This window comes from Ranitomeya variabilis, chromosome 1 (assembly GCF_051348905.1).
Source record: "Ranitomeya variabilis isolate aRanVar5 chromosome 1, aRanVar5.hap1, whole genome shotgun sequence".
In the NCBI taxonomy this organism is placed as follows: Eukaryota; Metazoa; Chordata; class Amphibia; order Anura; family Dendrobatidae; genus Ranitomeya; species Ranitomeya variabilis.
This window is the reverse complement of record NC_135232.1, coordinates 567,620,444-567,692,532: the sequence shown is the minus strand read 5'-3', so window position 1 is coordinate 567,692,532 and position 72,089 is coordinate 567,620,444. Positions and strand designations below refer to the sequence as shown.

Genomic DNA, 72,089 nt, shown 5'->3' with positions numbered 1-72,089 from the left:
GCCAGAGGCTTCTGAATCCACCTGAGAAAGACGTCGTGCGCACAAACCATGGGATACACACCTACAGTAATGCTGGTGTGAGGAGCACAGCTGCCAGAGGCTTCTGAATCCGCCTGAGAAAGACGTCATACGCACAAACCATGGGGTACACACCTACAGTAATGCTGGTGTGAGGAGCATGGCTGCCAGAGGCTTCTGAATCCGCCTGAGAAAGACGTCGTGCGCACAAACCATGGGGTACACACCTACAAGAATGCTGGTGTGAGGAGCACGGCTGCCAGAGGCTTCTGAATCCGCCTGAGAAAGACGTCATGTGCACAAACCATGGGGTACACATCAACAATAATGCTGGTGTGAGAAGCATGGCTGCCAGAGGCTTCTGAATCCGCCTGAGAAAGACGTCGTGCGCACAAACCATGGGGTACACATTTATAATAATGCTGGTGTGAGGAGCATGGCTGCCAGAGGCTTCTGAATCCACCTGAGAAAGACGTCGTGCGCACAAACCATGGGGTACACACCTACAGTAATGCTGGTGTGAGGAGCACAGCTGCCAGAGGCTTCTGAATCCGCCTGAGAAAGACGTCATACGCACAAACCATGGGGTACACACCTACAGTAATGCTGGTGTGAGGAGCATGGCTGCCAGAGGCTTCTGAATCCGCCTGAGAAAGACGTCGTGCGCACAAACCATGGGGTACACACCTACAAGAATGCTGGTGTGAGGAGCACGGCTGCCAGAGGCTTCTGAATCCGCCTGAGAAAGACGTGCGCACAAACCATGGGGTACACACCTACAATAGTGCTGGTGTGAGGAGCACAGCTGCCAGAGGCTTTTGAATCCGCCTGAGAAAGACGTTGTGCGCACAAAACATGGGGTACACACCTACAGTAATGCTGGTGTGAGGAGCACAGCTGCCAGAGGCTTCTGCATCCGCCTGAGAAAGACGTCATACGCACAAACCATGGGGTACACACCTATAGTAATGCTGGTGTGAGGAGCATGGCTGCCAGAGGCTTCTGAATCCGCCTGAGAAAGACGTCGTGCTCACAAACCATAGGGTACACACCTACAAGCATGCTGGTGTGAGGAGCACGGCTGCCAGAGGCTTCTGAATACGCCTGAGAAAGACGTTGTGCGCACAAACCATGGGGTACACACCTACAATAGTGCTGGTGTGAGGAGCACGGCTGCCAGAGACTTCTGAATCCGCCTAAGAAAGACGTTGTGCGCACAAACCATGGGGTACACACCTATAGTAATGCTGGTGTGAGGAGCATGGCTGCAAGAGGCTTCTGAATCCGCCTGAGAAAGACGTCGTGCGCACAAACCATGGGGTACACACCTACAAGAATGCTGGTGTGAGGAGCACGGCTGCCAGAGGCTTCTGAATCCGCCTGAGAAAGACGTTGTGCGCACAAACCATGGGGTACACACCTACAATAGTGCTGGTGTGAGGAGCACGGCTGCCAGAGGCTTCTCAATCCGCCCGAGAAAGACGTTGTGCGCACAAACCATGGGGTACACACCTATAGTAATGCTGGTGTGAGGAGCATGGCTGCCAGAGGCTTCTGAATCCGCCTGAGAAAGATGTCGTGCGCACAAACCATGGGGTACACACCTACAAGAATGCTGGTGTGAGGAGCACGGCTGCCAGAGGCTTCTGAATCCGCCTGAGAAAGACGTTGTGCGCACAAACCATGGGGTACACACCTACAATAGTGCTGGTGTGAGGAGCACGGCTGCCAGAGGCTTCTGAATCCGCCTGAGAAAGACGTTGTGCGCACAAACCATGGGGTACACATCTATAGTAATGCTGGTGTGAGGAGCATGGCTGCCAGAGGCTTCTGAATCCGCCTGAGAAAGACGTCGTGCGCACAAACCATGGGGTACACACCTACAAGAATGCTGGTGTGAGGAGCACAGCTGCCAGAGGCTTATGAATCCGCCTGAGAAAGACGTCATACGCACAAACCATGGGGTACACACCTATAATAGTGCTGGTGTGAGGAGCACGGCTGCCAGAGGCTTCTGAATCCGCCTGAGAAAGACGTTGTGCACACAAACCATGGGGTACACATCTATAGTAATGCTGGTGTGAGGAGCATGGCTGCCAGAGGCTTCTGAATCCGCCTGAGAAAGACGTTGTGCGCACAAACCATGGGGTACACACCTATAGTAATGCTGGTGTGAGGAGCATGGCTGCCAGAGGCTTCTGAATCCGCCTGAGAAAGACGTCGTGCGCACAAACCATGGGGTACACACCTACAGGAATGCTGGTGTGAGGAGCACGGCTGCCAGAGGCTTCTGAATCCGCCTGAGAAAGACGTTGTGCGCACAAACCATGGGGTACACACCTATAGTAATGCTGGTGTGAGGAGCATGGCTGCCAGTGGCTTCTGAATCCGCCTGAGAAAGACGTTGTGCGCACAAACCATGGGGTACACACCTACAATAGTGCTGGTGTGAGGAGCACGGCTGTCAGAGGCTTCTGAATCTGCCTGAGAAAGACGTTGTGCGCACAAACCATGGGGTACACACCTATAGTAATGCTGGTGTGAGGAGCATGGCTGCCAGAGGCTTCTGAATCCGCCTGAGAAAGACGTTGTGCGCACAAACCATGGGGTACACACCTACAATAGTGCTGGTGTGAGGAGCACGGCTGCCAGAGGCTTCTCAATCCGCCTGAGAAAGACGTTGTGCGCACAAACCATAGGGTACACACCTATAGTAATGCTGGTGTGAGGAGCATGGCTGCCAGAGGCTTCTGAATCCGCCTGAGAAAGACGTCGTGCGCACAAACCATGGGGTACACACCTACAAGAATGCTGGTGTGAGGAGCACGGCTGTCAGAGGTTTCTGAATCTGCCTGAGAAAGACGTTGTGCGCACAAACCATGGGGTACTCATCTACAATAATGCTGGTGTGAGGAGCACGGCTGCCAGAGGCTTCTGAATCCGCCTGAGAAAGACGTCATGTGCACAAACCATGGGGTACACATCAACAATAATGCTGGTGTGAGGAGCATGGCTGCCAGAGGCTTCTGAATCCGCCTGAGAAAGACGTCGTGCGCACAAACCATGGGGTACACATCTACAATAATACTGGTGTGAGGAGCACGGCTGCCAGAGGCTTCTGAATCCACCTGAGAAAGACGTCGTGCGCACAAACCATGGGGTACACACTTACAGTAACGCTGGTGTGAGGAGCACGGCTGCCAGAGGCTTCTGAATCCGCCTGAGAAAGACGTCGTGCGCACAAACCATGGGGTACACACCTACAGTAATGCTGGTGTGAGGAGCACAGCTGCCAGAGGCTTCTGAATCCACCTGAGAAAGACGTCATACGCACAAACCATGGGGTACACACCTACAGTAATGCTGGTGTGAGGAGCATGGCTGCCAGAGGCTTCTGAATCCGCCTGAGAAAGACATCGTGCGCACAAACCATGGGGTACACACCTACAATAATGCTGGTGTGAGGAGCACGGCTGCCAGAGGCTTCTGAATCCGCCTGAGAAAGACGTCATGTGCACAAATCATGGGGTACACATCAACAATAATGCTGGTGTGAGGAGCATGGCTGCCAGAGGCTTCTGAATCCGCCTGAGAAAGACGTCGTGCGCACAAACCATGGGGTACACATCTATAAAAATGCTGGTGTGAGGAGCATGGCTGCCAGAGGCTTCTGAATCCACCTGAGAAAGACGTTGTGCGCACAAACCATGGGGTACACACCTATAGTAATGCTGGTGTGAGGAGCACGGCTGCCAGAGGCTTCTGAATCCGCCTGAGAAAGACGTCGTGCGCACAAACCATGGGGTACACACCTACAGTAATGCTGGTGTGAGGAGCACAGCTGCCAGAGGCTTCTGAATCCGCCTGAGAAAGACGTCATACGCACAAACCATGGGGTACACACCTATAGTAATGCTGGTGTGAGGAGCATGGCTGCCAGAGGCTTCTGAATCCGCCTGAGAAAGACGTCGTGCGCACAAACCATGGGGTACACACCTACAAGAATGCTGGTGTGAGGAGCACGGCTGCCAGAGGCTTCTGAATCCGCCTGAGAAAGATGTTGTGCGCACAAACCATGGGGTACACACCTACAATAGTGCTGGTGTGAGGAGCACGGCTGCCAGAGACTTCTGAATCCGCCTGAGAAAGACGTTGTGCGCACAAACCATGGGGTACACACCTATAGTAATGCTGGTGTGAGGAGCATGGCTGCCAGAGGCTTTTGAATCCGCCTGAGAAAGACGTCATGCGCACAAACCATGGGGTACACACCTACAAGAATGCTGGTGTGAGGAGCACGGCTGCCAGAGGCTTCTGAATCTGCCTGAGAAAGACGTTGTGCGCACAAACCATGGGGTACACACCTACAATAGTGCTGGTGTGAGGAGCACGGCTGCTAGAGGCTTCTCAATCCGCCTGAGAAAGACGTTGTGCGCACAAACCATGGGGTACACACATATAGTAATGCTGGTGTGAGGAGCATGGCTGCCAGAGGCTTCTGAATCCGCCTGAGAAAGACGTCGTGCGCACAAACCATGGGGTACACACCTACAAGAATGCTGGTGTGAGGAGCACGGCTGCCAGAGGCTTCTGAATCCGCCTGAGAAAGACGTTGTGCGCACAAACCATGGGGTACACACCTACAAGAATGCTGGTGTGAGGAGCACGGCTGCCAGAGGCTTCTCAATCCGCCTTAGAAAGACGTTGTGCGCACAAACCATGGGGTACACACCTATAGTAATGCTGGTGTGAGGAGCATGGCTGCCAGAGGCTTCTGAATCCGCCTGAGAAAGACGTCGTGCGCACAAACCATGGGGTACACACCTACAAGAATGCTGGTGTGAGGAGCACGGCTGCCAGAGGCTTCTGAATCCGCCTGAGAAAGACGTTGTGCGCACAAACCATGGGGTACACACCTACAATAGTGCTGGTGTGAGGAGCACGGCTGCCAGAGGCTTCTGAATCCGCCTGAGAAAGACGTTGTGCGCACAAACCATGGGGTACACACCTATAGTAATGCTGGTGTGAGGAGCATGGCTGCCAGAGGCTTCTGAATCCGCCTGAGAAAGACGTCGTGCGCACAAACCATGGGGTACACACCTACAAGAATGCTGGTGTGAGGAGCACGGCTGCCAGAGGCTTCTGAATCCGCCTGAGAAAGACGTCATACGCACAAACCATGGGGTACACACCTACAATAGTGCTGGTGTGAGGAGCACGGCTGCCAGAGGCTACTGAATCCGCCTGAGAAAGACGTTGTGCGCACAAACCATGGGGTACACACCTATAGTAATGCTGGTGTGAGGAGCATGGCTGCCAGAGGCTTCTGAATCCGCCTGAGAAAGACGTCGTGCGCACAAACCATGGGGTACACACCTACAAGAATGCTGGTGTGAGGAGCACGGCTGCCAGAGGCTTCTGAATCCGCCTGAGAAAGACGTTGTGCGCACAAACCATGGGGTACACACCTACAATAGTGCTGGTGTGAGGAGCACGGCTGCCAGAGGCTTCTGAATCCGCCTGAGAAAGACGTTGTGCGCACAAACCATGGGGTACACACCTATAGTAATGCTGGTGTGAGGAGCATGGCTGCCAGAGGCTTCTGAATCCGCCTGAGAAAGACGTCGTGCGCACAATCCATGGGGTACACACCTACAAGAATGCTGGTGTGAGGAGCACGGCTGCCAGAGGCTTCTGAATCCGCCTGAGAAAGACGTCATACGCACAAACCATGGGGTACACACCTACAATAGTGCTGGTGTGAGGAGCACGGCTGCCAGAGGCTTCTGAAACCGCCTGAGAAAGACGTTGTGCGCACAAACCATGGGGTACACACCTATAGTAATGCTGGTGTGAGGAGCATGGCTGCCAGAGGCTTCTGAATCTGCCTGAGAAAGACGTTGTGCGCAGAAACCATGGGGTACACACCTACAAGAATGCTGGTGTGAGGAGCACGGCTGCCAGAGGCTTCTGAATCCGCCTGAGAAAGACGTTGTGCGCACAAACCATGGGGTACACACCTATAGTAATGCTGGTGTGAGGAGCATGGCTGCCAGAGGCTTCTGAATCCGCCTGAGAAAGACGTTGTGCGCACAAACCATGGGGTACACACCTACAATAGTGCTGGTGTGAGGAGCACGGCTGCCAGAGGCTTCTCAATTCGCCTGAGAAAGACGTTGTGCGCACAAACCATGGGGTACACACCTATAGTAATGCTGGTGTGAGGAGCATGGCTGCCAGAGGCTTCTTAATCCGCCTGAGAAAGACGTCGTGCGCACAAACCATGGGGTACACAACAACAAGAATGCTGGTGTGAGGAGCACGGCTGCCAGAGGCTTCTGAATCCGCCTGAGAAAGACGTTGTGCGCACAAACCATGGGGTACACACCTACAATAGTGCTGGTGTGAGGAGCACGGCTGCCAGAGGCTTCTGAATCCGCCTGAGAAAGACGTTGTGCGCACAAACCATGGGGTACACACCTATAGTAATGCTGGTGTGAGGAGCATGGCTGCCAGAGGCTTCTGAATCCGCCTGAGAAAGACGTCGTGCGCACAAACCATGGGGTACACACCTACAAGAATGCTGGTGTGAGGAGCACGGCTGCCAGAGGCTTCTGAATCCGCCTGAGAAAGACGTTGTGCGCACAAACCATGGAGTACACACCTATAGTAATGCTGGTGTGAGGAGCATGGCTGCCAGAGGCTTCTGAATCCACCTGAGAAAGACGTCGTGCGCACAAACCATGGGGTACACACCTACAAGAATGCTGGTGTGAGGAGCACGGCTGCCAGAGGCGTCTGAATCCGCCTGAGAAAGACGTCGTGCGCACAAACCATGGGGTACACACCTACGAGAATGCTGGTGTGAGGAGCACGGCTGCCAGAGGCTTCTGAATCCGCCTGAGAAAGACGTTGTGCGCACAAACCATGGGGTACACACCTACAATAATGATGGTGTGAGGAGCACGGCTGCCAGAGGCTTCTGAAACCGCCTTAGAAAGACGTCGTGCGCATAAACCATGGGGTACACACCTACAAGAATGCTGGTGTGAGGAGCACGGCTGCCAGAGGCTTCTGAATCCGCCTGAGAAAGACATCATACGCACAAACCATGGGGTACACACCTACAAGAATGCTGGTGTGAGGAGCACGGCTGCCAGAGGCTTCTGAATCCGCCTGAGAAAGACGTCATGTGCACAAACCATGGGGTACACATCAACAATAATGCTGGTGTGAGGAGCATGGCTGCCAGAGGCTTCTGAATCCGCCTGAGAAAGACGTCGTGCGCACAAACCATGGGGTACACATCTATAATAATGCTGGTGTGAGGAGCATGGCTGCCAGAGGCTTCTGAATCCACCTGAGAAAGACGTCGTGCGCACAAACCATGGGGTACACACCTACAGTAATGCTGGTGTGAGGAGCACGGCTGCCAGAGGCTTCTGAATCCGCCTGTGAAAGACGTCGTGCGCACAAACCATGGGGTACACACCTACAGTAATGCTGGTGTGAGGAGCACAGCTGCCAGAGGCTTCTGAATCCGCCTGAGAAAGACGTCATACGCACAAACCATGGGGTACACACCTACAGTAATGCTGGTGTGAGGAGCATGGCTGCCAGAGGCTTCTGAATCCGCCTGAGAAAGACGTCGTGCGCACAAACCATGGGGTACACACCTACAAGAATGCTGGTGTGAGGAGCACGGCTGCCAGAGGCTTCTGAATCCGCCTGAGAAAGACGTGCGCACAAACCATGGGGTACACACCTACAATAGTGCTGGTGTGAGGAGCACAGCTGCCAGAGGCTTCTGAATCCGCCTGAGAAAGACGTTGTGCGCACAAGACATGGGGTACACACCTACAGTAATGCTGGTGTGAGGAGCACAGCTGCCAGAGGCTTCTGCATCCGCCTGAGAAAGACGTCATACGCACAAACCATGGGGTACACACCTATAGTAATGCTGGTGTGAGGAGCATGGCTGCCAGAGGCTTCTGAATCCGCCTGAGAAAGAAGTCGTGCGCACAAACCATAGGGTACACACCTACAAGCATGCTGGTGTGAGGAGCACGGCTGCCAGAGGCTTCTGAATACGCCTGAGAAAGACGTTGTGCGCACAAACCATGGGGTACACACCTACAATAGTGCTGGTGTGAGGAGCACGGCTGCCAGAGACTTCTGAATCCGCCTAAGAAAGACGTTGTGCGCACAAACCATGGGGTACACACCTATAGTAATGCTGGTGTGAGGAGCATGGCTGCCAGAGGCTTCTGAATCCGCCTGAGAAAGACGTCGTGCGCACAAACCATGGGGTACACTCCTACAAGAATGCTGGTGTGAGGAGCACGGCTGCCAGAGGCTTCTGAATCCGCCTGAGAAAGACGTTGTGCGCACAAACCATGGGGTACACACCTACAATAGTGCTGGTGTGAGGAGCACGGCTGCCAGAGGCTTCTCAATCCGCCTGAGAAAGACGTTGTGCGCACAAACCATGGGGTACACACCTATAGTAATGCTGGTGTGAGGAGCATGGCTGCCAGAGGCTTCTGAATCCGCCTGAGAAAGATGTCGTGCGCACAAACCATGGGGTACACACCTACAAGAATGCTGGTGTGAGGAGCACGGCTGCCAGAGGCTTCTGAATCCGCCTGAGAAAGACGTTGTGCGCACAAACCATGGGGTACACACCTACAATAGTGCTGGTGTGAGGAGCACGGCTGCCAGAGGCTTCTGAATCCGCCTGAGAAAGACGTTGTGCGCACAAACCATGGGGTACACACCTATAGTAATGCTGGTGTGAGGAGCATGGCTGCCAGAGGCTTCTGAATCCGCCTGAGAAAGACGTCGTGCGCACAAACCATGGGGTACACACCTACAAGAATGCTGGTGTGAGGAGCACGGCTGCCAGAGGCTTCTGAATCCGCCTGAGAAAGACGTCATACGCACAAACCATGGGGTACACACCTATAATAGTGCTGGTGTGAGGAGCACGGCTGCCAGAGGCTTCTGAATCCGCCTGAGAAAGACGTTGTGCGCACAAACCATGGGGTACACACCTATAGTAATGCTGGTGTGAGGAGCATGGCTGCCAGAGGCTTCTGAATCCGCCTGAGAAAGACGTCGTGCGCACAAACCATGGGGTACACACCTACAAGAATGCTGGTGTGAGGAGCACGGCTGCCAGAGGCTTCTGAATCCGCCTGAGAAAGACGTTGCGCGCACAATCCATGGGGTACACACCTATAGTAATGCTGGTGTGAGGAGCATGGCTGCCAGAGGCTTCTGAATCCGCCTGAGAAAGACGTTGTGCGCACAAACCATGGGGTACACACCTACAGTAATGCTGGTGTGAGGAGCATGGCTGCCAGAGGCTTCTGAATCCGCCTGAGAAAGACATCGTGCGCACAAACCATGGGGTACACACCTACAATAATGCTGGTGTGAGGAGCACGGCTGCCAGAGGCTTCTGAATCCGCCTGAGAAAGACGTCATGTGCACAAATCATGGGGTACACATCAACAATAATGCTGGTGTGAGGAGCATGGCTGCCAGAGGCTTCTGAATCCGCCTGAGAAAGACGTCGTGCGCACAAACCATGGGGTACACATCTATAAAAATGCTGGTGTGAGGAGCATGGCTGCCAGAGGCTTCTGAATCCACCTGAGAAAGACGTTGTGCGCACAAACCATGGGGTACACACCTATAGTAATGCTGGTGTGAGGAGCACGGCTGCCAGAGGCTTCTGAATCCGCCTGAGAAAGACGTCGTGCGCACAAACCATGGGGTACACACCTACAGTAATGCTGGTGTGAGGAGCACAGCTGCCAGAGGCTTCTGAATCCGCCTGAGAAAGACGTCATACGCACAAACCATGGGGTACACACCTATAGTAATGCTGGTGTGAGGAGCATGGCTGCCAGAGGCTTCTGAATCCGCCTGAGAAAGACGTCGTGCGCACAAACCATGGGGTACACACCTACAAGAATGCTGGTGTGAGGAGCACGGCTGCCAGAGGCTTCTGAATCCGCCTGAGAAAGATGTTGTGCGCACAAACCATGGGGTACACACCTACAATAGTGCTGGTGTGAGGAGCACGGCTGCCAGAGACTTCTGAATCCGCCTGAGAAAGACGTTGTGCGCACAAACCATGGGGTACACACCTATAGTAATGCTGGTGTGAGGAGCATGGCTGCCAGAGGCTTTTGAATCCGCCTGAGAAAGACGTCATGCGCACAAACCATGGGGTACACACCTACAAGAATGCTGGTGTGAGGAGCACGGCTGCCAGAGGCTTCTGAATCTGCCTGAGAAAGACGTTGTGCGCACAAACCATGGGGTACACACCTACAATAGTGCTGGTGTGAGGAGCACGGCTGCTAGAGGCTTCTCAATCCGCCTGAGAAAGACGTTGTGCGCACAAACCATGGGGTACACACATATAGTAATGCTGGTGTGAGGAGCATGGCTGCCAGAGGCTTCTGAATCCGCCTGAGAAAGACGTCGTGCGCACAAACCATGGGGTACACACCTACAAGAATGCTGGTGTGAGGAGCACGGCTGCCAGAGGCTTCTGAATCCGCCTGAGAAAGACGTTGTGCGCACAAACCATGGGGTACACACCTACAAGAATGCTGGTGTGAGGAGCACGGCTGCCAGAGGCTTCTCAATCCGCCTTAGAAAGACGTTGTGCGCACAAACCATGGGGTACACACCTATAGTAATGCTGGTGTGAGGAGCATGGCTGCCAGAGGCTTCTGAATCCGCCTGAGAAAGACGTCGTGCGCACAAACCATGGGGTACACACCTACAAGAATGCTGGTGTGAGGAGCACGGCTGCCAGAGGCTTCTGAATCCGCCTGAGAAAGACGTTGTGCGCACAAACCATGGGGTACACACCTACAATAGTGCTGGTGTGAGGAGCACGGCTGCCAGAGGCTTCTGAATCCGCCTGAGAAAGACGTTGTGCGCACAAACCATGGGGTACACACCTATAGTAATGCTGGTGTGAGGAGCATGGCTGCCAGAGGCTTCTGAATCCGCCTGAGAAAGACGTCGTGCGCACAAACCATGGGGTACACACCTACAAGAATGCTGGTGTGAGGAGCACGGCTGCCAGAGGCTTCTGAATCCGCCTGAGAAAGACGTCATACGCACAAACCATGGGGTACACACCTACAATAGTGCTGGTGTGAGGAGCACGGCTGCCAGAGGCTACTGAATCCGCCTGAGAAAGACGTTGTGCGCACAAACCATGGGGTACACACCTATAGTAATGCTGGTGTGAGGAGCATGGCTGCCAGAGGCTTCTGAATCCGCCTGAGAAAGACGTCGTGCGCACAAACCATGGGGTACACACCTACAAGAATGCTGGTGTGAGGAGCACGGCTGCCAGAGGCTTCTGAATCCGCCTGAGAAAGACGTTGTGCGCACAAACCATGGGGTACACACCTACAATAGTGCTGGTGTGAGGAGCACGGCTGCCAGAGGCTTCTGAATCCGCCTGAGAAAGACGTTGTGCGCACAAACCATGGGGTACACACCTATAGTAATGCTGGTGTGAGGAGCATGGCTGCCAGAGGCTTCTGAATCCGCCTGAGAAAGACGTCGTGCGCACAATCCATGGGGTACACACCTACAAGAATGCTGGTGTGAGGAGCACGGCTGCCAGAGGCTTCTGAATCCGCCTGAGAAAGACGTCATACGCACAAACCATGGGGTACACACCTACAATAGTGCTGGTGTGAGGAGCACGGCTGCCAGAGGCTTCTGAAACCGCCTGAGAAAGACGTTGTGCGCACAAACCATGGGGTACACACCTATAGTAATGCTGGTGTGAGGAGCATGGCTGCCAGAGGCTTCTGAATCTGCCTGAGAAAGACGTTGTGCGCAGAAACCATGGGGTACACACCTACAAGAATGCTGGTGTGAGGAGCACGGCTGCCAGAGGCTTCTGAATCCGCCTGAGAAAGACGTTGTGCGCACAAACCATGGGGTACACACCTATAGTAATGCTGGTGTGAGGAGCATGGCTGCCAGAGGCTTCTGAATCCGCCTGAGAAAGACGTTGTGCGCACAAACCATGGGGTACACACCTACAATAGTGCTGGTGTGAGGAGCACGGCTGCCAGAGGCTTCTCAATTCGCCTGAGAAAGACGTTGTGCGCACAAACCATGGGGTACACACCTATAGTAATGCTGGTGTGAGGAGCATGGCTGCCAGAGGCTTCTTAATCCGCCTGAGAAAGACGTCGTGCGCACAAACCATGGGGTACACAACAACAAGAATGCTGGTGTGAGGAGCACGGCTGCCAGAGGCTTCTGAATCCGCCTGAGAAAGACGTTGTGCGCACAAACCATGGGGTACACACCTACAATAGTGCTGGTGTGAGGAGCACGGCTGCCAGAGGCTTCTGAATCCGCCTGAGAAAGACGTTGTGCGCACAAACCATGGGGTACACACCTATAGTAATGCTGGTGTGAGGAGCATGGCTGCCAGAGGCTTCTGAATCCGCCTGAGAAAGACGTCGTGCGCACAAACCATGGGGTACACACCTACAAGAATGCTGGTGTGAGGAGCACGGCTGCCAGAGGCTTCTGAATCCGCCTGAGAAAGACGTTGTGCGCACAAACCATGGAGTACACACCTATAGTAATGCTGGTGTGAGGAGCATGGCTGCCAGAGGCTTCTGAATCCACCTGAGAAAGACGTCGTGCGCACAAACCATGGGGTACACACCTACAAGAATGCTGGTGTGAGGAGCACGGCTGCCAGAGGCGTCTGAATCCGCCTGAGAAAGACGTCGTGCGCACAAACCATGGGGTACACACCTACGAGAATGCTGGTGTGAGGAGCACGGCTGCCAGAGGCTTCTGAATCCGCCTGAGAAAGACGTTGTGCGCACAAACCATGGGGTACACACCTACAATAATGATGGTGTGAGGAGCACGGCTGCCAGAGGCTTCTGAAACCGCCTTAGAAAGACGTCGTGCGCATAAACCATGGGGTACACACCTACAAGAATGCTGGTGTGAGGAGCACGGCTGCCAGAGGCTTCTGAATCCGCCTGAGAAAGACATCATACGCACAAACCATGGGGTACACACCTACAAGAATGCTGGTGTGAGGAGCACGGCTGCCAGAGGCTTCTGAATCCGCCTGAGAAAGACGTCATGTGCACAAACCATGGGGTACACATCAACAATAATGCTGGTGTGAGGAGCATGGCTGCCAGAGGCTTCTGAATCCGCCTGAGAAAGACGTCGTGCGCACAAACCATGGGGTACACATCTATAATAATGCTGGTGTGAGGAGCATGGCTGCCAGAGGCTTCTGAATCCACCTGAGAAAGACGTCGTGCGCACAAACCATGGGGTACACACCTACAGTAATGCTGGTGTGAGGAGCACGGCTGCCAGAGGCTTCTGAATCCGCCTGTGAAAGACGTCGTGCGCACAAACCATGGGGTACACACCTACAGTAATGCTGGTGTGAGGAGCACAGCTGCCAGAGGCTTCTGAATCCGCCTGAGAAAGACGTCATACGCACAAACCATGGGGTACACACCTACAGTAATGCTGGTGTGAGGAGCATGGCTGCCAGAGGCTTCTGAATCCGCCTGAGAAAGACGTCGTGCGCACAAACCATGGGGTACACACCTACAAGAATGCTGGTGTGAGGAGCACGGCTGCCAGAGGCTTCTGAATCCGCCTGAGAAAGACGTGCGCACAAACCATGGGGTACACACCTACAATAGTGCTGGTGTGAGGAGCACAGCTGCCAGAGGCTTCTGAATCCGCCTGAGAAAGACGTTGTGCGCACAAGACATGGGGTACACACCTACAGTAATGCTGGTGTGAGGAGCACAGCTGCCAGAGGCTTCTGCATCCGCCTGAGAAAGACGTCATACGCACAAACCATGGGGTACACACCTATAGTAATGCTGGTGTGAGGAGCATGGCTGCCAGAGGCTTCTGAATCCGCCTGAGAAAGAAGTCGTGCGCACAAACCATAGGGTACACACCTACAAGCATGCTGGTGTGAGGAGCACGGCTGCCAGAGGCTTCTGAATACGCCTGAGAAAGACGTTGTGCGCACAAACCATGGGGTACACACCTACAATAGTGCTGGTGTGAGGAGCACGGCTGCCAGAGACTTCTGAATCCGCCTAAGAAAGACGTTGTGCGCACAAACCATGGGGTACACACCTATAGTAATGCTGGTGTGAGGAGCATGGCTGCCAGAGGCTTCTGAATCCGCCTGAGAAAGACGTCGTGCGCACAAACCATGGGGTACACTCCTACAAGAATGCTGGTGTGAGGAGCACGGCTGCCAGAGGCTTCTGAATCCGCCTGAGAAAGACGTTGTGCGCACAAACCATGGGGTACACACCTACAATAGTGCTGGTGTGAGGAGCACGGCTGCCAGAGGCTTCTCAATCCGCCTGAGAAAGACGTTGTGCGCACAAACCATGGGGTACACACCTATAGTAATGCTGGTGTGAGGAGCATGGCTGCCAGAGGCTTCTGAATCCGCCTGAGAAAGATGTCGTGCGCACAAACCATGGGGTACACACCTACAAGAATGCTGGTGTGAGGAGCACGGCTGCCAGAGGCTTCTGAATCCGCCTGAGAAAGACGTTGTGCGCACAAACCATGGGGTACACACCTACAATAGTGCTGGTGTGAGGAGCACGGCTGCCAGAGGCTTCTGAATCCGCCTGAGAAAGACGTTGTGCGCACAAACCATGGGGTACACACCTATAGTAATGCTGGTGTGAGGAGCATGGCTGCCAGAGGCTTCTGAATCCGCCTGAGAAAGACGTCGTGCGCACAAACCATGGGGTACACACCTACAAGAATGCTGGTGTGAGGAGCACGGCTGCCAGAGGCTTCTGAATCCGCCTGAGAAAGACGTCATACGCACAAACCATGGGGTACACACCTATAATAGTGCTGGTGTGAGGAGCACGGCTGCCAGAGGCTTCTGAATCCGCCTGAGAAAGACGTTGTGCGCACAAACCATGGGGTACACACCTATAGTAATGCTGGTGTGAGGAGCATGGCTGCCAGAGGCTTCTGAATCCGCCTGAGAAAGACGTCGTGCGCACAAACCATGGGGTACACACCTACAAGAATGCTGGTGTGAGGAGCACGGCTGCCAGAGGCTTCTGAATCCGCCTGAGAAAGACGTTGCGCGCACAATCCATGGGGTACACACCTATAGTAATGCTGGTGTGAGGAGCATGGCTGCCAGAGGCTTCTGAATCCGCCTGAGAAAGACGTTGTGCGCACAAACCATGGGGTACACACCTACAATAGTGCTGGTGTGAGGAGCACGGCTGCCAGAGGCTTCTCAATCCGCCTGAGAAAGACGTTGTGCGCACAAACCATAGGGTACACACCTATAGTAATGCTGGTGTGAGGAGCATGGCTGCCAGAGGCTTCTGAATCCGCCTGAGAAAGATGTCGTGCGCACAAACCATGGGGTACACACCTACAAGAATGCTGGTGTGAGGAGCACGGCTGCCAGTGGCTTCTGAATCTGCCTGAGAAAGACGTTGTGCGCACAAACCATGGGGTACACATCTACAATAATACTGGTGTGAGGAGCACGGCTGCCAGAGGCTTCTGAATCCGCCTGAGAAAGACGTCATGTGCACAAACCATGGGGTACACATCAACAATAATGCTGGTGTGAGGAGCATGGCTGCCAGAGGCTTCTGAATCCGCCTGAGAAAGACGTCGTGCGCACAAACCATGGGGTACACATCTACAATAATACTGTTGTGAGGAGCACGGCTGCCAGAGGCTTCTGAATCCACCTGAGAAAGACGTCGTGCGCACAAACCATGGGGTACACACCTACAGTAACGCTGGTGTGAGGAACACGGCTGCCAGAGGCTTCTGAATCCGCCTGAGAAAGACGTCGTGCGCACAAACCATGGGGTACACACCTACAGTAATGCTGGTGTGAGGAGCACAGCTGCCAGAGGCTTCTGAATCCACCTGAGAAAGACATCGTGCGCACAAACCATGGGGTACACACCTACAAGAATGCTGGTGTGAGGAGCACGGCTGCCAGAGGCTTCTGAATCCGTCTGAGAAAGACGTCATGTGCACAAATCATGGGGTACACATCAACAATAATGCTGGTGTGAGGAGCATGGCTGCCAGAGGCTTCTGAATCCGCCTGAGAAAGACGTCGTGCGCACAAACCATGGGGTACACATCTATAATAATGCTGGTGTGAGGAGCATGGCTGCCAGAGGCTTCTGAATCCACCTGAGAAAGACGTTGTGCGCACAAACCATGGGGTACACACCTACAGTAATGCTGGTGTGAGGAGCACGGCTGCCAGAGGCTTCTGAATCCGCCTGAGAAAGATGTCGTGTGCACAAACCATGGGGTACACACCTACAGTAATGCTGGTGTGAGGAGCATGGCTGCCAGAGGCTTCTGAATCCACCTGAGAAAGACGTCGTGCGCACAAACCATGGGGTACACACCTACAAGAATGCTGGTGTGAGGAGCACGGCTGCCAGAGGCTTCTGAATCCGCCTGAGAAAGACGTGCGCACAAACCATGGGGTACACACCTACAATAGTGCTGGTGTGAGGAGCACGGCTGCCAGAGGCTTCTGAATCCGCCTGAGAAAGACGTTGTGCGCACAAACCATGGGGTACACACCTACAGTAATGCTGGTGTGAGGAGCACAGCTGCCAGAGGCTTCTGAATCCGCCTGAGAAAGACGTCATACGCACAAACCATGGGGTACACACCTATAGTAATGCTGGTGTGAGGAGCATGGCTGCCAGAGGCTTCTGAATCCGCCTGAGAAAGACGTCGTGCGCACAAACCATGGGGTACACACCTACAATAGTGCTGGTGTGAGGAGCACGGCTGCCAGAGACTTCTGAATCCGCCTGAGAAAGACGTTGTGCGCACAAACCATGGGGTACACACCTATAGTAATGCTGGTGTGAGGAGCATGGCTGCCAGAGGCTTCTGAATCCGCCTGAGAAAGACGTCATGCGCACAAACCATGGGGTACACACCTACAAGAATGCTGGTGTGAGGAGCACGGCTGCCAGAGGCTTCTGAATCTGCCTGAGAAAGACGTTGTGCGCACAAACCATGGGGTACACACCTACAATAGTGCTGGTGTGAGGAGCACGGCTGCTAGAGGCTTCTCAATCCGCCTGAGAAAGACGTTGTGCGCACAAACCATGGGGTACACACCTATAGTAATGCTGGTGTGAGGAGCATGGCTGCCAGAGGCTTCTGAATCCGCCTGAGAAAGACGTCGTGCGCACAAACCATGGGGTACACACCTACAAGAATGCTGGTGTGAGGAGCACGGCTGCCAGAGGCTTCTGAATCCGCCTGAGAAAGACGTTGTGCGCACAAACCATGGGGTACACACCTACAAGAATGCTGGTGTGAGGAGCACGGCTGCCAGAGGCTTCTCAATCCGACTTAGAAAGACGTTGTGCGCACAAACCATGGGGTACACACCTATAGTAATGCTGGTGTGAGGAGCATGGCTGCCAGAGGCTTCTGAATCCGCCTGAGAAAGACGTCGTGCGCACAAACCATGGGGTACACACCTACAAGAATGCTGGTGTGAGGAGCACGGCTGCCAGAGGCTTCTGAATCCGCCTGAGAAAGACGTTGTGCGCACAAACCATGGGGTACACACCTACAATAGTGCTGGTGTGAGGAGCACGGCTGCCAGAGGCTTCTGAATCCGCCTGAGAAAGACGTTGTGCGCACAAACCATGGGGTACACACCTATAGTAATGCTGGTGTGAGGAGCATGGCTGCCAGAGGCTTCTGAATCCGCTTGAGAAAGACGTCGTGCGCACAAACCATGGGGTACACACCTACAAGAATGCTGGTGTGAGGAGCACGGCTGCCAGAGGCTTCTGAATCCGCCTGAGAAAGACGTCATACGCACAAACCATGGGGTACACACCTACAATAGTGCTGGTGTGAGGAGCACGGCTGCCAGAGGCTTCTGAATCCACCTGAGAAAGACGTTGTGCGCACAAACCATGGGGTACACACCTACAAGAATGCTGGTGTGAGGAGCACGGCTGCCAGAGGCTTCTGAATCCGCCTGAGAAAGACGTCATACGCACAAACCATGGGGTACACACCTACAATAGTGCTGGTGTGAGGAGCATGGCTGCCAGAGGCTTCTGAATCTGCCTGAGAAAGACGTCGTGCGCACAAACCATGGGGTACACACCTACAAGAATGCTGGTGTGAGGAGCACGGCTGCCAGAGGCTTCTGAATCCGCCTGAGAAAGACGTTGTGCGCACAAACCATGGGGTACACACATATAGTAATGCTGGTGTGAGGAGCATGGCTGCCAGAGGCTTCTGAATCCGCCTGAGAAAGACGTTGTGCGCACAAACCATGGGGTACACACCTACAGTAGTGCTGGTGTGAGGAGCACGGCTGCCAGAGGCTTCTCAATTCGCCTGAGAAAGTCGTTGTGCGCACAAACCATGGGGTACACACCTATAGTAATGCTGGTGTGAGGAGCATGGCTGCCAGAGGCTTCTTAGTCCGCCTGAGAAAGACGTCGTGCGCACAAACCATGGGGTACACAACAACAAGAATGCTGGTGTGAGGAGCACGGCTGCCAGAGGCTTCTGAATCCGCCTGAGAAAGACGTTGTGCGCACAAACCATGGGGTACTCAACAACAAGAATGCTGGTGTGAGGAGCACGGCTGCCAGAGGCTTCTCAATCCGCCTGAGAAAGTCGTTGTGCGCACAAACCATGGGGTACACACCTATAGTAATGCTGGTGTGAGGAGCATGGCTGCCAGAGGCTTCTTAGTCCGCCTGAGAAAGACGTCGTGCGCACAAACCATGGGGTACACAACAACAAGAATGCTGGTGTGAGGAGCACGGCTGCCAGAGGCTTCTCAATCCGCCTGAGAAAGACGTTGTGCGCACAAACCATGGGGTACACACCTATAGTAATGCTGGTGTGAGGAGCATGGCTGCCAGAGGCTTCTGAATCCGCCTGAGAAAGACGTCGTGCGCACAAACCATGGGGTACACACCTACAAGAATGCTGGTGTGAGGAGCACGGCTGCCAGAGGCTTCTGAATCCGCCTGAGAAAGACGTTGTGCGCACAAACCATGGGGTACACACCTATAGTAATGCTGGTGTGAGGAGCATGGCTGCCAGAGGCTTCTGAATCCGCCTGAGAAAGACGTCGTGCGCACAAACCATGGGGTACACACCTACAAGAATGCTGGCGTGAGGAGCACGGCTGCCAGAGGCTTCTGAATCCGCCTGAGAAAGACGTCGTGCGCACAAACCATGGGGTACACACCTATGAGAATGCTGGTGTGAGGAGCACGGCTGCCAGAGGCTTCTGAATCCGCCTGAGAAATATGTTGTGCGCACAAACCATGGGGTACACACCTACAATAATGCTGGTGTGAGGAGCACGGCTGCCAGAGGCTTCTGAAACCGCCTGAGAAAGACGTCGTGCGCATAAACCATGGGGTACACACCTACAAGAATGCTGGTGTGAGGAGCACGGCTGCCAGAGGCTTCTGAATCCGCCTGAGAAAGACATCATACGCACAAACCATGGGGTACACACCTACAAGAATGCTGGTGTGAGGAGCACGGCTGGCAGAGGCTTCTGAATCCGCCTGAGAAAGACGTTGTGCGCACAAACCATGGGGTACACACCTATAGTAATGCTGGTGTGAGGAGCACGTCTGCCAGAGGCTTCTGAATTCGCCTGAGAAAGACGTTGTGCGCACAAACCATGGGGTACACACCTACAAGAATGCTGGTGTAAGGAGCATGGCTGCCAGAGGCTTCTGAATCCGCCTGAGAAAGACGTCGTGCGCACAAACCATGGGGTACACAACAACAAGAATGCTGGTGTGAGGAGCACGGCTGCCAGAGGCTTCTGAATCCGCCTGAGAAAGACGTTGTGCGCACAAACTATGGGGTACACACCTACAATAGTGCTGGTGTGAGGAGCACGGCTGCCAGAGGCTTCTCAATCTGCCTGAGAAAGACGTTGTGTGTTGTGATTTTGCTTTTTGCTCCCTCTAGTGGTCATTAGTGATTTGACTCTGGAGCTTCTGTTTTTTCCTATATCCTCACCTGGGCCGTTAGTTCAGGGGCGTTGCTATATAAGCTCCCTGGACCTTCAGTTCAATGCCTGGCATCGTTGAAATCAGAGCTAATCTGTTGTGCTCTTGTCCTATGATCCGGGTTCCTGTATTTCAAGCTAAGTCTGCTTCCTTGCTTTTGTTTTGTTTGGTATTTTTGTCCAGCTTGTTCCAATCTGTATCCTGACCTTTGCTGGAAGCTCTAGGGGGCTGGTGTTCTCCCCCCGGACCGTTAGACGGTTCGGGGGTTCTTGAATCTCCAGCGTGGATTTTTATAGGGTTTTTGTTGACCAGATAAGTTATCTTGCTATATTCTGCTATTAGTAAGCTGGCCTCTCTTTGCTGAACCTGGTTCATTTCTGAGTTTGTCATTTCCTCTTACCTCACCGTTATTATTTGTGGGGGGCTTGTATCTTGCTTTGGGGTCCCTTTCTCTGGAGGCAAGAGAGGTCTTTGTTTTCTTCTCCTAGGGGTAGTTAGATTCTCCGGCTGGCGCGAGTCATCTAGCGATCACCGTAGGCATGATCCCCGGCTACTTCTAGTGTTGGCGTTAGGAGTAGCTATTTGGTCAACCCAGTTACCACAGCCCTATGAGCTGGATTTTTGAATCTCGCAGACTTACACGTTCCTCTGAGACCCTGTCCACTGGGGTCATAACAGTTGTGCGCACAAACCATGGGGTACACACCTATAGTAATGCTGGTGTGAGGAGCATGGCTGCCAGAGGCTTCTGAATCCGCCTGAGAAAGACGTCGTGCGCACAAACCATGGGGTACACACCTACAAGAATGCTGGTGTGAGGAGCACGGCTGCCAGAGGCTTCTGAATCCGCCTGAGAAAGACGTCATACGCACAAACCATGGGGTACACACCTACAATAGTGCTGGTGTGAGGAGCACGGCTGCCAGAGGCTTCTGAATCCGCCTGAGAAAGAAGTTTTGCGCACAAACCATGGGGTACACACCTACGAGAATGCTGGTGTGAGGAGCACGGCTGCCAGAGGCTTCTGAATCCGCCTGAGAAAGACGTCGTGCGCACAAACCATGGGGTACACACCTACAAGAATGCTGGTGTGAGGAGCACGGCTGCCAGAGGCTTCTGAATCTGCCTGAGAAAGACATCATACGCACAAACCATGGGGTACACACCTACAAGAATGCTGGTGTGAGGAGCATGGCTGCCAGAGGCTTCTGAATCCGCCTGAGAAAGACGTTGTGCGCACAAACCATGGGGTACACACCTATAGTAATGCTGGTGTGAGGAGCACGGCTGGCAGAGGCTTCTGAATCCGCCTGAGAAAGACGTTGTGCGCACAAACCATGGGGTACACACCTATAGTAATGCTGGTGTGAGGAGCACGGCTGGCAGAGGCTTCTGAATCCGCCTGAGAAAGACGTTGTGTGCACAAACCATGGGGTACACACCTACAAGAATGCTGGTGTGAGGAGCACGGCTGCCAGAGGCTTCTGAATCCGCCTGAGAAAGACGTTGTGTGCACAAACCATGGGGTACACACCTATAATAATGCTGGTGTGAGGAGCATGGCTGCCAGAGGCTTCTGAATCTGCCTGAGAAAGACGTCGTGCGCACAAACCATGGGGTACACATCTACAAGAATGCTGGTGTGAGGAGCACGGCTGCCAGAGGCTTCGGAGGAAAGTCTGGAGCAAAGACTGACAGGAATCTCCAGGTGGTTATGAGCTTTTTCGGAGGATATACCTGTAGTTTCCGCTCAGTTTCTGCTGCAGAAACCCCTAATAAATCCGGTGTGTGCACAAAGTCCACAGTAGATTTCCCATAGAAATTAACTGGAAGGGTTTTCCAAGAATTTTTGAACAATTTGAAGTTTTGTCTATTGGGGGGGAAAACAAAATTGCAAAAATGATGAATGGCCACCGTGGGAAAGGGTTAATAGGGGAAATTGCAGGGTTTTTTAAAATTATTTTTCATATTATTAGAGGCAATGTTTTTCTTCTGGTGGATAACTTTTATGTCTTGTGCAATATTACTGTACCTGTCTTTATATGTATACCCCTGATCACATGTAAAGCGCCATGGAATAAATGGCGCTAGAATAGTAAATAATAATAATAATAATGTAGTGTTATAGCTCTTGTCTTTGTGCTGACTCTTCACACCATGGCTGAACAGACTCACTAGTTTCACCAGACAAACTATCACTGCATTACTGCCCCATAACTGCAGCCAGCCACTATAAAATGAACAAAAAACTAATAAAGTTTTGCGGGAAAAATAGCGGAGAAAAAAACAGATACTAATTATTCCGAGGATTTGGGGAATTGTAGTTTTTATGTCATTTACTTCACACAGCGAAGAAAGCAGAAAAACTTCAATTCCCATGATCCAACGAGAGGTGAAGCGCGTCAGCCAATCAGATTATAGAAATGGAAAAAGAGCCTTTGTCCGGCGAACTATAGACTCCACGCATGCGCAGAGTGAACCGTAGCAGGTAAGCTGCAGCGCTGGAGCCGGGAGATGTCAGTGTGTGTGCAGGATGGGGTTGTGTTAGGTGGTTGCCTGCAGAGAGCTGCGTGATCCGGTGTCCGTGTGCTGGAGTGCATTGGGTGGTATGATGGTGTGGTACTACAAGTCCCACACTGCGGGGTCTGCTTTGTGCATAGCTCTAGTGTAGAGTTGCTCTTAGTCCCTGATCACATTAGTTGTTTGCACTTTGCATCATCATCACAAAAAATTGCGCTAACCTATGTCAATGTATCCGACGTGTTTTGGATTTTAACCCCTTTGGATCTGGCTGTTTTTGTCCGTCCCCCTGAAAAACGTAGCAAAAGTGATTCTGTTTTCCCTTCGGAAAGGTGCACTGGCACGGACCAGCATCGTCTTCCTCCTCAGACCCTACGTGGTGCCGGGGCCCGTCAGCTTCTTGGGATTTTTGCTTTCTTGATCCCCCTCAAAAAATGTAAATGAATCTGAAACGATGAACTGTGTAAGACTTTGTGCACACTGAATCTTTTTGCTGAGTTTTTCCAGCGAAAAGCCAACAAATTCTCCAGGAAAAAACAAAACTCCTAAAAACTTGGGAGTTTTTGCTCAGTTTTCTGTTCCAAAAACTAAAAAAAAACCTGTCTGGGAAACTCTTCAAATACATTTCTATTGCAGTTGGTCAAAACAACCCCTGGGGAATAGGAACGTTTCACCATAATTATATTGTCAAGGGACCATAGTTACAAGTCGCTGACAATGGCAACACAAAGGAAATGGTCACACTAAATTCCAAAAATGTTTCTGATGCATTGGACACAATAAACTGTATACTGAGTGAACAGCCCCCAAATGCTTCACCGAAACACCTCGGTGCATGGGAAACATTTCTTATTCATTTCTGTTACTGTTTTTCAAAATTTCCTCAAGAGAATAAAAACTCCTTAAAAAACCAGGTCTGTGGAGTCAGTAAGCCAAATCTCCAACTTCTCAATTTCCCCCACTCCAGCATCGGTCACTACTGAGCATGTACATAAAGTGCAGCACAGATTTATCTCATCTACTACTCCACAACCCTGCCTCACTACTGAGCATGTACATAAAGTGCAGCACAGATTCATCTCATCTCCGTCTCCACAGCAGCGGTCACTACTGAGCATGTACATAAATTGCAGCACAGATTCATCTCATCTATGACTCCAAAGCATCGGTCACTACTGAGCATGTACATAAAGTGCAGCACAGATTCATCTCATCTACTACTCCACAACCCTGCCTCACTACTGAGCATGTACATAAAGTGCAGCACAGATTCATCTCATTTCCGTCTCCACAACCCTGCCTCACTACTGAGCATGTACATAAAGTGCAGCACAGATTCATCTCATCTACTACTCCACAACCCTGCCCCACTACTGAGCATGTACATAAAGTGCAGCACAGATTCATCTCATCTACTACTCCACAACCCTGCCTCACTACTGAGCATGTACATAAAGTGCAGCACAGATTCATCTCATCTACTACTCCACAACCCTGCCTCACTACTGAGCATGTACATAAAGTGCAGCACAGATTCATCTCATCTACTACTCTACAACCCTGCCTCACTACTAAGCATGTACATAAAGTGCAGCACAGATTCATCTCATCTACTACTCCACAACCCTGCCCCACTACTGAGCATGTACATAAAGTACAGCACAGATTCATCTCATCTACTACTCCACAACCCTGCCTCACTACTGAGCATGTACATAAAGTGCAGCACAGATTCATCTCATCTACTACTCCACAACCCTGCCTCACTACTGAGCATGTACATAAAGTGCAGCACAGATTCATCTCATCTACTACTCTACAACCCTGCCTCACTACTGAGCATGTACATAAAGTGCAGCACAGATTCATCTCATCTACTACTCCACAACCCTGCCTCACTACTGAGCATGTACATAAAGTGCAGCACAGATTCATCTCATCTACTACTCCACAACCCTGCCCCACTACTGAGCATGTACATAAAGTGCAGCACAGATTCATCTCATCTACTACTCCACAACCCTGCTGCACTACTGAGCATGTACATAAAATGCAGCACAGATTCATCTCATCTACTACTCCACAACCCTGCCCCACTACTGAGCATGTACATAAAGTGCAGCACAGATTCATCTCATCTCCGTCTCCACAGCAGCGGTCACTACTGAGCATGTACATAAAGTGCAGCACAGATTCATCTCACCTACGACCCCACAGCCCTGCCTCTCTACTGAGCATGTACATAAAGTGCAGCACATATTCATCTCATCTACGACTCCACAGCACTGGTCACTACTGAGCATGTGCATAAAGTGCAGCACAGATTCATTTCATCTACGACTCCACATAACTCGTCACTACTGAGCATGTACATAAAGTGCAGCACAGATCCATCTCATCTCCATCTCTACAGCAATGGTCACTACTGTGCATGTACATAAATAGCAGTACAGATTAATCTCATCTCCGTCTCTACAGCAATGGTCACTACTGTGCATGTACATAAAGTACAGCACAGATTCATCTCATCTACGACCCCACAGCCTTGCCTCACTACTGAGCATGTACATAAAGTGCAGCACAGATTCATCTCATCTACTACTCTACAGCCCTGCCTCACTACTGAGCATGTACATAAAGTGCAGCACAGATTCGTCTCATCTACTACTCCACAACCCTGCTTCACTACTGAGCATGTGCATAAAGTGCAGCACAGATTCATCTCATCTACTACTCCACAACCCTTCCTCACTACTAAGCATGTACATAAAGTGCAGCACAGATCCATCTCATCTCCATCTCTACAGCAATGGTCACTACTGTGCATGTACATAAATAGCAGTACAGATTAATCTCATCTCCGTCTCTACAGCAATGGTCACTACTGTGCATGTACATAAATAGCAGTACAGATTAATCTCATCTCCGTCTCCACAGCCCTGCCTCACTACTGAGCATGTACATAAAGTACAGCACAGATTCATCTCATCTACGACCCCACAGCCTTGCCTCACTACTGAGCATGTACATAAAGTGCAGCACAGATTCATCTCATCTACTACTCTACAGCCCTGCCTCACTACTGAGCATGTACATAAAGTGCAGCACAGATTCGTCTCATCTACTACTCCACAACCCTGCTTCACTACTGAGCATGTGCATAAAGTGCAGCACAGATTCATCTCATCTACTACTCCACAACCCTTCCTCACTACTAAGCATGTACATAAAGTGCAGCACAGATTCATCTCATCTACTCTACAGCCCTGCCTCACTACTGAGCATGTACATAAAGTGCAGCACAGATTCGTCTAATCTCTACAGCACTGGTCACTACTGAGCATGTACATAAATTGCAGCACAGATTCATCTCATCTACTACTACACAACCCTGCCTCTCTACTGAGCATGTACATAAAGTGCAGCACAGATTCATCTCATCTCCACAGCACTGGTCACTACTGAGGATGTACATAAATTGCACCACAGATTCTTCTCATCTACTACTGCACAGCCCTGCCTCACTACTGAGCATGTACATAAAGCGCAGCACAGATTCATCCCATATACTACTCCACAACCCTGCCTCACTACTGAGCATGTACATAAAGGGCAACACAGATTCATCTCATCTACTACTCCACAACCCTGCCCCACTACTGAGCATGTACATAAAGTGCAGCACAGATTCATCTCATCTACTACTCCACAACCCAGCCTCACTACTGAGCATGTACATAAAGTGCAGCACAGATTCGTCTCATCTCCACAGCACTGGTCACTACTGAGCATGTACATAAATTGCAGCACAGATTCATCTCATCTACTACTGCACAACCCTGCCTCTCTACTGAGTATCTACATAAAGTGCAGCACAGATTCATCTCATCTCCACAACACTGGTCACTACTGAGGATGTACATAAATTGCACCACAGATTCATCTCATCTACTACTGCACAGCCCTGCCTCACTACTGAGCATGTACATAAAGCGCAGCACAGATTCATCTCATATAGTACTCCACAACCCTGCCTCACTACTGAGCATGTACATAAAGGGCAGCACAGATTCATCTCATCTACTACTCCACAACCCTGCCCCACTACTGAGCATGTACATAAAGTGCAGCACAGATTCATCTCATCTACTACTCCACAACCCAGCCTCACTACTGAGCATGTACATAAAGTGCAGCACAGATTCATCTCATCTCCCGTCTCCACAGCACTGGTCACTACTGAGCATGTACATAAAGTGCAGCACAGATTCATCTCATCAACAACCCCACAGCACTGGTCACTACTCAGCATGTACATAAAGTGCAGCACAGATTCGTCTCATCTCCGTCTCCACAGCAGTGGTCACTACTGAGCATGTACATGAAGCGCAGCAAAGATTCATCTCATCTACTACTCCACAACCCTGCCTCACTACTGAGCATGTGCATAAAGTGCAGCACAGATTCATCTCATCTCCGTCTCCACAGCACTGGTCACTACTGCTCATGTGCATAAAGTGCAGCACAGATTCATCTCATCTCCGTCTCCACAGCACTGGTCACTACTGCTCATGTGCATAAAGTGCAGCACAGATTCATCTCATCTCCGTCTCCACAGCACTGGTCACTACTGCTCATGTACATAAAGGGCAGCACAGATTCATCTCATCTCGGTCTCCACAGCACTGGTTACTACCGAGCATGTGAATAAAGTGCAGTACAGATTAATTTCAACAACAAGCCGAGATCCTTAGATCAGGACCAGAACAGACATTTATAGAACATTTCATAACCTTCCCAAATTATTGTGAAAACATTTACACCACATCCTACATTGTACTACTGCACCCAATAGATTATATATTTTAGAATCGATCCATTTTACTCCGACTCCACAGCCTTGCAAAAAACAACCTCCAAAAAAGGAGTGTTTCGCCGTATATGTGTTGTCAAGGGAGTGCAGTTCCATAAGTCACCTTCCAACATTTGGAGTAAACTCAGCAGGCAACGTGATACCGGAAAAATACTCATCTGATAAGTGCCCTCGCTATAGTTACAGCACTGATGTTGAAGACTTTTATATTCTCTTCTGTGATGAAGATGGCACAAGATAAAAGGGGTGTCTATAGCTTGGGACACAATCGAGCAGGTCCATGAAGGGAAAAATAAAGTCACGGATTGCTGAAAATGGCAGTGCCAGAAAACTTTCTTTTTTCATACTAAGTTCCCAAAATGTTCTGAAACTACACTATGTTCCAAATTATTATGCAAATGACATTTTTCTCGGATTTTCCTAAATGGTCAGTGCAAATGACAGTCAGTCTAATAAAAGTCATCACCCGTTAGAGTATACATCGAATTTTATTGAAGAAACCTCCCAATGATAACAGTATAATCTCCAAAATGAATAAAACTCAAAATGCACTGTTCCAAATTATTAGGCACAGTAGTATTTCTAAACATTTGATATGTTTTAAAGAACTGAAAATGCTCATTTGTGGAATTTGCAGCATTAGGAGGTCACATTCACTGAACAAAAAAGCTATTTAACTCCAAAACATCCTAACAGGCCAAGATACATGTTAACATAGGAGCCCTTCATTGATATGACCTTCACAATTCTTGCATCCGTTGAACTTGTGCGTTTATGGAGAGTTTCTGCTTGTATTTCTTTGCATGAAGTCAGAATAGCCTCCCAGAGCTGCTGTTTTGATGTGAACTGCCTCCCACCCTCATAGATCTTTTGTTTGATGATACTCCAAAGGTTCTCTATAGGGTTGAGGTCAGGGGAAGATGGTGGCCACACCATGAGTTTATCTCCTTTTATGCCCATAGCAGCCAATTACTTAGAGGTATTCATTGTCATGCATGAAGATGATTTTGTTCCTGAAGGCACGTTTCTGCTTTTTAGACCATGGAAGAAAGTTGGCAGTCAGAAATCGAATTACTTTGCTGAGGTCATTTTCACACCTTCAGGAACCTTAAAGGGCCCTACCAGCTGTTTCCCCATGATTCCAGCCCAAAACATGACTCCTCCACCTCCTTGCTGACGTCGCAGCCTTGTTGGGACATGGTAGCCATCCACCAACCATCCACTACTCCATCCATCTGGACCGTCCAGGGTTGCTCAACACTCATCAGTAAACAAGACTGTTTGAAAATTAGTCTTCATGTATGTCTGGGCCCACTGCAACCGTTTCTGCTTGTGAACACTGTTTAGGAGTGGCCGAGTAGTAGGTTTATGCACCACAGCAAGCCTTTGAAGGATCCTACACCTTGAGGTTCGAGGGACTCCAGACGCACCAGCAGCTTCAAATAACTGCTGCTTTGTAATGGTATTTTGGCAGCTGCTCTCTTAATCCAATGAATTTGTCTGGCAGAAAACTTCCTCATTATGCCTTTATTTGCATGAACTCTGTCTGTGCTCTGTTTCAGTCACGAATCTCATCAGAGTATGATGATCACTCTTAAGTTTTCGTGAAATATCTAATTTTTTCATACCTTGTCCAAGGCATTGCACTATTTAACGCTTTTCAGCAGCAGAGAGATCCTTTTTATTTCCCATATTGCTTGAAACCTGTGACCTGCATAATAATGTGGAACATCATTTTTGAGTAGTTTTCCTTTAATTAGAATCACCTGGAAAACTAATTATCACAGGTGTTTAAGATTGATTTCAGTGATTCATTGAGCCCTGAGACACAATACCATCCACGAGTTTATTTGAAAAACAAAACAAATAAATCTTTATGACACTTAAATCCAATTTGCATAATAATTTGGAACGCAGTGTATATACCATATAAGACTGTGTGCACATTGAGTCGTTTGGCCAATTTTTATTTTTTTTTAGCAGAAACTAAGAGAAAAGTCTCCAAAGCCTCAAGAGAAAACTCCTCCCAATACTGTGTCCTTCAAAACCAAGCCCCATAAAAGGAGTGTTTCGCCGTATTTGTGTTGTCAAGGGAGCGCAGTTCCATATGTCACCAGTCCTTCTACCCTGTGATAACAATTACTTATCTGATTAATGTCTCCTCATTTCAGTGTTGATGTTCAGAGGTTTTTCTTTTATGTGGTGATGATGGCACAAGGTAAAACGGATGAATGTTTTATTTATTTTGTTATCACATTGCCTGCAGTGAGAAGTCTTTTTTTAACCCCTTAATGGCCGCTAATGCACCTTGTTACTGTCCTGAGATATAAGAGACTAGCATCCCCATACAAGTGACAATCCTGCAGCTGTCGGCTGTAACTATAGCTGACAACTTGTGGCATCACCACTGGAAGTAAAGGTCTAGATTTGCACACTTAGTAAACGAGGTTGGTGCCACCGAGGAAAAGAAACTAAATAATGTTCATATAGTAACCTCGGGCACACATTAAGTAGAGAAGTCAGGTTGCAATTGAAAAAATTCTGATTTTTAATTAAATATCCGGGATTTCACAGCCAAAGATAAACAGAAGAGAATTTTTTAGCAGAAGCAAACATCCCAACGTTTCGGCTTAGTTAGCCTTTATCAAGGGTGCATTCTGCATAGTTGAAGACGAGCATGCAGCTTGTCCCTGGAGCCCTCAGATCATGATTGTGTGGTCCTGATGTTTGCCATGGCAATTTATGACCAAATAGTGGCCTTAGAGTCTGACGGCTGTTGTAACCTGTTCAGAAGTTAGTGGCATTTAGGTGGTAAAAATACACATTTTCATTCCTATCATGTCACTTTGCATTAATTCCTGAAAATCACCTGAAGGGTTAATAAACTACGTGACAGAAATTTGCTTGTCAGGGGGTGCTGTTTTTTTTTTTTTTTTTTTTTTTATTATTATTATTATTATTATTATCATTTATATAGCACCATTGATTCCATGGTGCTGTACATGAGCATGGGTTACATACAAATTACAGCTATCACTTACAGTAAACAAACTAACAATGACGGACTGATACAGAGGGGCGAGGACCCTGCCCTTGCGGGTTTACATTCTACAGGATGGTGGGGAAAGAGACAGTTTGTTGGGGGTTGCAGGAGCTCCCGTGTTGGTGAGGTGGTAGCTTCGGTAGTGATGAGGAGGCAGCGGGGTCAGTGTAGGCTGTAGGCTTTCCTGACGAGGTGGGTTTTCAGGTTCCATCTGAAGGATCCGAATGTGGTGGATAACCGGACGTGTTGGGGCAGAGAATTCCAGAGGATGGGGGATATTCGGGAGAAGTCTTGGAGGCGGTTGGGTGAGGAGCGAATAAGTGTGGAGGAGAGAAAGAGGTCTTGGGAGGACCGGAGATTACGTGAGGGAAGATATCGGGAGATTAGTTCAGAGATATATGGAGGAGACAGGTTGTGGATGGCCTTGTATGTCAGTATTAGTAATTTGAACTGGATACGCTGAGGGAATGTGAGCCAGTGAAAGGATTTGCAGAGGGGGGAAGCGGAGGAGTAGCGAGGAGAGAGATGAATTAGTCAGGCAGCAGAGTTAAGGATGGACTGGAGAGGTGCAAGGGTGTTAGCAGGGAGGCCGCAGAAAAGGATGTTGCAGTAGTCAAGGCGGGAGATGATGAGGGCATGCACAAGCATTTTAGTAGATTGGGGGTTGAGGAAAGGACGGATTCTGGAGATATTTTGGAGCTGGAGGCGACAGGAGGTGCAAAGAGCTTGGATGTGCGGTTTGAAGGATAGGGCAGAGTCAAAGGTTACTCCAAGGCAGCGGACTTCCGGGGATTGAGTTTGAGGAAGTGAGAGGAGAAGAAGGAGGATAAGGCGGATAGACAATCCGGGATTCTGGACAGCAGAGCGGTGACGTCTGGGCAGGAGAGGTAGATCTGAGTGTCATCAGCATAAAGGTGGTACTGGAATCCATGGGACTTTATGAGTTGTCCCAGGCCAAGTGTATAGATTGAGAAGAGTAGTGGTCCTAGAACAGAGCTTTGGGGGACTCCAACAGAGAGATGGTGGGATGAGGAAGTAGTGTAGTTTTTAAAATAGTCTCACTTTTGGAGGTTTTACAATATATAGGACCCTCAAAGTCACTTCAAACCTGAATAGGTCCCTAAAAAAATAAGATTTGTAAATTTCCTTGAAAAAATGAAAAATTACTGCTACATTTTTAAACCTCCTAAAAGGCAAAATAAAATAACGTTTTACAGTTGGTGCTGATGTAAAGCAGACATGTGGGAAATGTTATTTATTATATGATATGACTCTCTGGATTAAAGGGATAATCATTGAAAGTTTGAAAATTGCTATTTTTTTTACATATTTGTCAAATCTCTGATTTTTTTTTATAAATAAACACAAAACATATCGACCTAAATTTACCATTATCATAAATTATACTGTGCCATGAAAAAACAGTCTCAAACTCACTGGGATAGAGTTATTACCACATAAAGTGACACTGGTTAGATTAAAAAAAATGTGGCCGGGTCACTAATCCTGAATTTAAGGAGCCTAGCTGTATATTGAGCTCAGAAGCAAACCAGTAATTGCAGTATTCACATCGGGCACTTGATGGCAGCAACTTGACAAAAAAAATAAAACTATACATTAGAAAAAGCTCAGCCCTGCACCAGCTCAGCCTGGGGAGTTACTCCAGAAGGTGTTTCCTGATGATATCATGGAGAAAGCCTCTGTCATGTCAGTAGCCGGGGTTCCCCATTGTAGTGCCACTTACATATTGATGGTCATTTGCCATCGGAGCAGATTTAAGCTGATCAGAAGGGGTGCCAGCACCAATCTTTTTGGTAACATCCTAAAGGGGTTGTCCAGGTTTCGCACAAAAGTCTGCAGTCACAGTGTCCAATAGTCACACTGGACCACAAACCTTTTTTTGCTGGATAGGCTGCAAGAATTTAAAGGGGTTATTCCCATCTTTACATGTGGGTATTGTCGAATAGTGCATGTACAAAAAATCACATTTGCAATTTACTGCTTTTTAAAATGTATACCCATTCATGAGATATTAAGAGTTTTCTGTTGTTTTCATCTCGTTGCCTAGGAGACCGACCATTCTTGCTGTTTATCTTCTAAGCACAGCACCGAAGCTGATTGAGATTAGGAGGTGACAGCCACAGCAGAAATCTCATCTAGCTTCAGACCAACACTTACAAGGTCAATGGAAAAAATCTTTTAATCAAAGCACATTTAGTCAGTGATAGTAGAGAACAGTGATGGTCGGTCTCCAAGGAAACAAGCTGTAAACTAAAAGAAAAGTATAAATATCTGAAGAACTGCTGAAAATGTTATGAAACAGTAAATTGCAAAAGTGTTTCATTTTTCCGCACTATCCAACAATACCCATTTATGAAGATGGAAAAATCCCTCTAAATAAGGTACCAGGATTATATTTCTAGGCCTTTGCCCTAGCTCTGATTTCTACACTTTGGATTTTTCTTCCTCTTTTGCAGAGACCTAATCATGGACCAGGATGTGACGCCTAAAAGTGACTCTGACGATAAAGCAAGCACAAGCGTGCTCGAGGACGGGGCCGAGCCTGACCACGTCACAAGTGAGTGAGTAACTTCCAGACCATTGTTCTGAGCTGTCAATATTGCCCTCTCTGCCCTGTATGTAATGCCAGTCTTTGTTGCCAAGTGGGCAGGGCCGTCAGCAACTCATCCATGTGGGTATTTTCTTTATGAACATGCCCATTTGGATAAAACTAGATTTATATAGACGAGGCCTAGTTGATGAGGCGTTCTTCACTGGGGGGCAGGGGGCGCACAGATAAACATGCCCCTAGGATCTTAGCTGCCTCTGTCAGACTTTGGCAATTCCATTTCAAGAGGATCTATTGCCAGGTCAAAAGTAGGTAATTTTCTCTCTTATTTGTTCCGCTGCTCCCTTGAATATTCTGTTGTTAACTTTTGTTAAAGCCTCCAAATTCCCTCAGTGCATTGTCTTTTAATTTAGTGCAAATTTTTATGGTCTTCACCAAGGGGGCAATGCTCACAGCGTAGTAATGAATAAGGACACGCCCCAGAGGTTCCTGTGAGCTATGCACCTTTGCTACGTACTATGAAAATGATCACTGAGGCCCATATCTCTCTAACCGTATGGTGGATTTAAAAAATTAAACAACGGATTACTTTGGAGAGATGTGAGATTAAAATCAAAACAAAATTGGCCACTTTTGACCTGATAACAGTGGGAAAAGTCATCGATCTAAGCTAGCAACCAGTCTTAGCTGTATAACACTCCCAGCGCCTACCCTCTGTGGAGCAATCGTGGCACTTGAAATAGGACAATACTATTACGTCCTATGTTAGAAAAGTGTCAAGTTCATGGATGTATTTTCTTCATATTGAAGATCCAGTAGAGCTATGTATACACCGCGTTACAAAGACTATAAACCAAATTATTTGCTAAGCACCTGCTCCAGTACCGCATCTTGATTTATAGCGGAAGCTCTGATACAATTGTGAATGAATTTTTAAAGAGTAACTACACTCTTTATTATTTAATTGTTGATCATCCTTTTGCTTAGTTCTGAATCTTTATAATATACTGTATTCCGTTAGATTATTTTGCTCCTTCCCCTTTTAAACAACATGCTGAAAGTGCTGGCTTAACTGCCTAGTTCATGCTCTTTTAGAAGCTGCTTTGAACTGCTGCTCTAGGAAGACGCCTTAGTCAAATATTATTTACAAACCTTTCCATGTTTTCCTGTTTAAGCATCAGGGAGAGGAGCAGAGAAGCTGAGGCATGGTGGTAAAGAGTGAGTAAGTACAGATTCTTGCTAGAGCAGCAGTTCAAAGCAGCTTCTAAGGGAGCATGAACTAGGCAGTAAAACATCATTTTCATTATGGTTTGTGGGAGAGAATGAATAAAAAAAAAAGTTACTCGGGAATTTCCCTATTTCAAAGTAAAATAATTAACTTTTAGACACAAATCACCCAAAATTGCAGGAGCCTATGATATCTTTTTTTTTCTTTTTCCAGTGTTGGGTTTTCAAGCACCGTTAAAATTTACATTTCTGAAGAGTTTCATTCAGTTTTTCTTTGCTGTCTTTCATGTACACTTGTAAATATCTTACTATATTGTATTGATAATAATGCAGAGTACTGGAGAGGAGATTTTTCCTGGCCATTCAGATGAGGGTATTTATACAGGGCGGGGAGAGAGTTATTCTAGTCAGTCAGGAAGAGCCACTAGATTCTACTATCAAGAAAACAGTGTCCTCATCCCAAAGATGGTGGAGCACTATCACCAGATAATCGCCTGCAAAAGTAACAAAGTCAAAGAAGGCAGCTCTGTGGCTTAGTATTACCGATGCAGTGAATGCCGTGGGCCCGCACGTGGGCAGTGTAGATGTCTGCACGAAGAGATATCACGATAATAAGAGACATGTGAGAATAAAATTGCGGGAAGCTGAAAAAACATAAGAAGCTGAATGGAAAAGAACCGGCAGGTGACGTGGATCTTACAGACTATGAGAAAAAAATGAGAAAAATTGTAAACTCTGAAATGAAAGACAGTGTCAAGATCAAGGGATGCATAGATACCAGCCTTTCTTCAGGTAATACATCATTTTATTTTTTGTACCCCCTTTAAGTGGGTGTTCCCATCTTATTAAGTAACAGCTAATCTCTAAGACCCCCTCTAAGATCTTAACAGGGATATAGTCAGCTTATAAGGCAGGAATACCCCTTTGATTTCACTTACTACGAAAAATTAGTTGAAAGTATTTAAAGATAAAGCTATGTTGATGATGTCCTCCATAGATTTCCTGGGTAAAAAAATGTATTATCAAAAATATCTAAAATAAAAATTGTCTTTAATCTCTTGTTGTCATGTATGTCACAAGTTCAGTGCAGACGTACTGTATAGAGCCGCCATCTTAGTGCTCCAGGGGCCTGCTGTTGATTTCTTAATGTGTTATGATCCTCTGGGAAGACTAAAAAATACATGGAAAAATAAATACATTTTAAGCTTAAATCATATTTTTTTTCCTATTCCATAAATACAAGATAAACGTACTTGGTGTCGATTCATTTGAAAAAGTCTGATTTATCAGTATATAACATTTTAAATGCATACTATAAACCTTATAAAGAATAAATAATCTACCATTTACGTATCACCTCCCCACAAAATGCAATAAAAATGCATCAAAAAGTTCTATGTACCGGAAAATGTTACTGCAAAAATCTCCATCAGTGGAAAGATAAAAAAATTGTGGGTCTCAGAAAATGGCGATACCAAACAATTTTTTTTTTTTCATAAGTCAATAGTACACATGAAAATAAAAAAAACCGTAATATATGTTATCAGAGAAATCTGCTTTTTTCCTCCTAGATTGATAATTAATTCTCAAAATTCCCAATTCACTGCTAAAATCAGTGAACACACACATCTTATTGCTGAGATAGAAGATGACAGTTAAGTCCATATATATTTGGACAGAGACATTTTTCTAATTTTGGTCATAGACATTACCACAATGAATTTTAAACAAAACAATTCAGATGCAGTTGAAGTTCAGACTTTCAGCTTTCATTTGAGGGTATCCACATTAAAATTGGATGAAGGGTTTAGGAGTTTCAGCTCCTTAACATGTGCCACCCTGTTTTTAAAGGGACCAAAAGTAATTGGACAGATTCAATCATTTTAAATAATATGTTCATTTTTAGTACTTGGTTGAAAACCCTTGGCTGGCAATGACTGCCTGAAGTCTTGAACTCATGGACATCACCAGACGCTGTGTTTCCTCCTTTTTGATGCTCTGCCAGGCCTTCACTGCGGTGGTTTTCAGTTGCTGTTTGTTTGTGGGCCTTTCTGTCTGAAGTTTAGTCTTTAACAAGGTAAATGCATGCTCAGTTGGGTTGAGATCAGGTGACTGACTTGGCCATTCAAGAATATTCCACTTCTTTGATTTAATAAACTCCTGGGTTGCTTTGGCTTCATGTTTTGGGTAATTGTCTATCTGTAGTATAAAACGACGACCAATCAGTTTGGCTGCATTTGGCTGGATCTGAGCACACAGTATGGCTCTGAATACCTCAGAATTCATTTGGCTGCTTCTGTCCTGTGTCACATCATCAATAAACACTAGTGACCCAGTGCCACTGGCAGCCATGCATGCCCAAGCCATCACACTGCCTCCGCCGTGTTTTACAGATGATGTGGTATGCTTTGGATCATGAGCTGTACCACACCTTCGCCATACTTTTCTCTTTCCATCATTCTGGTAGAAGTTGGTTCCATCTGTCCAAAGAATGTTCTTCCAGAACTGTGCTGGCTTTTCTAGATGTTTTTTAGCAAAGTCCAGTCTAGCCTTTTTATTCTTGATGCTTATGAGTGGCTTGCACCGTGCAGTGAACCCTCTGTATTTACTTTCATGCAGTCTTCTCTTTATGGTAGATTTGGATATTGATACGCCGACCTCCTGGAGAGTGTTGTTCACTTGGTTGGCTGTTGTGAAGGGGTTTCTCTTCACCATGGAGATTATTCTGCGATCATCCACCACTGTTGTCTTCCGTGGGCGCCCAGGTCTTTTTGCATTGATGAGTTCACCTGTGCTTTTTTTCTTTCTCAGGATGTACCAAACTGTAGATTTTGCCACTCCTAATATTGTAGCAATTTCTTGGATGGGTTTTTTTCTGTTTTCGCAGCTTAAGGATGGCTTGTTTCACCTGCATGGAGAGCTCCTTTGACCGCATGTTTACTTCACAGCAAAACCTTCCAAATGCAAGCACCACACCTCAAATCAACTCCAGGCCTTTTATCTGCTTAATTGAGAATTACATAACGAAGGGATTGCCCACACCTGTCCATGAAATAGCCTTGGAGTCAATTGTCCAATTACTTTTGGTCCCTTTAAAACAGGGTGGCACATGTTAAGGAGCTGAAACTCCTAAACCCTTCATCCAATTTTAATGTGGATACCATCAAATGAAAACTGAAAGTCTGAACTTCAACTGGATCTGAATGGTTTTGTTTAAAATTCATTGTGGTAATATCTATAACCAAAATTAGAAAAATGTTGTCTCTGTCCAAATATATATGGACTTAACTGTACTTCTGTTGTTTCAGGAGAACTTGCAGCAGACTGCCTCTCTAGCTCCTCCCCCTCCTTCTTCATAGAATTCTCCAGCTCCCACAATCCCTCTCTCCTGTCCCTGTACTGGGGGCCTATACATTTAGAAACATTCTAAGGGGTGCACGCATGTGTGGGGTCGGACGCATTCAGCAAAGCATCGCATTAGCTAAGCATCAATTAAAAGGCAGTTACTCCATGGCAGTTAGTCAGGGCAGGAGTTCAGCCCCTCTATACTTCCCTCTCCCATGTACAGCTCCCATGCACTCCTCACCTTCCTGAAAAACCTCAGCCCATCTTGCCCAAACACATCGCACAAAAAAGCTTCTTACAATTCCAGTTACTACTTGCTCTTTATCTTCCTACTCCTACTGATTTCTGGGGATATCTCCCCCAACCCTGGTCCACCATCCCCCAACCTCAATCCCTATCCTACCTTATATCGAAACCATACTAATCTTATTAATATTTCTTGCACTCCTTGATCTCCTTATTTCAATTGTGCCCTCTGGAATCCACGGTCTGTATGTAACAAACTTCCTTTCCTGCACAATTAGTTTCTGAACAACTCTCTGAATCTGTTGGCCCTCACTGAAACCTGTATTCAGGACTCTGACACTGTCTCCCCTGCTGCCATTTCCCATGGTGGCTTACAATTCTCCCATTCCCTGAGATCCGCAAACAGACTTGGTGGTAAAGTTGGCATACTCCTGTCCCCTCAATCACTTTCCTTGTCATCCCCCCAGTTCCATCACTCTCATTCCCTTCTTTTGAGGTTCACACCATCAGGCTCTTCCGTCCCCTCTCCCTCAGAGTAGCAGTCATATACCGGCCCCCAGGCTCACCTATCCACTTCCTTGACCACTTCTCAGCCTGGCTGCCGCACTTCATGTCCTCAGAACTACCAACCCTTATCTTGGGAGACTTCAGCTTCCTCATTAAAAGGCCCACTTCCACATCTGCATCCCAGCTTCTATCACTGACCACTTCTCTAGGCCTCACACAACTTTCAACCTCGGAAACACATAAAGACGGTAACACCCTTTTCCTGGTCTTTGTCTGGCTCTGTTCAATCTCCTACCTAGATAACTCACCGCTTCCCCTCTCTGACCACAACATTCTCTCCTTCATTATCACAAATCCTCACACACCCCAGCACACTCCTACCTACCACACATTCAGAAATCTACAAGCCATTAACCCTCAGACACTTTCAGACTCCCTACACTCATCACTGTCCCCAATCTCCTCTTTTTCCTGTCCTGATCTGGCTGTACACCACTACAATGACACTCTTAGAAGCACCCTTGACCAAGTAGCGCCCATCACCCTCAGTACCTCCAAACACCAAGTAAAACAGCCCTGGCTCACATCACAAACTCAACTTCTCCAGCGATGCTCTAGGAGTGCTGAACTCTTGTGGAGGAAAACTCGCACACCAGAAGACTTAATCCACTTCAAATTTATGTTAAGAACCTATAACTCTGCCCTTCACCTCGCCAAACAGACCTACTTCACCACCCTGATCTCTTCACTAGACAACAACCCCAAGAAACTTTTTGACACCTTTTACTCCCTCCTCAGGCCAAAAGCACAAGCCCCTATCACAGACATTTGTGCTGATCACCTGGCCTCCCACTTTATAGAGAAAATGGATAACATCCATCAGGAAATCCACTCCCAACCACCAAGTGCTGTGACTCCCATCCCTCCCTGCATTTCCCCTGGCTCACTTTCCACATTTGATCCCATCACAGAAGAAGTCTCCAGACTCCTCTCTTCTTTTCGTCCGACTACATGCTCTACCGACCCCATTCCCTCACATCTCCTCCAGTCTCTCTCTCCTGTTGTCACAACTTACCTAACTACAATGTTTAATCTCTCCCCTGCATTTTCCCATCCTCCTTCAAACACTCTATCGTTACTCCATTAACAAAACCCGCTCTCGACCCATCCTGCACAAATAACTACAGACCAGTCTCCAATCTCCCCTTCATCTCTGGACTCTTGGAGCACTTGGTCTACTCCCACCTTACCCGTTACCTCTCCACTCACTCCCTCCTAGACCCATCACAGTCTGGCTTCCGCCCCCTACATTCGACAGAAACTGCACTCATCAAAGTTACCAATGACCTTCTGACAGCAAAATGTAACGGTGACCACTCTGCTCATTCTTTTCGACCTTTCTGCACCTTTTGACACTGTTGACCACCGTCTCCTACTCTCTAGGCTCCAGTCACTAGGCATTAAGGACACTGCTCTCTCTGGTTCTCTTCCTTTTTCTCTGTCCGCTCCTTCAGTGTTTTCTTCGCTGGCTCCACGTTATCTCCTCTTCGTCTCACTGTCGGGGTACCCCAGGGCTCAGTCCTTGGCCCCCCTCTCTTCTCTCTCTACACTGCCCCAATTGGACAGACCATCACCAGATTTGGCTTTCAGTACCATCTTTATGCTGATGACACACAACTATACACGTCATCCCCCTAGCTTACCCCCCTGTACTACAGAAAGCCAGTTACTGTCTATCCGCAGTCTCCAACATTATGTCCGCTCTCTATCTGAAACTCAACCTCTCAAAAACTGAACAACTTCTGCTCCCACCATCTGCTAACCTCCATAAATTTCACATTTCTCTCTATGGGTGGCACCATAATAACACACCGGCAGCAGGTGCGATCTCTGGGTGTTATGTTTGACATCAATCTCTCCTTCACATCCCATATACAATCTCTTGCATGCTCTTGACGCTTACACCTAAAGAACATCTCTAGAATCGGCCCTCTTCTCAGCATGGAAACAACAAAAACCCTCACTGTCACATTGATCCACTCCCGCCTAGACTACTGTAATGCTCTATTATTTGGCCTCCCCCTTACTCGACTTTCCCCTCTCCAGTCTATCCTTAATGAAGCAGCCAGGGTTGTCCATCTAGCTAATCGTTACTCGGACTCATCCGCTCTTCACCAGTCCTTACATTGGCTGCCCTTTCACTACAGAATCCAATTCAAAGTACTTGTTCTCACCCACAAAGCTTTCCACAGTGCAGCACCCCTCTACATCTCTTCCCTCATTTCTGTCTATCGGCCTAACTGATCACTGCGCTCTGCAAATCACTTTCGACTAACCTCTGCCCTAATCCGTACCTCCCACTCCCGACTCCAAGTCTTCTCCCGTGCTGCGCCAATCCTCTAGAATGCTCTACACCAAGAAATTAGGACTATCCACAATTTGCATAGTTTTAGGCGCTACCTTGATGGCTGGACCATCATTGTATATACACACACCTGTACCTTATATCTCCCCCACAGCATTGTAGATTGTAAGCTCTCACGAGCAGGGTTGCTTTATTTTGCTTTAATTTTTGTATTGTTAATGTTGTTACTTATGACTTGTGTTTTGAAACTGTTAAACTGTAAAGCGCTGCGGAATATGTTGGCGCTATATAAATAAAGATTATTCATTCTAAGATCACCAACTGTCATCTCCTATCTCAGTAATGGAAAGGTCTGTGTTCAATGAATACAGATTTTACCAATGAATGAAAAAAGTCAAAGGTCAGTTCAGGAAGAGAAAGAAGCAGATTTACCTGATAAGTTATATTACACAGTTTCTTATTTTCTTGTCTACTATTGGTTTTTGAAAGAATAATCAAAGCGACGATCTTTAAGATTGCATAGACATCTGATGCATTGGTGGAAATATGATCTGAAGAAATAAAGCATGGTTCTCATATAGAAAAACTGTCAACCTTATATCAACCAGAGTTCAGTTCAGTTGAAAGACTGGAGATCCAGGTGTTGCGGTTGTATTACAGCTGTACTGTGGTCGTCTGAAAGCCATAGACTCCCAATCCATATTTTCTACTCTGAGAAATAAAGAAATATCCTTTACTTATACTTTAATCCTTCTGCTGCACTAGTGTGATCGCTCCAGTGGGCATCACCCTTCCTGACATCCTTTTTTTGTGCTCTCAGTTGGTGCATGGAGTCGTTGGACAATTTTTCTGGAAAACTACTTTACCAAAGAAATAGCCCCTACTTATTCTTTGAAGCCCATGCTTCTCTAGCGTCATCACTCCAATGGGCATCACCCTTCCTCGTTTCCCTTTTTGTGCTCTCCCTTGGCATATGAAGTAGTTACACAAGTTTTCTGGAAAACTACCAAATAAATAACCACAAAATATAAATTTAACCCCCTGCTGCTCTAGTTACATGCTCCAGTGTGCCCTATTTGACATCCCTTTTTGCTCTCTCTTGACTTATAAAGTAGGACGCTAATAGGTAATTACAGTACTTGGGTTCTCCTTTAGGAGTTACTCATGGAGTCATCAATACTAAGTTCTCGTTTTCTCAAATTCCTAGATGAGAATCAAGAAATCATTGTTACCAAAGTGGATCTCAAGATGTTGAAGAAATCTCTGTGATGGAGAACGTTTACCAGCAGGGAATGTTACAGGATAAATGTGATTTGGACAATGTAGACTGTGAAGCTTCGTCCGATTAAAACAATAAAACCTGAAGAGCGTTCACATTGTCAAGGGAAAGCACTGCAAGAACTGGGCAGTGGTATACAACACTTACATGCAGAGGTGGTGGCCATGAATCACAGGGTTCACCTAGCTACCAACCAAGAGAAAGCACTGGAAGAAACTGCATGCCATCAAGAAGAGACTACCTGTTATCGGGCTAACAAGCTCAAATTTCTCATGGAAGCCAATGAAATTGCAGCCAAAAGGCTTCCAGTGGAATCTTCCTTGGAGACAAACTCTCACCGTCATAATCCAACTCTTCAGACAGCAAAAAAGGGAGCTGAGTAACTTACGAAAGAGTACCGTCCGTACAAGAGGTAGATCTTCTGCTTCACATACTCGGAAAGGGAGAAAATGTTAAGGATCTGACTTTTTCACTATTGGGGGCATTATGAGTTGTCACATATTGACTTATTATTAGTATTACATGTTTTCCTGACTGAATCGTATATATGTCCTTTCAACTGAATGGCCAGTATTTTACTCTAAATCTGTCCAAAATATATCTGTTGTGGTTGCTTTGTTTTCTATCATTATTTTATCATTCCTACTGTATCCCACATATTCATCATTATCAGTCCGTATTTGCATTGTCATCTGATTCAATGGCATCTCTTGGCAAAGATCTGAAAAATGTCATGGCTTCCCTTATAGCAGAACTTAGCCCTTTATAAGTTACACCAGGTTCTGAGCATCTATTCCGATTATCAACAGGATAAAGTTGTGAGCAGGTCTAGTATTCCTAAAGGGCCAAGTGTCTGTTGGATGGGTGCTAAGTTGCTGATCCCTTGGTGATCCAATAAATGCGGCCCCCACAGATCTTGAGAAACTATCTCAGTGGAGTCCTGTCTGAAAGGAGGTTGGGAATGTTCACCTCTTCTCCATTCTTGATCTATCAGACTGCTATAGATGACCAAGAAAAGCAGAGGTGCCCATGCTCCACTCCGTTCAGATGGGACTCTAGCGAAAAGCCTAAAAAAGAGTGATCTTAAAACTAAACATAGCATTAAGACTACTTTTTAAAAGGAAATGTCACAAGAAAATAACCTATTGTCCTCTGGATAGGTGATAACTTGCTGCTCGGTGGGTGTCCAACTGCTGCTGATTGCTAGGTGTCCAACGATCGGCAAGACATTTATTTCCAATGGGAAACTTTTATCCCGTTGCAAAGTGAAGCAGCCGTACAGATGTCCATTAATTTTATATGGGGCTGCCTGAAAAAGCTGCAGTTCTGATAGCGATATAGGGAATAGAGTGCTCATCGAGTATGCGCCTCGCCGCTCCATTCTGGCTCATTCTGCCTATCAGTGTAGATCCCAGCAGTTTAACCCTCACTGATCAAGAAATTACCTTATTTTCACCAGAAAACTCCTTTAAATCAAGTTTTTAACGTATTTTTAGAATTTTTGTTTATTTTATGCTTCGTGTCTGTGTTTTTTTTTAAATATCTTAAATTCTTGCAGTTTTCACTCTGGTAAATGCATGTATTTTGTGTCCTCTAGATTTCCTTATTATGAATTATCACTCACCTAATGGAAAGTAGACTAACATGATGTATTGTCACTGGTCCAGATGATCCCATGAGAAGATACGCACACAAGATTCACCAGAGAGCCTTTTTGTGCCGTGATGACCCCTTACTTAGACCACCGAAGCAGCAGCTTGGCCATCTTGCTGACCATGTTTGTGCCTTCACTTGAACTAGATTGAATTGTAGTACCATTTAACAGACAGACTGGTTCTCAGTGCCTATGAGAAGGATAAAGAGGAGGCAAGGATGAAGGCAGAGGTCCTGGGGGTCATATTGAGCAAACACTAATGGTCTATGTTACGGCCAGGCCATCAATGTTTACATTCTGCAATAACCCTAGTCATGGGTCTCACTGGAAAACAGCAATCTGTCACAAGATTAATAGTGGCCAGATATTGCTCTTATTTTATTTTGTCTACTGCCATGAGTATTTTGTTTTTTAATTCACTATTCTGTTCCTGAGATATGATCCTTTTTATTTACTGCTAGTTTTTATGGTATTTACTAAGGGGAATGTGCTCATAGGAATCTTGTATTTAGGCTGCCATCTATCATCAAGTCCCTTTGGTAAAGAGTCACGCTAAAAATTAGCACTAAATAAAAAGGACCAAATCTCTGGAACCATATGGCAGATTTTAAAGAAAGAAGAAAAATATGGGATAATTGGGGGAGCAGATGGGATAAAATAAAAGCAACAACTAGACACTTCTGACCTGGAGGCTAGATAACCTTGAAGAGAATTGTACGTACTTTCAGTGTCTGCAGATTAACGTGAGAGGATAAAAGTTTTCCTGCACAATGCATGGTCTAGGGACATGGATCTAATGCGCCATATAATTCAGCAGGTTATTGAACCTGTAGCACAGTCTTCGGATGATGGCAACCAAGAACATTGGAACATTTATCTATTATGGTAAACCCAAGGTAACACAAATAAGTAAGATCCAGTAAATGCCTGAACAAGATAAGGAAGGGCAGATGAGAACAAAAAACAGCAATATTTAATCACTTCATGTTTATAGATTGGAAGTGACAGATCATTATTACCCGCTTCAGAACCCTGACATTTTTTTTGTTTTTCTCTTCCATTATTTCCTTGCCTTCATCCACAATTTTTTTTACTATTTTCTCATCAACATGGGATTATGATGTCTTGTTTGTTTAAAGGGACTCTGTCACCTGAATTTGGAGGGAACAATTTTCAGCCATAGGGGCGGGGTTTTCGGGTGTTTGATTCACCCTTTCCTTACCCGCTGGCTGCAATATTGGATTGAAGTTCATTCTCTGTCCTCTGTAGTACATGCCTGCACAAGGCAATCTTGCCTTATGCAGGCGTGTACTATGGAGGACAGAGAATGAACTTCAATCCAATATTGCAGCCAGCATGCAGCCAGCGGGTAAGGAAAGGGTGAATCAAACACCCGAAAACCCCGCCCCTATGGCTGAAAATTGTTCCCTCCAAATTCAGGTGACAGAGTCCCTTTAAGTTAGTAAACTTGCAACTTTCACACTGGCCATTTGGGCTTTTTCAGATTCATTCTTCCTGTTCTTTTCAGCAGGCTCATTATCGTCAGAGGCAGGATTATAATGACTGTTAACACCTCTATACACACAGCTGATAACACAATATCCACCAATCACAATTGGCATTGTCACAGCTGACCCTGCTCCTCTCCGTTCCCCATGTACTTTGCACACTATCATTAGATGCTTCAATACAAAAATAGGGTCGGGATCTGACCTTTGTGGCTAATGTACAAGTGTTATTTCCTGAAACAGCAGGAAGTAAAAGTCTAAAAAAAAACAGTGATCGGTAGGAAAATTACAAGATTTATATTTTTTATTTTTAATATAGATTGTCTTTTGTAAAAAATAGCCAAAATAAAAAAAAATATATACAAGTATCTCAAAAACGTGATGTAAGCAATAGGTTTTCTAATAACAGCTTCCCCTTAAGCAAATAGTGAGATAGAAGATAGAACCAACATTCTTTATTTTGCTTATAACGTGGTTAATTCCATACAATCCATCATTGCTATAATGTTTTAGTCCAATAGATAGATGTCATGTGTGCGCATAAATAACATATTTGGTCATTAGTCAGTGCAATAATGACATTTATTGTATTGAATGTCAATAGTCAATGTTCTCAATTTGTAATTTTTGCACTTTCATCCTAACAGAAGCCATGGCACACAATGGACGAGAGTCACCATCTGATGAAGGCAGACAAGATAAACATAGTCGTACTCCTCACCAGTTAAGGTGCCGCAAGTCGAGCAAACAAAAAAAACTGGAGATAAATTTGACTAAAGAATCTGCTTGCTGTAAGAAAACAGATGATGTCTTGGAGAACACAAGTTCTTCAGAAAATGAAGAAGAAAGTCAACCCGAAGACAATGAAGAAAGGAACAGCGGCAAACCACATCTACGTAGCTCGACTATCAAGTCGAAATATAAGAGTGAAAATAGGAACAAAAATTCTCTGGAGATCTCGAAATGTACTATCCCTTACACTCCCTACAAGGTGCAGAAAACCTTCATCTGCACCGAATGTGGGAGAAGCTGCATCTCAAGCTCTCACCTGGTTATACATCAGAGGTCCCACACCGGAGAACGACCTTACTCCTGTAACGACTGTGGAAAAAGTTTTGCCCGAAAGTCTTCTCTGGTCATCCATGAAAGGATTCACACGGGAGAACGTCCGTACACTTGCACACATTGTGGGAAGAGTTTCACTAGCAGCGCCACACTGTCCACTCACATAAGGATCCACACCGGAGAGAGACCTTACGTCTGTTGGGAGTGCGGGAAAAGTTTTACCAGTAACTCTTCTCTGTTTATACATAACAGGACACACACGGGAGAGAAGCCATATATTTGTGTGGAATGTGGAAAGACATTTTCATGCACATCCGCTCTCGTCATACACAAGAGGTCTCACACGGGAGAGAAGCCATTCACCTGCGAAGACTGCGGAAAAAGTTTTGCTGATAACTCTCGACTTGTAAAACATAAAGCCGCTCATACAGGAGATTGGGCATTTGTCTGTACAGTGTGCGGGAAAGGATTTACTTGCTACTCCAACCTCAATGTCCATCAGAGGTCACATACAGGAGAGAGGCCATATGCCTGTAACAAGTGTGATAAAAGGTTTGCTCTCAATAGAGATCTTGTCCGCCATCAGACAACCCACACTGGTGAAAGACCCTATGCTTGTTCTGAATGTGGCAAGTGTTTCACTCGTAAGGCTCACCTAACCACCCACGTCAAAATCCACTTACGTGTAAAAGCAGTAAAGGTGACTGAATGAGCAGTGTTATTCAACAAAATGTAGTAAGCCCGCATGTGAAGCCATGATGCCAACTGACTTTCATAACCAAATAGGTCAGAAGTACAATGGTACATAGTTATGAACATCACACATCCTTTACAAGTACTGCATGACCTAATAAGATGTATCACAGTACATAAGACATAAAAAATACAGTCATGCCTGAAAGTGTTGGCACCCTTGAAATTGTTACAAAAAATGAAGTATTTCTCCTAGAAAATTATTGCAATTACACATTTTTGTTATACACATGTTTATTTCTTTTGTGTATATTGGAACAACACAAAAAACAGAAAAAAAGGCAAATGAGACATGATTTCACACAAAACACCCAAAATAGGGCTGATAAAATTGTTGGTAACTTTCCCAAATTGTGGGTAAATATCTTTGTTTCAAGAATGAGAGGCTCGATCACACTCACCTGTGTCAAGTAACATGTGTGGGCAATATGAAAATCCCACCTGAAACTAGGTAAATAGGGGTGAAGGTGACTCAATCTTTGCATGGTGTGTCTGTGTGCGCCACACTAAGCATGGAGAACAGAAAGAGGAGGAAAGAACTGTCTTAGGACTTGAGAACCAAAATTGTTGAACAGTATCACCAATCTGCAGCTTATAAGTCCATCTCCAGAGATCTTGATGTTTTTTTATCTGCAGTGCACAACATAACCAAGACGTTTACAACCTATGGCAATGTAGCTAATGAGTCCAAATCTAAATCCCATTGAACACCTGTGGAGAGACCTGGAAATTGCTGTTGGGAGAAGGAGCCTTCAAGTATAAGAGACCTGGAGCAGTTTGCAAAAGAAGAGTGGTCCAGAATCCCAGTTGAGAGGTGTAAGAAGTTTGTGGATGGTCATAGGAAGTGATTGCAGTTATTTATTCCAAAGGGTGTGCAACCAAATATTAAGGAGAGGGAGCCAACAATTTTTTCCGGCCCATTTTTGGGGTTTTGTCTGAAATTATGTTCAATTTGCCTTTTTTTCTATATCTTTTTGTGTTGTTGCAATACACTCAAAATAAATAAACATGTATAAGAAAACGTGTAATTTTCTGGGAGAAATACTTCATTTTCTGGAATAATTTAAAGGGTGCGTGTGATTGAGTGTGATTGATACTTTTGGCCATGACTTTATGTTTCATAAACTTTTCAACTATTTTGTCACTTCAGTCATCATTAAGTTGTTTTCCTTCATGATACTGTGCAATATGATCATTAGATGTAAATTCTATGTCTCCAAGTTGGGCGTCTTGAGGCTTATTTTTAGATTTGTTCTTGATGCTTAAAGGCAACCTGTCACCAGTTATGGCCAACATGAAGTAAGGTCACCACCTTTCAGGGCTGATATACAGCATTCTATAATGCTGTATATAAGAATCCAACCTGACCTGTAAGAGAAGAAAAATAACTTTTATTATACTCACCTTGAAGGCCGTTCGGTCTGAGAGGCGTTGCTAGTCTTGGTCCGGCGCCTCCCATCTTCTTACAATGACGGTCCTCGTGCTTGCTTCATGTGGATGGCACATCCCTACATCATCCACACAATCTCCTCGGCACCGCGCAGGTGTACTTCTCTGACCTATGCTGGGGCTCCCTGACCTTTCCCAGCACCTGCGCACTGCAGTAATTTGTTGTACTGTATATGAGCCTTGAAAGGTGGTGGCCTTACTTCACATTGGCCAAAACTGGTGACAGGTTCGCTTTAAAAGCATGAACTTATCACATGGCCTATCGCATTTCAGTTGTAGCCAAGGTAACTGCAATAGGGCCCAAGGACTGAGGAGGACCCTTTCAGATGCCCCAATTTTGCTCCTTTCAGTGGTGTATTTTGTGCTATTCAGAGCTCTTTTTTTGATTCGGATTTCTTCACGAGATCAGTAAACAACATCCTTTGATGGCTGCTTAACTGGGAACTCATTCCTCACCATGGGCCTTTTTTAATTCTAATTATGCTCTTCTTTCCAGTTGAGCTATTTAGAAAAGCCACAATGAATGCATTAGGTTAACATTGATGTCCCCTTTATCTACTGTAAGATGGCCGTCGGACGAGTCCTGGAGCGGAGATATGTGTCATTGCAGCTATTAGCCGCAGTGATGTGAGCTCGGAAGTATGCTGTTACTAAGCAGCAAAATGAAAACAGCAGAAGCATTCTCCAGCACGTATTGTGCTGAGAGAGTTATTTGGCCGTTCCAGGGCCGGGTTTTATGAGCGGTCATAATAGATGGGTGGAAATGACCGCTCACATATCCCAACCCCAGGAACGTGGTTTGGCTGTTAAAATGGAGGCCAGTTGCCTCATTCAGTGTCTGTGGCTGGAGGTGTGGAGACCTCCATGTGTGTGTTGCTGAAGACACTGACCTGAGCGGGCATACCCGCAGTGCTATATGGACTGGTTATTTCTACTGATCTGTTCTTTACCAAGACCTCTATTGACTCCATGCTGTAGCAACTTTCTTTGGCATCCATAGCAGCTTTTGAAAAGTAAGACTCACTCTGCTAAAAATTCTATGGGATAGATCATCTATAAGTGGTTTCTCGGCTTCAGGCAACCCCTACTGGTTAGAAAGGCCTCTTGACCATAAACATCAAGGCCCCACTACACAGACAAACATATCGGAAAGTTTAGTTGACAGTCTTTTGGGAAAGATAAGGATCCAGCATGTCTGATTTTAGTTTCCAATTTTTTTGTTTTCTAAGCGATAAGTCACCGCCAGAAATGTCTTGCAGTGGCTCTCATTGAGAGCACACTACTGTTCGGCAAAATGAGCCCCCCCATGTTTTGGAGAGTCGGGCGAGATAGATAGATGTTGTCTGGCAAAAATGAGGATCCTGAACCTATATTTTATTGAAGGGGTATTCCATATCATAGCAGATGCACTAGATGCAGCAGGAATGTGGTTGTTCATAGGAATAGCAGATAAGTATTATATTATTATCATTATGCTCAGTTATACAGCACTATCTTATTCCACAGCGCTTTACATACATCATTGCTGTCCCCAATCACAATCTAATTTCCCTATCACTCCCTATTGGAGTGTGGAAGGAAACGGAAGGAATCCCACGCAAACACAGGGAGAACATACAAATTCCTTGCAGATGTTGTCCTTCTGGGGTTTTGAACCCAGGACTCCAGCGCTGCAAGGCCGCAGTTCTAACCACTGAGCCACCGTGATGCCCTATGGTTTCATCTCATTTCTAAAAATTCAACACATTTAATTTGTATCAAAACTATGCACTGATTCCAAACAAAATCATACTACAAAATCTCAGGCATATATGAGATTGTTGATATGGAGTCAGGAAATTCAACAACTTTCTCAAATCGCAAATCATGGATGTGTGAATCTGTCCTTGCCCGTAGTAAGTAGATACAGTTAACCACAGGCGAAGAGTTGTAGGGTGCAATAGCAGGAACCGAATATTAAACTGCCATCTTATAATTATAGGTTTATCACTGCCTCCAGTGCACTACACTGTGTGCAGCAGAATTATTAGGCAAGTTGTATTTTGATCACATGATACTTTTATACACGTTGTCCTACTCCAAGCTGTTCAGGCTTGAGAGCCAACTACCAATTAAGGAAATCAGGTGATGTGCATCTCTAATGAGGAGGGGTGTTGTATAATGACATCAACGCCCTATATAAGATGTGCTTAATTATTAGGCAACTTCCTTTCCTTTGGCAAAATGGGTCAGAAGAAAGACGGGCTCTGAAAAGTCCAAAATTGTGAGATGTCTTGCAGAGGGATGCAGCAGTCTTGAAATTGCCACTTTTGAAGCGTGATCACCGAACAATCAAGCCTTTTATGGCAAATAGCCAACAGGGTCGTAAGAAGCGTGTTGGGCAAAAAAGGCACAAAATGACTGGCCATGAATTGAGGAAAATCAAGCGTGAAGCTGCCAAGATGCCATTTGCCACCAGTTTTGCCATATTTCAGAGCTGCAACGTTACTGGAGTAACAAAAAGCACAAGGTGTGCGATACTCCGGGACATGGCCAAGGTATGGAAGGCTGAAAAACGACCACCTTTGAACAAGAAACAAGATAAAACGTTAAGACTGGGCCAAGAAATATCTTAAGACTGACTTTTCAAAGGTTTTATGGACTGATGAAATGAGAGTGACTCTTGATGGACCAGAGGCTGGATCAGTAAAGGGCAGAGAGCTCCACTCAGACTCAGATGCCAGCAAGGTGGAGGTGGGGTACTGGTATGGGCTGTGTTGTGAATTCCGTTCTGGAGCTCCCTCCTGTGGTTGCTAATGGTATTTTTGTGAGTTCTGCCCTTGGGCTCCCTCTGGTGGTTTCGAGTGGAACTGCTGCTCCTTTAGGTAGCTGTAGCAGCTGCCATCACTGATCGCCTTGCCTGGGTTTGTTATTTAAAACTGCTCTGGGCTTTAGTTCATGCCAGCTGTCAATGTCTTAGGTTGGATTTGGTTCTCTCCTTGGATTTCTCATATGGCCTGTCCTTGTCAGTGCTTAATTTGTTATGTGCTTAATTCTAAAACTCTAAACTCTAAAGACCTGGGTATATGGGTGGATGACAAACTCATATTCAGTGGCCAGTGTCAGGCAGCTGCTACAAAGGCAAATAAAATAATGGGATGTATTAAAAGAGGCATAGATGCTCATGAGGAGAACATAATTTTACCTCTATACAAGTCACTAGTTCGACCACACTTAGAATACTGTGCACAGTTCTGGTCTCCGGTGTATAAGAAAGACATAGCTGAACTGGAGCGGGTGCAGAGAAGAGCGACCAAGGTTATTAGAGGACTGGGGGTTCTGCAATACCAAGATAGGTTATTACACTTGGGGCTATTTAGTTTGGAAAAACGAAGACTAAGGGGTGAACTTATTTTAATGCATAAATATATGAGGGGACAGTACAAAGACCTTTCTGATGATCTTTTTAATCATAGACCTGAGACAGGGACAAGGGGGCATCCTCTACGTCTGGAGTAAAGAAGGTTTAAGCATAATAACAGACGCGGATTCTTTACTGTAAGAGCAGTGAGACTATGGAACTCTCTGCCGTATGATGTTGTAATGAGTGATTCATTAATTAAATTTAAGAGGGGACTGGATACCTTTCTGGAAAAGTATAATGTTACAGGGTATATACACTAGATTCCTTGATAAGGCGTTGATCCAGGGAACTAGTCTGATTGCCGTATGTGGAGTCGGGAAGGAATTTTTTTCCCCACGGTGGAGTTACTCTTTGCCACATGGGTTTTTTTTGCCTTCCTCTGGATCAACATGTTAGGGCATGTTAGGCTAGGCTATGGGTTGAACTAGATGGACTTACAGTCTTCCGTCAACCTTAATAACTATGTAACTATGTCATTCAGGCTAGCTGGAAGCTCTGGGAAGCAGATTTGCCCCTCCACACCGTGAGTCGGTGTGGAGTTCATTTTTGTAAACTCTGCGTGGATTTTTGTAGTTTTTAATACTGACCGCACAGTATCCTTTTCTCTCTGTCTATCAAGTTTAGTATTGGCCTTCTTTGCTGAAAACTGATTTCATTTCTGTGTATGTCATTTCCCTCTCCACTCACAGTCAATATTCGTGGGGGGCTATCTTTCCTTTTGGGGTTTTCTCTGAGGCAAGATAGCTTTCTATTTCCTTCTTTAGGGGTAGTTAATTCTTAGGCTGTGAAGAGGTGTCTAGGGAGAGTCAGGAACATCCCACGGCTATTACTAGTGTTGTTAGGATTAGGGACTGCGGTCAGTAGAGATACCACCTCCTCAGAGCTCGTCCCATGTTGCGTTTTAGCCACCAGGTCATATCGGTGTGGCCTCTTAACCACCAGGTCATAACAGGGCTGGTATCATCAAAGATGAACTTGTGGGACCTTTTCGGGTTGAGGATGGAGTTAAGCTCAACTCCCAGACCTACTGTCAGTTTCTGGAAGACAACTTCAAGCAGTGGTACAGGAAGAAGTCGGTATCGTTCAAGAAAAACATGATTTTCATGCAAGACTATGCTCCATCACATGCCTCCAACTACTCCACAGCGTGGCTGGCCAGTAAAGGTCTCAAAGAAGAAAAAATAATGACATGGCCCCTTTGTTCACCTGATCTGAACCCCATAGAGAACCTGTGGTCCCTCATAAAATGTGAGATCTACAGGGAGGGAAAACAGTACACCTCTCAGAACAGTGTCTGGGAGGCTGTGGTGGCTGCTGCACGCAATGTTGATCGTAAACAGATCAAGCAACTGACAGAATCTATGGATGGAAGGCTGCTGAGTGTCATCATAAAAAAAGGTGGCTATATTGGTCACTCATTTTGGGGGGGTTGTTTTTGCATGTCAGAAATATTTATTTCTAATTTTTTTCTAAAAAAAAACCCACTCCAACTTCCAAAAATATTAAGCTTTGATATTTATGAGTCTTTTGGGTTGATAGAGAACATAGTTGTTGATCAATAATAAAAGTAATCCTCTAAAATACAACTTGCCTAATAATTCTGCACACAGTGTATTACATGTTTTCTGATTGCTAGCCTGCACGAGCATATCATTAACTCAAAACTGAAAATAAAGATTAAACAACAATCACAAGACCGATTTTATCACCAGGTGTCATTGTAATCAGTATAACGGCGCAGGTCTGACACTGTCTGTAGTTACTGTGCACAATCCTGCTGACAGGTTCCCTTTAACCCCTTCACCCTGAAGCCTGTTTCACCTTCCTGACCAGGCCAATTTTTACAATTCTGACCACTGTCATTTTATGAGGTCATAACTCTGGAACGCTTCAATACATCCCACTGATTCTGAGACTGTTTTCTCGTGACATATTGTTCCTAATGGCAGTGGTAAAATTTCTGTGATATGACTTGCATTTTTTTGTAAAAAGAAAGGAAATTTGGCCAACATTTGGAAAATTTTGCAACTTTAAAACTTTTAATTTTTATGCCCTTAAATCAGAGAGTCATATCGCACAAAATAGTTAATAAATAACATTTCCCCCATGTCTACTTTACATGAGCACAATTGTGGAACCAACATTTTTTTTCGTTAGGAAGTTATAAAGGTTAAAAGTTGACCAGCAATTTCTAATTTTTTCAACAAAATTTATACAACCATTTTTTTAGGGACCACATCAAATTTTAAGTCACTTTGAGGAGCCCATATGAAATAAAATACCCAAACGTGACACCATTCCAAAAACAGCACCCCCAGGGTGCTCAAAACCACATTCAAGAAGTTTATTAACCCTTCAGGTGCTTCATAGGAGCTGAAGCAATATGGAAGGAAAAAATGAAAATTTTACTTTTTATCACAAAAATGATCTTTCAGCCCCAATTTTTTTTATTTTCTCACAAAAGTTGTTGTGCAATTTCTCCTGAGTACGCCGAAACTCCATATGAGAGTAGATGCCATGTCATGTTTGAAGATGTGTGATGTGTGTAAACAGTTGAAAACACTCACAAGTGACACCATTTTGCAAACTAGACCCTTCAAGGAACTTATTTAGCTGTGTGATGAACACTTTGAACCCCCAGATGCTTTATAGAAGTTTATAATGTAGAGCCGTTAAAATAAAAAATCATTTTTTTTCCACAAAAATGATATTTTAGCAATTATTTTTTTATTTTCACAAGGGTAACAGGTGAAAATGGACCTCTAAAGTTATGCAATTTCTCCTGAGTATGCCGATACCCCATATGTGGGGTAAACCACTGTTTAGGCGCATGGCCAGGCTCGGAAGGGACGGAGCACTTTTTGACTTTTTGAATTCAAAATTGGTTGGAATTGAGTGTGGATGCCATGACCCATTTGAAGAGCCCCTGATGTGCCTAAACAGTGGAAAACAACGACAAATGACCCCACTTTGGAAACTAGACCCTTCAAGGAACTTATGTAGCTATGTGGATGCCGCACAAGCTTTGATCGCTATTTTAGATTAACCCCTTTGACGCTGATTGGCAAGAAACTATTTTTCAGCCAATCAGCGCCAAAAGGGTTAATCAGGTGAGGTGACATCGTGATCACCCCACCCTTTGTGATAGCTGTGAATGGTACAGACGTGGAGGGATGGGCTACTGTCAGAGACAGCAACTATCTTAACCCAGTCACTGCCTAATGCAGCATGGTGACTGGAAATAGCAGCGCCGTACCTGTACTGTGGTTTGTGGGAACGCAGTACCCCTGAGCAGTACTAGTACGGCACATGTCGGGAAGGGGTTAAAGGGTGAAAATCAATTAACTCCCTGAGATCTGTTAAATGAAGTGGCTAGTGCCAAGATGCCTATACAAAGCACTATTAATACTCCCCCATATATGTATCTCAGCCTTCCATCAAATATATACCAACAGAAAACTCAAGATATCTGAACATATTGCCATATGGTGACATACATTGTTACCTATTTTAACCAATATTAGGAAAGTCCAAATCTGAAGAACATAAATACTTCTGATTCACAAGATTGCACATTACATACTCATGAATAAGATTTTTTTAGCTTGAAAGGGTTTCTTAAAGTTAATCAAAAAACAGCATAGTTAATTGTGGGAATGCTACTCACTTGGGTGAGTGGTGAAACAACACAGGAACTGTTTCCATTAACAATGGGTACGGAAAGTATTCAGGCATCTTTAAATTTTTCACTTTTTGTTTAATTGTAGCCATTTGGTAAATTCAAAAAAGTTCATTTATTTCTCATTAATGTACACTCTGCACCCCATCTTGAATGAAAAACAAATGTAGAAATTTTTGCAAATTTATTAAAAAAGAAAAACTGAAATATCACATGGTCATAAGTATTCAGACCCTTTGCTCAGACACTCATTTAAGTCACATGCTGTCCATTTCCTTGTGATCTTCCTTGATGTGATTCTACAGTACCCACTGTAAATGTCCAGGTTGGTTTATTGGTGCTTCATAAAGCATGCCACAAGGACAGGAAAAAGGAAAAAAAGGGGGTTGGTACCTTGTTAACCAGTTGAAAAAATAATGCTCTCAGTGTGAAAAACAAGATAATCTTGTAGTTATACCTTTTAATGGCCAACAAAAATAAAATAAATAATGCACAAATATATGAACAAACAAAAAAAACTGAATGGAGGATACCAGAATGTACCGTACATGTATGGAACTAAAAGATCATCTGAAGAAACTGGCACAACTGGATAGTGACATCTTTTTAACCAGATGGAAGAAGGAACATCTAATGTTTATTATACCGTGCCCCTCTTTTTTGCTGTTGTTGTTATGAACTGGCATTTTCCCACGCTTCAGAGTTCAGTGCAGGTCAGGCTGTGGTGGCAGCATCTCATTCATTGACCAGTGGTTTACAGCCAGGGCGGTCGCAAATTAGCACCATCCTGGTTGTAAACTGTATATCCCCAGACATGGATTACTGCCTGGGACACAGCGACGGACAGTTATGGGTATATTGTTTTGTTTTTTTTTTATTACAGGAGATCGAGGGTGTTAGCTGTATAATAAAGATGGGAAACTGTAGTGTTTTATTTTATTAACCCCTTAGTGACAGAGCCAATTTGGTACTTAATGACCGAGCCAATTTTTACAATTCTGACCAGTGTCACTTTATGAGGTTATAACTCTGGAACGCTTTATCGGATCCCGCTGATTCTGAGATTGTTTTTTCGTGACATGTTGTACTTCAAGTTAGTGGTAACATTTCTTCGATATTACTTGCGATTATTTATGAAAAAAATGGAAATATGGCGAAAATTTTTAAAATTTTGCAATTTTCAAACTTTGTATTTTTATGCCCTTAAATCAGAGAGATATGTCACAAAAAATAGTTAATAAATAACATTTCTCACATGTCTACTTTACATCAGAACAATTTTGGAAACAATTTTTTTTTTTGTTAGGGAGTTATAAGGGTTAAAAGTTGACCAGCAATTTCTCATTTTTACAACACCATGTTTTTTTTAGGGACCACATCACCTTTGAAGTGATTTTGAGGGGTCTATATGATAGAAAATAACCAAGTGTGACACCATTCTAAAAACTGCACCCCTCAAGCTGCTCAAAACCACATTCAAGAAGTTTATTAACCCTTTACGTACTTCACAGGAACTAAAACAATGTGGAAGAAAAAAATGAACATTTTACTTTTTTTTGCAAACATTTTACTTCAGAACCATTTTTTTTAATTTTCACAAGTGTAAAAACAGAAATTTAACCACAAATTTTGTTGTGCAATTTTTCCTGAGTACGCCGATACCCCATATGTGGAGGTAAACCACTGTTTGGGCGCACCGCAGAGCTTGGAAGTGAAGGAGCACCGTTTGACTGTTTCAATGCAGAATTGGCTGGAATTGAGATCGGACGCCATGTCGCGTTTGGAGAGCCCCTAATGTGCCTAAACAGTGGAAACCCCCCACAAGTGACACCATTTTGGAAACTAGACCCCCCAAGGAACTTATCTAGATGTGTGGTGAGCACTTTGAACCCCCAAGTGCTTCACAGAAGTTTATAACGTAGAGCCGTGAAAATAAAAAATCTCATTTTTTCTACAAAAATGATCTTTTTGCCCCAAAATTTTTATTTTCACAAGGGTAACAGGAGAAATTAGACCACAAAAGTTGTTGTGCAATTTCTCCTGAGTACGTCGATACCCCATATGTGGAGGTAAACCACTGTTTGGGCGCACCGCAGAGCTTGGAAGTGAAGGAGCACCGTTTGACTTTTTCAATGCAGAATTGGCTGGAATTGAGATCGGATGCCATGTCGCGTTTGGAGAGTCCCTGATGTGCCTAAACAGTGGAAACCCCCCACAAGTGATACCATTTTGGAAACTAGACCCCCCAAGGAACTTATCTAGATGTGTGGTGAGCACTTTGAACCCCCAAGTGCTTCACAGAAGTTTATAACGTAGAGCCGTGAAAATAAAAAATCTCATTTTTTCTACAAAAATGATCTTTTTGCCCCCAAATTTTTATTTTCACAAGGGTAACAGGAGAAATCAGACCACAAAAGTTGTTGTGCAATTTCTCCTGAGTACGTCGATACCCCATATATGGGGGTAAACCACTGTTTGGGCGCACCGCAGAGCTTGGAAGAGAAGGAGTGTCGTTTTACTTTTTCAATGTAGAATTGGCTGGAATTGAGATCGGACGCCATGTCACGTTTGGAGAGCCGCTGATGTGCCTAAACAGTAGAGACCCCCCACATATGACACCATTTTGGAAACTAGACCCCTTAAGGAACTTATCTAGATGTGTGGTGAGCACTTTAAACCCCCAGGTGCTTCACAGAAGTTTATAACGTAGAGCCGTGAAAATAAAAAAATCGCATTTTTTCTACAAAAATGATCTTTTTGCCTCCAAATTTTTATTTTACCAAGGGTAACAGGAGAAAATGGACCCCAGAAGCTGTTGTACAATTTGTCTTGAGTACGCCGACACCCCATATGTGGGGGTAAACCACTGTTTGGGCGCATGGCTGAGCTCGGAAGCAAAGGAGCGCCATTTGACTTTTCAATGCAAAATTGACTGGAATTGAGATCGGACGCCATGTCGCGTTTGGAGAGCCCCTGATGTGCCTAAACAGCAGAAACCCCCCAAAAGTGACCCCATTTTGGAAACTAGACCCCCCATGGAACTTATCTAGATGTGTAGTGAGAACTTTGAATGCCCAAGTGCATCACAGAAGTTTATAATGCAGAGTCGTGAAAATAAAAAATATATATTATTTAACAATAAAGATTTTTTAGCCCCCAAGTTTTTATTTTCACAAGGGTAACAAGAGAAATTGGACCCCAAAAGTTGTTGTCCAATTTGTCCTGAGTATGCTGGTACCCCATATGTGGGGGTAAACCACTGTTTGGGCGCATGGCAGAGCTCGGAAGGGAAGGAGTGCCATTTTGGAATGCAGACTTTGATAGAATTGTCTGCGGGCGTTATGTTGCCTTTGCAGACCCCTAATGTACCTAAACAGTAGAAACCCCCAACAAGTGACCCCATTTTGGAAAATAGACCCCCCAAGGAACTTATCTAGATATGTGGTGAGAACTTTGAATGCCCAAGTGCTTCACAGAAGTTTATAATGCAGAGTAGTGAAAATAAAAAATATTTTTTTTCCCACAAAAAAGATTTTTTTAGCCCCCAAATTTTTATTTTCACAAGGGTAACAAGAGAAATTGGACCCCAAAAGTTGTTGTCCAATTTGTCCTGAGTATGCTGGTACCCCATATGTGGGGGTAAACCACTGTTTGGGCGCACGGCAGAGCTCGGAAGGGAAGGAGCGCCATTTTGCAATGCAGACTTTGATAGAATTGTCTGCGGGCGTTATGTTGCGTTTGCAGACCCCTAATGTACCTAAACAGTAGAAACCCCCACAAGTGACCAAATTTTGGAAACTAGACCCCCTAAGGAACTTATCTAGTTATGTGGTGAGAACTTTGAAAGCTCAAGTGCTTCACAGAAATTTTTAATGCAGAGTAGTGAAAATAAAAAAATATTTTTTTTTCCAACAAAAAAGATTTTTAGCCCCCAAGTTTTTATTTTCACAAGGGTAACAGGAGAAATTGGACCCCAAAAGTTGTTGTCCAATTTATCCCGAGTACGCTGATGCCCCATATGTGGGGGTAAACCACTGTTTGGGCGCACGGCAGAGCTCAGAAGGGAGGGAGTACCATTTGACTTTTTTAGCGCAAAATTGGCTGTCGTGTTTGGAGACCCCCTGATGTACCTAAACAGTGGAAACCCCCCAATTCTAACTCCAACCCTAACCCCAACACAGCCCTAACCCTAATCTCAACCCGATCCATAATCCTAATCACAACCCTAACGATAATCACAACCCTAACCCCAAAACAGCCCTAATCTCAACCCTAACCATAACCCTAATCAAAACCCTAAATCCAACACACCCCTAACCCTAATCCCAACCCTAACCCTAATCCCAACCCTAATCCCAAACGTAACACTAATCCCAACCCTAATCCAAACCCTAACCCTAATCCCAACTCTAACCCTAACTTTAGCCCCAACCCTAACTTTAGCCCCAACCCTAACCATAACTTTAGCCCCCGTCGTCACAAAAAAAGTTCAATGTAACCTTTTTTTTTGTACGTCGCGTCCGCCATTTCCGCGGATGCGTGGCCGTAACTCTGCCCCCTCCTCCCCAGGACATAGACTGGGCAGCGGATGCGTTGAAAAACTGCATCCGCTGCCCACGTTGTGCACAATTTTCACAACGTGCGTCGGTACATCGGGCCGACGCATTGCGACCGCCCCGTACCGACGCAAGTGTGAAAGAAGCCTTAGGCTACTTTCAGACATAGCGCATTTTTGAGCGCTATTTTGCGGGCGCTTTTCAAAAATGCGCAATGTCATTTTCGTCTGCCGGCAAAGTGAATGAGAAATTCACTTTGCCGTTCAGACACACCGCAAAATAACGCGGCGCTTTTGTCTGCAAACACGCCGGCGTAAAAAGAATTGACATGTCAATTCTTTACGCAGCGGCGTGTCTGCGTATCCCCCTAGGGCCCCATATTACCTTCCACACACAGCGCCTTTGTCCTGGGTGTCGGCGTCTTTGTACGGAGGGGTTGACACCCAGGACCGGACGTGACGTCGGACAGGAAGAGGGAAGCCCCCGCCCCCCAGTGAAGCAGCATGGAGTCCTTCTGTGTGTGCGTGTGTGTGCGTGTGTGTGCGTGTGTGTGTCCCCATGCGACGCTAGTGCCACCATTGTGCTAAGTCGCCGTATGGGACTACTACTCCCATCCGGTATTAGGATGGGAGAGTTGTCCCTGTGTCCGGCGACTTAGCACAATTGTAAAGTTACACAAAACACCTACACACAATACACATACATGACACACAGTACATACAACATATAACACAGAGTATATACTCACCAACAGCACACTTGTAGGCGAAGCCCTCGATCCTCCAGGAAAAAATCCAAAAATAATAAACCAAATTCATACTCCCTGTCCGCAGAATCCATAAAACGAGTGTCCCACGCCGATCGGCTGCTCTCCGGCGATACACTGCCAGGAGCGAAGCTCCTAGCAGTGTATCGCGTACTGTTCCGGAGTTCAATGACTCCGGCGTCTCGGTTAACAGCAGTACAGCTGCGTTGAACTTTCCCACGCAGCACTGCCGTTAAGCGAGAGTGCCGGGGTCAATGACCGCCGGTAAACTCGCTCGCGCATGCGCAGTGACACACCGACAGGAACTATGGCTCCTGTCAGTGTGTTGCTGCAGCCGTGGAGAGCAGACATATCTCTGGATGTGTCTGTTCTCCATGGAAAATCTTGATACGTGGCACTTAAATATGTGGCAATTAAATACGTGACACGTGGCACTTATACGTGATACGTGTCACTTAAATACGTGGCACTGAAATACGTGATACGTGGCACTTTGATACGTGGCACGTGTCACTTAAATACGTGGCACGTGGCACTGAAATATGTGGCACGTGGCACTTTGATACGTGGCACGTGTCTCTTAAATACGTGGCACGTGGCACTGAAAGATGTGGCACGTGGCACTTTGATACGTGGCACGTGGCACTTTGATACGTGGCACGTGGCACTGAAATATGTGGAACGTGGCACTTTGATACGTGGCACGTGGCACTTTGATACGTGGCACGTGGCACTTTGATACGTGGCACGTGGCACTTTGATACGTGGCACGTGGCACTTTGATACGTGGCACTGAAATATGTGGCACGTGGCACTTTGATACGTGGCACGTGGCACTTTGATACGTGGCACGTGGCACTGAAATATGTGGCACGTGGCACTTTGATACGTGGCACTTTGATACGTGGCACGTGGCACTTTGATACGTGGCACGTGGCACTTTGATACGTGGCACTGAAATATGTGGCACGTGGCACTTTGATACGTGGCACGTGTCACTTAAATACGTGGCACTGAAATATGTGGGACACGTCGCACAAAAAAGTTACATGTAGTTTTTTTTGTGTCGACGGTCCGCCGAAGCACGACGCATCCGTCGCACGACGGATGCGACATGTGGCAATCCGTCGCAATGCGTCGCTAATGCAAGCCAATGGAGAAAAAACGCATCCTGCAAGCACTTTTGCAGGATGCGTTTTTTCTCCAACGACGCATTGCGACGGAAGCCAAAAAACGCTAGTGTGAAAGTAGCCTAACCCTAACCCTAGCCCTAACCCTAAATTTAGCCCCAACCCTAACCCTAACTCTAACCCTAACTCTAACCCTAACCCTAACCCTAACCCTAATTTTAGCCCCAACTTGTCTTCTCCTGCCGGCCGGCAGATGGCAGCAGATGGCGGGCGCACTGCGCATGCGCCCGCCATGATGAAAAAGCCGGCTGGCAGGAGAAGACAGAAGAGGACCCAGGGACCCCGGGTGAGTATGTTAGGGTCCCCGAATCCCCCTATTTCTCTGTCCTCTGATGTGCGATCACATCAGAGGACAGAGAAATAACTGATCGCTTTTTTTTTTTTTTTTTTTTTGCGGTCGCCGGTAAACTGTTAATTACCGGCGATCGCAAAGCAGGGGTCGGTGCAAATCGACCCCGATCATGTTCTTTGGGGTCTCGGCTACCCCCGGCAGCCGAGACCCCAAAGAACATCCGGGTGCCGGGCGGCGGGCGCACTGCGCGTGCGCCCGCCATTTTTTCCCGGAAAAAAGATGGCGGCGCCCATGGGGAGACACGAGGAGCACCGGGGGAGGTAGGTAAGTATTGGGGGGCTATTGGGGGCCATCGGGGACACTATTTCTCTGTCCTCCGATGTGCGATCACATCGGAGGACAGAGAAATTAAACGGCAAATCGCGTTTTTTTTTTTTTTGTTGCGACCGCCGGTAAACGGTTAATTACCGGCGATCGCAACTCGGGGGTCGGTAAAAACCCCCCGAATCATGTTCTCTGGGGTCTCGGCTACCCTCGGCAACCGAGACCCCAGAGAAAATCCGACTCTGGGGGGCGCTATTCACTTTTTCCACAGCGCCGTTAATTAACGGCGCTGTGGTTTAAGTACCCTTAGCGGCCGCCGTTAAAAGGCGTATCGGCGGTCGTTAAGGGGTTAAAATACTTTATTCTGGCTGTCTTTATTTAACCTGTAACAACTATAGGATTAGTAATGGATAGGTGTCTTATTGACACCTCTCCATTACTAAGGCAGGCTTGATGTCACCTTACAATACATTAACCCCCAAACTATTACCCCACTTGCCACCGCTACCGGGCAAGTGGGAAGAGTGAGGCTAAGCGCCTGAATTGGCGCAACTTACAGATGCGCCTTCTCTGTGGCGGCTGAATGCTGATGTTTTAGCCGGGACAATATCCATGATCTCTTCCTAGGCTATTAATATTAGCCCTCAGCTGTTTGCATAGCCCCACGTCATTTTTTGGGTGGCCCCCATTTTAATAGCCAGTAAAGTATACAACTGTTAGCTGATATTAATAGCCTGGGAAGCTTCATGGGTATTACCTCCTTCCAAGGCTATAAACATCTGCCCCCAGTCACTGGCTTTCCCTCTGCTGGTTTTGAAAATTGCACGGGAGCCCACGCCATTTTTTCCCATAAAATAATCTTTTATTAGTTAAATGCATGTCCAGTAATTTACACACACACACTGTACTAATTGTATTTGTCACTGACATCTATATATCTACCTATTCTATTTGTATTTACTGTATGTAGATAAAGCTGCAACCCATATTTAGGTCCTTGTTATGGGGGACTTTAACTACCCGGATATTAACTGGGAAACAGAGACCTGTGAAACCCATAAAGACAACAGGTTTCTGCTAATAACCACGAAAAAATTTCTTTTACAATTGGTGCAGCATCCAACCAGAGGAGCAGCACTTTGAGACCTAATACTATCTAATAGACCTGACAGAATAACAAATCTGCAGGCCGTTGGGCATCTAGGAAATAGCGACCACAATGTTGTACAGTTTCACTTGTCTTTCACTAGGGGTACTTGTCAGGAAGTCACAAAAACACTGAACTTTAGGAAGGCAAAGTTGGACCAGCTAAGAGATGCCCTTAATCTGGTTGACTGGGACAATGTCCTCAGAAATAAGAATACAGATAATAAATTGGAAATGTTTAAGAACATCCTAAATAGGCACTGTAAGCGGTTTATACCTTGTGGGAATAAAAGGACAAGAAATAGGAAAAGCTCAATGTGACTATACAAAGTGTCATGATCCAGTCTGGGGTTTGTTTCTGATTATTCTCTCCCTGGGATGGTCATGTGGGGGTTAATTTTCTCTGCCTCGTTTTGGGATCTGTCTGGCTATTTCAGTCCGCTGTTACCTGCAAGCAGCATCAGTTATAGTTCCTATCTCTGGCTTGAGCAGCTGACCCCGTTATACCCTGATTTATCCTCTGCCCATTTAATTAGGTCATTTTCCTGTGACTTTGCTCGTTGTAGTACGCGCTCTCCGTGTTGTGACCCCTTGATATTTGACTCAGCTTGTCCTCTGACCAGTTTGACTGTCTTGTGTCTTTGGCTTTCCTGCTCCCGATCGGCTCTGAATTCTTTGAATTGTTTCTGACCAAGTGTATTGCTGTGACCTCTGGAACTTCGTTCCTTCTCTGTTACTGACCCAGCTTTGACTGACTACTCTTTCACCACCTAGTGGCTCCTGCCTGCTGCTCTGTGATTTCACTGTTAGTGTACCTGTTTTCCTTCACCACGAAGAAGTGCGAAACCGGCTAAATAAGGTTAAAATAGATAAATCTCCGGGTCTGGATGGCATACACCCACGAGTACTAAGAGAACTACCGTATATACTCGAGTATAAGCCGAGATTTTCAGCCCAAATTTTTGGGCTGAAAGTGCCCCTCTCGGCTTATACTCGAGTCATGATCGGTGGTGGGGTCGGCGGGTGAGCACTGTCATATACTCACCTAGTCCCGGCGATCCTGGCGCTCCCCCTGCCCGTCCCACGGTCTCCGGGTGCAGCAGCTCTTCCCCTGAGCGGTCACGTGGGACCGCTCATTAGAGAAATGAATAGGCGGCTCCACCTCCCATAGGGGCGGAGCCGCATAATTCATTTCTCTAGCGAAGCGGTGCCGGTGACCGCTGATAGAGAAAGAGGCTGCGGCACCGAAGACAGCTGTCCGGGGGAAGGAGCGGGACGCCGGGAGCAGGTAAGTATTACATATTCACCTGTCCTCGTTCCACACGCCGGGCGTCGCGCCATCTTCCTGGTGTCTCTCCGCTCTGACTGTTCAGGCAGAGGGCGCGATGACGCATATAGTGTGCGCGCCGCCCTCTGCCTGATCAGTCAGTGCGGAGAGACGCCGGGAAGATGGCGCCGAGGAGCTGCAAGCAAGACAGGTGAGTATGTGTTTTTTTTTTTTTTTTTATTGCAGCAGCAGCAGCAGCTATGGGGCAATAATGGACGGTGCAGAGCACTATATGGCACAGCTATGGGGCAACGGTGCAGAGCACTATATGGCACAGCTATGGGGCAACGGTGCAGAGCACTATGGCACAGCTATGGGACAACGGTGCAGAGCACTATATGGCACAGCTATGGGGCAATGGTGCAGAGCACTATATGGCACAGCTATGGGGCAATGGTGCAGAGCACTATATGGCACAGCTATGGGGCAACGGTGCAGAGCACTATATGGCACAGCTATCTATGGGGCAACGGTGCAGAGCACTATATGGCACAGCTATGGGGCAATGGTGCAGAGCACTATATGGCACAGCTATGGGGCAACGGTGCAGAGCACTATATATATGGCACAGCTATGGGGCAACGGTGCAGAGCACTATATGGCACAGCTATGGGGCAGTGGTGCAGAGCACTATATGGCACAGCTATGGGGCAATAATGGACGGTGCAGAGCACTATATGGCACAGCTATGGGGCAACGGTGCAGAGCACTATATGGCACAGCTATCTATGGGGCAATGGTGCAGAGCACTATATGGCACAGCTATGGGGCAATGGTGCAGAGCACTATATGGCACAGCTATGGGGCAACGGTGCAGAGCATTATATATATATGGCACAGCTATGGGGCAACGGTGCAGAGCATTATATATATGGCACAGCTATGGGGCAACGGTGCAGAGCATTGTATATATGGCACAGCTTTATGTGGAGTATCTATGGGGCAATGGTGCAGAGCATTGTATATATGGCACAGCTTTATGTGGAGCATCTATGGGGCCATAATGAACGGTGCAGAGCATTATATATGGCACAGCTTTATGTGGAGCATCTATGGGGCCATAATGAACGGTATGGAGTATCTATTTTTAATTTTGAAATTCACCGGTACCTGCTGCATTTTCCACCCTAGGCTTATACTCGAGTCAATAAGTTTTCCCAGTTTTTTGTGGCAAAATTAGGGGGGTCGGCTTATACTCGGGTCGGCTTATACTCGAGTATATACGGTAAGTAATGTAATAGATAAACCATTATTTCTTATTTTTAGAGACTCTATAGCGACGGGGTCTCTTCCACGGGACTGGTGCATCGCAATTGTGGTACCAATATTCAAAAAGGTCTCTAAAAGTGAACCTGGAAATTATAGGCCAGCAAGTCTAACCTCTATTGTTGGTAAAATATTTGAAGGGTTTCTGAGGGATGTTATTCTGGATTATCTCAATGAGAATAACTGTTTAACTCCATATCAGCATGGGTTTATGAGGAATCGCTCCTGTCAAACCAATCTAATCAGCTTTTATGAAGAGGTAAGCTATAGACTGGACCATGGTGAGTCATTGGACGTGGTATATCTTGATTTTTCCAAAGCGTTTGATACCGTGCCACACAAGAGGTGGGTACACAAAATGAGAAAGCTGGGTCTGGGTGAAAATGTGTGTAAATGGGTAAGTAACTGGCTTAGTGATAGAAAGCAGGGGGTGGTTATAAATGGTATATTTGGAGCGCCCCCACACCGCCGCAGGGCCCAGGGGCACCCGGAGCCGGGCCTCTGGGTCTCAGTCCTGGGGTTGTCACGGTGGCTAGACCCGGTCCGTGGCCCTGTCCGTCAGTGGGGGACGTCCGGTGCAATAAGTGATGATGATGGTGCAGTAACGGTGGTGTAGCGGTGCAGTTGTGGGGTGCAGGTCGCGGTAAATAACGAGGACACCAGGTTGCAGTCTCTTTACCTCTTCACTGGAGATCTCTCAGTCCGCAGTCCAGAATACGGTTCACCAGGCTGCGCAAGTCCGGTCGGTCCGATGGCACCTCCAGAGTTCTCCTCACAGGTGGAAATCAGTGCCCTCCTTCTTAGCGCTATGTGTTGTAGTCCTTCCCTGCTGTGCTCACGGAAAGTACCCCACAACTGTCGTGTCTGTTTCTTAAGTTCCCTCACAACTCGATTCACTGATGTTCTTCTCGTATTCCATCCCTCCCTGTTATTCAGGTTGGAACGGCACCCGTTTGTCAGGTAGGCCTGGAGTTCTTCCGGGACCCTAGAGACGCCCCTCTCCCGCAATTGCCCCCCAAGACTTCATAGGTGATATGTGGTAGACAGCCTGCCTTAAACTGACTGCCCTGCCGCTGTTTGGAGTATGGCTTGAAGCTGTATGCTATTCCACTCCCTCGGCGTTCCGGCCACCGGTAATGCGCCTCAGTAGGATGTTGCTCCGGTCCTACAGCATGACCCCTACTGGTATTCTCCTTTTTGCTTGATCTCGTTTCTCACTCAGCACAATCTATCTCGCTTCTAGTCCTTTCTTGGGCACCGCCGCTATGCTGAGCAGGCACGGTCCCGTTACGTTCTTTCCAATGCCAAGCCTCTGTCAGGATCCCACCCCTGACAGAGACCCTACTGTCTCTTCCTCCACAACACCCTCTGCCACAAGGTGTTGCTTCGTTCAATCCAGTCAGCTTTCTCCTCTCACTTCCTGCCTGACCCCCAGTTTACCCACTATGGTGGGGAGTGGCCTAATGAATAGAACCCTTAGCTCCCCCCGGAGGCCCTGCTGTGAAACATATTGGTGTCTGTGATACCTGGTCAGATGAACTCCTTCAGTGCCATCGAACGCACCATGGCTCCCCATAGTGGCGGATCCACAGTACTGCAACGACCAGAACTCTGGGGCGCTGCACTCCCCCCTGGTTAAACACAGTACTCCGGGACTGGGAAGAAAACAACAATACAGGTTAGCAAAAAGACATACAATTTTGTTGAGTGCATACTTGAACAAGCTTCCCTTTATGGGAGGTGAGGACACTTTAACGTTACAAACATAATTAAATATCATAGCAACAGGCTACAATTAACTCTCATTACCCAACCGGGTATTCTACTAGGTGCAAACATTATTGACCAATAATTTAACTTTGCCTTTAAGGATATACACTCTTAATCCGCTAAAGACCTTCCTATAATCACATTATAAGGTATTTTAACTTTGCATTCTCCTACTTTGAACCTGCAGGACCGCCTGTCCTAACGGCACCAGACCTACTGCCTCTCCTTTCTATTACAGGACCGCCCCGTTCAGCCAGGGCCTACTGCCTTTCGCTACTATACATGGTATAGACATAACATTCCTTTCAATTAGAGAACATTGAGCCAGCTCTATTTGGCTCCTATTAGGACTCACTTTCTAACCCCTACGGGTTCACTCTCTGTCCTTAGTAACGAACGAACTTTCTATGGGGACTCAGGGTTTACCTTCTATCCTCACCTTCATTACTACTTTCTTTACTTTCAACTAAGCAGAACTCTAAATCTACCCCTACGGGCTTTCTGCATCTTTCCTTTTAAAGAACATTATCTAGATTTCTCACTTTAAACAAATTAAACACACATAACTTTTCTTTATGCAAAAACAGTTACATTTCTTCCAGAGCATCAACATATTACTGTTCTAAAACAGTATCACTTTTCAAGTTCAGGTCAAACATCCCCTTTAAGAGGGGATCAAGTCTTTCTGAGGTAGCTCGTCTTCTCAGCCTACCAGTCTTTGCTCAGCAAAGGTTCCAGAACGGTGTCTTCGCAAAGAGTCTTTAAGTAAAACCAGTAGAAAGCGCCTTTAAGAAGGTGCAAACTATTTACAAGAAAGTTTGGATCATGCACTGTTCATGATTTCTCAGTTTGTAAAACTTGTGCAAAACTGGTAGGAAAAGCAAACAATAGGGATCCCGGGTCAACTAAGGGATCCATAAAGAGTTAACCCTGAGCGGGTTTAGCAGCAAACAGTTCACAAACAGTTAACGGGAAAACTATTTACATTTTCAGGTTTCCGAGGTTTAGTTGGACGGCTTCCAGGGCTGCACCTGGCACTTAACCCTTCTTGGCCTGGGCAAAGTGAGGTCCAGGGTTACACCCAGTGCTGGACAAACGCCGTTAATCCGTCCTTCATGTATGGTTAAATCATGCGCAGCGATGGAGGTCTGCGCAGCTTGAGTATGGGCATTTGCTGCAGCAGAGGTAGCGGCCGCTGCAAGGTCAGTCACTGGAACGGAGTCAGCAGCTGTGGCACTAGCAGTCACTGGAGGGGTGTCGGTCGTCAGGGCAGGGTCATCTTTCATACCTGCTTCAGATGCGGTCCCTCCGGTGCCGGTCTGCTCCGTCTGCGCTGGGGTCTGGAACGCTGGTTGCAGGGCCTTGTGCTGCGACGCTGTCATCTCTGCTTGCAGCACCTCGCTTTCCGGCAGGGCCTTGCTTTCTGGCTTCGGAGCGCTGGAACTTCTTTCTTGCTCCGGACCAGACGAGGCTGCCGACAGACGTCTGGCGAGGCTCCCGATGATGGTCTTCTTCCACCCGGCCTCAGTGTTCAGCTGCGTCTGCAGGGGTTGGTCGCCGAGCTCGTCCGCTCCGGCCTGCAGGAATTCAATATCAGCGGTGGAGGCCTGGTTGCGGTGTCCCTCCGGGTAGCTGGGGGAGTCCTCGGCTCTGACCCCACGCTCCGGCTCCGGGCGGCTCGCCATGGCGTCCTCCATGTCTCTGACTTCTTCTTCCTGGTCCTTTTCCCGCTCTCTTCTTCGTGGGCGGTTTCGTTTTCGTTGTCTCTGCCCACCATTAAGGATCAGGAGGCGGATCTCGGCTGCTGACGGACACGTCCTCAAGGGGCCGAGATATTTAGACTGGGCGGCCATTGTCTTTCGCGCTCTTCAGCTTGTTCACGCCCACTTCCACGCCCTTCTTCTTCTCCTGCGCTCTCCTTAGCGCTGTAATGGCGGCGGTTTTGGCGGGAACTTCTGGCGGCAAGTGGCAACACACAGTCCTTGTAATAAAGCACAGTCCAAGCACAACAAATCATAGTTCCAAGGCACACATGACCTGATTCCTCAGGCTTAAGTAGATCCTGTTCGTGACGCCAAGTTGGAGCGCCCCCACACCGCCGCAGGGCCCAGGGGCACCCGGAGCCGGGCCTCTGGGTCTCAGTCCTGGGGTTGTCACGGTGGCTAGACCCGGTCCGTGGCCCTGTCCGTCAGTGGGGGACGTCCGGTGCAATAAGTGATGATGATGGTGCAGTAACGGTGGTGTAGCGGTGCAGTTGTGGGGTGCAGGTCGCGGTAAATAACGAGGACACCAGGTTGCAGTCTCTTTACCTCTTCACTGGAGATCTCTCAGTCCGCAGTCCAGAATACGGTTCACCAGGCTGCGCAAGTCCGGTCGGTCCGATGGCACCTCCAGAGTTCTCCTCACAGGTGGAAATCAGTGCCCTCCTTCTTAGCGCTATGTGTTGTAGTCCTTCCCTGCTGTGCTCACGGAAAGTACCCCACAACTGTCGTGTCTGTTTCTTAAGTTCCCTCACAACTCGATTCACTGATGTTCTTCTCGTATTCCATCCCTCCCTGTTATTCAGGTTGGAACGGCACCCGTTTGTCAGGTAGGCCTGGAGTTCTTCCGGGACCCTAGAGACGCCCCTCTCCCGCAATTGCCCCCCAAGACTTCATAGGTGATATGTGGTAGACAGCCCGCCTTAAACTGACTGCCCTGCCGCTGTTTGGAGTATGGCTTGAAGCTGTATGCTATTCCACTCCCTCGGCGTTCCGGCCACCGGTAATGCGCCTCAGTAGGATGTTGCTCCGGTCCTACAGCATGACCCCTACTGGTATTCTCCTTTTTGCTTGATCTCGTTTCTCACTCAGCACAATCTATCTCGCTTCTAGTCCTTTCTTGGGCACCGCCGCTATGCTGAGCAGGCACGGTCCCGTTACGTTCTTTCCAATGCCAAGCCTCTGTCAGGATCCCACCCCTGACAGAGACCCTACTGTCTCTTCCTCCACAACACCCTCTGCCACAAGGTGTTGCTTCGTTCAATCCAGTCAGCTTTCTCCTCTCACTTCCTGCCTGACCCCCAGTTTACCCACTATGGTGGGGAGTGGCCTAATGAATAGCACCCTTAGCTCCCCCCGGAGGCCCTGCTGTGAAACATATTGGTGTCTGTGATACCTGGTCAGATGAACTCCTTCAGTGCCATCGAACGCACCATGGCTCCCCATAGTGGCGGATCCACAGTACTGCAACGACCAGAACTCTGGGGCGCTGCATATTCTCTAACTGGGTTGCTGTGACCAGTGGGGTACCACAGGGGTCGGTGTTGGGACCTATTCTATTCATATTTATTAACAATCTGGTAGAAGGTTTACACAGTAAAATATTGATATTTGCAGATTATACAAAACTATGTAAAACAGTCAATATAAGAGAAGATAGTATTCTGCTACAGATGGATCTGGATAAGTTGGAAACTTGGGCCGAAAGATTGCAGATACGGTTTAACAGTGATAAATGTAAGGTTATACACATGGGAAGAAGGAATCAATATCACCATTACACACTGAACAGGAAACCACTGGGTAAATCTGACAGGGAGAAGGACTTGGGGATCCTAGTTAATGATAAACTAACCTGGAGCTGCCAGTGCCAGGCAGGGGCTACCAAGGCAAACAGGATCATGGGGTGCATTAAAAGAGATCTGGATACACATGAGAGCATTATACTGCCTCTGTACAAATCACTGGTTAGACCGCACATGGAGTACTGTGTACAGTTTTGGGCACTGGTGCTCAGGAAGGATATAATGGAACTAGAGCGAGTACAAAGGAGG

The 72,089-nt window shown here is 46.8% G+C and overlaps 1 protein-coding gene across 1 annotated transcript; it reads left to right on the top strand.

Annotated features, from left to right (window-relative positions):
• The first annotated feature begins 22,622 nt into the window (after positions 1-22,622).
• On the top strand, positions 22,623-49,934 carry LOC143768638 (uncharacterized). Its single transcript, XM_077257283.1, has 3 exons — positions 22,623-22,641; positions 33,067-33,167; positions 45,937-49,934. Exons 2-3 carry the CDS (start codon positions 33,077-33,079, stop codon positions 47,064-47,066), a joined length of 1,221 nt encoding a protein of 406 aa, XP_077113398.1. The 5' UTR covers positions 22,623-22,641; positions 33,067-33,076; the 3' UTR covers positions 47,067-49,934.
• The last annotated feature ends 22,155 nt before the right edge of the window (positions 49,935-72,089 follow it).

What these genes read in the sequence shown, in the direction of transcription:
- LOC143768638 (XM_077257283.1), top strand. Translation starts at nt 33,077, where the DNA reads ATGGACCAGGATGTGACGCCTAAAAGTGACTCTGACGATAAAGCAAGC. An exon ending in CGAGCCTGACCACGTCACAA is followed by an intron (nt 33,168 to 45,936) that starts GTGAGTGAGTAA and finishes TCATCCTAACAG; the next exon opens with AAGCCATGGCACACAATGGA.